This window comes from Panicum virgatum, chromosome 3K (genome assembly GCF_016808335.1).
Source record: "Panicum virgatum strain AP13 chromosome 3K, P.virgatum_v5, whole genome shotgun sequence".
NCBI classification, from domain to species: domain Eukaryota; kingdom Viridiplantae; phylum Streptophyta; class Magnoliopsida; order Poales; family Poaceae; genus Panicum; species Panicum virgatum.
Genome location: NC_053138.1, coordinates 40,764,035 through 40,835,648, shown reverse-complemented (window position 1 = coordinate 40,835,648; position 71,614 = coordinate 40,764,035). Strand labels below are relative to the sequence as shown.

At 48.3% G+C, this 71,614-nt stretch overlaps 2 protein-coding genes, 1 long non-coding RNA gene and 2 other non-coding genes across 12 annotated transcripts; 2 read left to right on the top strand and 3 right to left on the bottom strand.

Annotated features, from left to right (window-relative positions):
* Positions 1–7,728: 7,728 nt before the first annotated feature.
* Positions 7,729–8,355, top strand: LOC120700915. Its single transcript, XM_039985112.1, has one exon. The coding sequence runs from the start codon at positions 7,729–7,731 to the stop codon at positions 8,353–8,355; it is 627 nt and encodes a 208-aa protein (XP_039841046.1).
* A 6,095-nt stretch (positions 8,356–14,450) lies between these two features.
* LOC120700914 lies at positions 14,451–14,801 on the bottom strand. The gene has a single exon (XM_039985111.1). It carries the CDS (start codon positions 14,799–14,801, stop codon positions 14,451–14,453), a length of 351 nt encoding a protein of 116 aa, XP_039841045.1.
* Positions 14,802–51,337: 36,536 nt separating this feature from the next.
* On the top strand, positions 51,338–51,444 carry LOC120701721. Its single transcript, XR_005686276.1, has one exon. It is a non-coding gene; the product is annotated as a small nucleolar RNA R71 (small nucleolar RNA).
* Positions 51,445–59,042: 7,598 nt separating this feature from the next.
* On the bottom strand, positions 59,043–62,992 carry LOC120699184. Of its 8 annotated transcripts, XR_005685274.1 has the most exons (5): positions 62,671–62,960; positions 62,441–62,505; positions 62,032–62,133; positions 59,862–61,654; positions 59,043–59,527 (listed from the first exon to the last, which is right to left on the bottom strand). It is a non-coding gene; the product is annotated as an uncharacterized LOC120699184 (long non-coding RNA). The 8 variants fall into 8 exon arrangements; XR_005685273.1 differs by having other exon boundaries at positions 62,032–62,505; positions 62,671–62,992; XR_005685271.1 differs by adding an exon at positions 59,701–59,772 and having other exon boundaries at positions 59,862–62,505.
* A 6,471-nt stretch (positions 62,993–69,463) lies between these two features.
* On the bottom strand, positions 69,464–69,572 carry LOC120701701. Its single transcript, XR_005686258.1, has one exon. It is a non-coding gene; the product is annotated as a small nucleolar RNA R71 (small nucleolar RNA).
* Between the last annotated feature and the right edge of the window lie 2,042 nt (positions 69,573–71,614).

Genomic DNA, 71,614 nt, shown 5'->3' with positions numbered 1-71,614 from the left:
TGCTTAGTGCTTGGTTGGCCACTCTCCATAAGGACCGGTTCATAGAGCGACAACCTGGGACAACAGCGCTACCACAAGGCTAGAATGGGATAGACTTGGCGTAATAATTAGATCTTTTTGTTTGGAGTAACTTACCTGCGGGGCAGGGGCGGTAAGCTTCTCTGGCCCTCGTGCTGAGTGGCCTCGTCTGTGCTTCGTGTCTTGACGCCCACTAGACCTGCTCCATAGTCGCTGATCCACCCTCGCGGTTACTCCCTACCAACGAGTTTCTTTGTAAAGGCCTCGTAGTGAGTCGCTAGTCATCTCACCTAAGAAAGTGTGATGAACAACTGGCGTAGCTCACTGACTTGTGGGTAAAGATGTGCAACCTCTGCAGAGTGTAAAACTGGTATACTAGCCGTGCTCACGGTTATGAGCGGCCCAGATCCTCCTTTTGATTAGTGGAGTTATCTCCTTCCGACGAGGGAGATGCTTCTCGGGGTTACCTTGGTATGGTTTAGTATGGTTCTTAGTAGTAACAGGGTTAATCTTGATTAATTACTATGTAACTGGGTTAATGGTAATTCATCAACTCGTAGTAAATAGCTTTAATAAAATTTTGCCAAGATTAAAAGCTAATGCAGTTGAGTCAGCCAACCTTAGAGCCTCATAGTTTGTGTTATACTTGTTGGGTACAAGTTGTGTACTCACTCTTGCCTCTTCTCTACCTTTTCCTCTTGGCTACGCTACTGCTGCTCAGTTCCTGCCGACACGAGGGAGTTCGTCCAGCGCTTCCAGGACTATGAGGACTTCTAGGTGTTCGTCTCCCAGTCGACGTCCCTGTGGCGCCCTGCTTCAGCTTCGGAGAGCTTTATTCGTATTTTGTACTTCGCTTCCGCTGTATCAGACATTTTTGTCATTAATGTAATAAATAACATTCGTATTCGCTTTATTATGTCTTTATACGTGATATGTGCTATGATATACTGTTCATTCTGTTTTGTATACGTGTGACTTGATCCTGGCACGTATATGATTGCTCGGTTTATGTTGTTTTATAAACCGGGTGTTACAACTTTGGTTGATGTTCTTGTTGCTTCACCAATTGCTTGGTTGGGCATATTGAGGTGAGGTGACCCCAAGTGCGGCACTTGAAGCATTTGACATGTTTAAGCTTCTCTTCTTCCTTCTTCAACTTGAGCTTTTCTTTGTTGGGGCAACCATTTGCAAAGTGTCCCATCTCATGGCATTGAAAGCACATGAAATAAGATAGCTTTATTTCTTCTTGCTTCTTCATCTTCCTATTATATTTATTCTCGCCCCATTTCTTGCCTTTGACTTTGCTCTTGTTGGAACCAATGCCACTCATGTCACCGAAACTTCTTTGGTTTTTGATTATGCTTTCAAGTGTGACTTTTGATTTTGTTCATCTCTCTATCTTGTTGCTCAAATACTTCACTTGACTTTGGAGCTCTTTGTTTTCTTCTACAAGGTTAGTCTCATATTGCATAGTAGAAGAACAATCATCTATATTTGAAGTACATGGCATAGACAATAAATCATCACATGAGGTGGATACATGTTTCTTGCCTACATCACAAGGGTTAGCAATATTTTGCAATTGATCCTTTGACCCATGTGATGAGCTCTCACTAGTTTTAATTACTTTACTAGAAAGCTTGTTAGTGAGTAAAGCATGGTCTAGTATCAAATTCTCATGAGCAACACTAAGCTCCTCATGAGTCAATTTTAGCTCCTCATGTGAACAACTTATGACATAAAGTAGATGCTTTTGTTGTTCACATGTGTCTTTGAGAAAAGAGTTTTCTTTTTCAAATTTGATTGTTTTGGCTAACACTTCCTCAAATAATTTGGTCAAGCTAGCATATCTACTCAAGAGCTCATCATATGAATTAAGATCAATCATATTGCAATTTGATACCTTTGTGTCACCTTGTGACATGAAGAAATGTGGAGATGGAGATGAGCTTGACGTAGCAATATCATCCATACATGAGCCAACTTGATCATCAAGTATGCTTGGAGTAGAATCATAATTTGCAACACTTGAATCATCATCATCAATCATGTCAAGTGAACTTGTTGTAGATTGATTATCATCGTCATCACTTGACCATGAGGTGGAGCAATCTTCCACAACCACCATGTCATGGATGTGCTCATCATCCTCATGCACTTCCTCCTTGGTCTTATAATCATCATGATCATCGGAGGCCGCCCCATATTTCTCATTTAGATAACTCCAAATCTCATGGGCGGTTTCCTTGTCCATGATCTCACCAAGAATGCAATTATGCAAAGATCTAAACAAGATGTTAGTAGCTTGGATGTCTAGATCTAGGCATTTCTCTTGTGTTGAAGTTAGATTTCTTTCATCTAACACATGAGAAAAACCTACATCCACCATCCACCACATTCGAGGGCAAATAAATTTAAAATTGCATATCATCCAATTTTTCCACCGTGCAAAGTGTGTGCCATCAAAAATATGTGGACACTCAACATCTAGTCCATAAGTCGCCATCCTCTCGGGTCGGTAAAGACTACAAATGAGAGACCTCGGCTTTGACACCACTTGTAGGGTCGAGATGGCGGACTAGAGGGGGGGTGATAGTCCTTTCTAAAACTAATTGCGCCGGCTAACCGAAACTTATGCAGAATTGAAACTATTCGCTTAGCCAAGACTTCACCCCTCTAACTATGACTCTAAGGCACCTCCAAAAAGATCCTACACAAAACAAATGGAGTACCAAGCAAGCAAGAACTCTCCTGACAATTCTAATGCCAAGCCACACAAGCCTAAGCACTAGTACTTCACAAACCGGGGGAGCTCCTACACAATTTTAATGAGCAAAAGCACAAAGCCAAACCTAAGCTCACTAGATGCTCAAGGACAAGGATACACAATCCAAATCCAAGAGCTCAACTTGCTTAGCTACACAATCTAAGCAAGAGCAACTAATTAAGCTACACAAGCTAACTAGTTACACTAGAGAGCAACTACACAAGCATAAGATATAGATGAATGTAAATACAAGGCTTGTGATTTGGAGAATGCAAACCACCGAGAAGAGTAGACAAAATTGACACGGTGATTTTTATCCCGAGGTTCACTTGGTTGCCACCAAGCTAATCCCCGTTGAGACAAGCTCCAAGGTTGCCACCGATCCTCTTGCTAGTGGTGACTCTCGAGTCACACTCTCCCACGTGGAGTGCTCACACCGAGCTCTAGCACATGATCCGGCCGAACCACTTGTTGCTCTTCACGTCTCGCTCAACTAGCGTTGCTCTTCGCGGCTCCCGCGGGGTGAGCACAATACCCCTCACAATCTCTTCTCCGGAGCACCGCACAATCTTCTTGCGGGCTTCAACGGAGCCTCTTGCCACCAAGCCGTCTAGGAGGTGGCAACCTCCAAGAGTAACAAGCACACCGGCTTGCAACACGATCACCTAGTGCCACTCGATGCAATCTCTCAAAGCAATCACACTAGAATCGCTCTCTCACTCGATCGGATGATTACTATCAAGTTAGAGTGAGTAGAGGGCTCTCAAGCACTCTCACACATGGACACCAAGTCCCAAGGTGCTCAGCAACCTCAAATGGCCGGCCACATCCTCTATTTATAGAGGGAGGCCCCAAACTAGCCGTTACACTCAAATCCCGTGAAAAAAGAGTTTTCGCGGAATGTCCGCCTCACAGAGACCGGACCGTCCGCCATTCAAAACCAACGGCTAGAACTGCAATGATTATGAGTCAGAGTTGACCGTTAGAGCCCCGGGCGGACTGTCCGCACCCCTGGGGCGGACCGTCCGCGGTTCAAAACTACGAACCAACCGATTTGCAAACGTCTCTGACTAAATCTGGAAGTGATCTGCTGACTATCCGCTCCCCAGGGCGGACCGTCCGCCGTTCAAAAAGTGAGCACACACAGAAACCACAGTGTTTCTGTCCTAGAATTTTCAGTAGGAGGCGGACCATCCGCCCCCAAGGTCTGGACCGTCCGCAGTACAATTTGGACACCCAAGACAGAACTACGAAGTTTCTGCGCCCGTTTCAGCTTTTAAAGGCGGACTGTACGCCCCCATGGACCGGACGGTCCGCAGTTCATTTTGGACCACCAACAGAGCCAAAAACGGTTCTGTTTGAGCTCATCCGAGATAACGGCGGACCGTCCGCCCCCCAGGAGCGGACCGTCCGCATGTCTATTTCCAGCAGAAATGTATCTCGGTAAAACGGCCATAACTCTTAGCTCCTATGTCCAAATTTGGTGATCTTGGACTCTATGGAAAGCTTATTCAGAGGGCTACACAACCCAACTGAATATTTGATCCAAAACACAATGGATCAAAGCAGTATTTCACTCCAAGAGCCAACCTAATCTCCGAAGAACACCGAAAAGCCTTTCTTGCTTTCCCAAGTTGATAAACATCAACTCCAACTCTTTCTCCTTTGCAAATGTGCCAACACCACCATGTGAACAACACCATGTGCATGTGTGTTAGCATTTCACAATCATTTTCAAAGAACTTTCACTTGATCTCACCACACCACTCGATCCTAGCAACATCGCAATGTTAGATCGCTCAAGTGGCACTAGATGACCGATATGCAAACAAGTTTGCCCCTCTTGATAGTATGGCCATCTATCCTAAATCCGGTCATGCACTTCTCTACACAACCTTTGACCTGTGAAATGAAATGCCCTACAAGTCATACCTTTGCCTTGCGCATTCCATTTCATCTTCCCAAATGTTGATGCCATACAAGCACCAAAACTCCATCAAGCCTTTTGATCATCATCATGAGTCAACACTTGGCTTCATCTTCCTTGAATGATATGATCCACTCCATATCATCACATGACCTATTTGGTCCATCGATCTTGACCTTGCTCGCTCTTCACCGTTGCCTCGGTCCATCGGCGCCAAATCTTGCCCAAGCTTCATCGCCTCGCGGTCCCTCGCTTCAAAGCCTTGACTTGTCCTTCTCCATTGCAACCGGTCCATCAAGCCAAGCCTTGTCTTGATCTTCTCCACTTTGGTCACATAACTCCATGTCATGTCTCATATGCAATGAGTTCCTCCATCACACTATATGAGCATAGCATCAACCCTTAGCCATTTCTCCTCCATGGCACATGTCGCTCATACTAGTGTCTTTGTGTGGACTAATCTCCTGTGTATCTCGATATAAACACTTATTAGTCCACCTAAGTTGTCACTCAATTACCAAAACCAAACAAGGGCCTTTCACTCTTGGCTCCGGAATCCCCCCTTCACCTACAAATCTACCGCCGGGCATACCCCTGGTGGACTTGCCGGATAAGCAATTCGACAGTTGGCGCATCAGGTAGGGGAGATTTCTCAGGAGTCCTTGCAGCGAGCTTGATGGCATCAAGATCTGGCGTCTTCTTCTCTGCCAACGTCAGCATCCAGATGGAGGCCACCGCCGGATTCGCCTTCTGCTTCGGTAGTTTCCCGGAAACTACGGTTCCCCGGAACCCACCCACCAGCCCCTCGATCACCGAGAGCGGCAATTCGACAAGCGTTAGATCCAATCTGACGGCGCAGAGCTCCATCGTTCGTCGAGTTTTCGAACTCGACATCAATGATCCTCTGATCGTTCACCCCAGGGCAACACGTCGTTCTGTTATCTCCAATACCGATCTAATCTCTGGAATAGATCGTGTTACCAGATCCATTGCCGAGTGCATACAACTAGGCGAGAGCGTGCTGGGTCGTCTAGGTGACTCGGCCATCGTGCCACATAGGCTCCGCAACAACTATGTGGTCTACTCGGATCAGGTCTGAGTACGCATGGGCAACCTGCGCATCACCGAGCTGGATCAGTCCGACTCGGAGCAGATCCGATCTGATCCGCCCTCATATCCTGACGCTAAATATCAGGTCGATGTCTTCACCCTCCCGCCCAACCGCAGCAACCCCAACAGCGGCGCCAGATCTCGGTCATCTCGCTGGACTCTGAGTCCTTCACCAGCGAAGATGACCAACAACGGGAACAACGCCTTCACCACAACGCTCTTCGCGCCGATCACCGGGCCAACGGGGAAGTCATCCAGCGGGGTGAAGAAGATCTCAATAATGCCGAGCACCGCAACCCCCGGGTTGGACGGAGGCGTCCATCTCCACCAAGGCCCAGGAACCTCGAAAATGAGTTCGTCCTGGACTACGACGGCCATCAAGTCTTCGCCACGCCATCTGCCAACATGGCCGCCGTACTCCAGGTATTCGAGGGCCTTCTCCAAACTCCCGAGATTGCAAAAGCTCGCGCTCGTCTCCACGTTGCAGCAACCCAGTCTCGGGGCCTAAGAAGGGAGGTACTCCAACTATCGAGCGCAATCGAGCTCCAACCGCTCGGTATGCCCCCATCGCCACGATGAGGAGGTCGACCAGCCGAATCTTCGCGACCGCCTCAGTCGGATCAACCGTCATCACGAACGGGACGACGCCGAGTGGGAACAACGTCGCCGCTATGATGAGGAGCATGGTGTACCTGGCGCCAACTGCAACAACCGCGATCATCGACCTTGCGGCAACAACTACAACCCGGCAGACGACCTCGACGGCTTCTCCGCCTTCTCCGACAGGTTGCAAGCTGGTCGGCATCAAGAAATTCGATGGCGAATCCGACCCCAGACGTGGCTGCGCACCTACGCCATCGCCGTTCGGGCCGCGAACGGCAACAACGACAACATGGTGGCGTACTTTCCGGTGATGATGAGCCGCCAGGCTCAGAACTGGCTCGAATCCCTTCCTACTGGCTCGATCAACTGCTGGCAGGACCTCTGCACCGCCTTCGTCCAATACTACCAGGCAGCCTGCCTGGGCCCCAAAACCAGATGGGATCTGGGCAGCGTCATGCAGCGTCCCTCCGAATCCTTGCGTGACTACATCAAAAGGTACTTTGCTAACTATAACACCATTACGGAGGTTGATGACAGGGATGTGATCTACCACTTCCACCAAGGCCTCTATAGCCTCGAACTATGGAGGAAGATGTTTGAAAGCAATCCCAAGACTGTCTCTGACATGATGGCCGTCGTCAACAAGCACTCTGACATGGAGGACGCCGAGCGTGCACACGACCGTCACAAGGACCGCCGCGACCCCCTCGATCGTCCTCGCCAAAGGGATGACGACTCGACTCATCTAGGAGGTGATCGTTCTCCATGGCACGACAAGAATCGTGACTGCGCTGAGTCGTCCAAGGCTCGCGAGCACAAATGCGGCCCCGACAACACCGTCGCTGTCGCCGATCGGCCCCAGCAGCGTACTTCCCTCGACCAGGAGGAACTTGACCGGCTCCTCAACACCAAGTGTCCCTGGCACAAAGATGCCAACCACACAGCGCGCGAGTGCCGCGCCCTCTCCAACAGCATCGCCCCAGAGGAGCCCAAGCATCCAAGGCTGGACAACTGTGATAGGCCGGGTGGCTCTAGAAGCTCCCGTGGCCGCGGCCGTAGAAACCGCTCGCCCAAGTGAGATGATGACAATGAACACGTCAACAGATCACCCGGCACCTTTCAGGAGGAAGAACGGGTGGTCAACATTATCTTTGGAGACTCCAGTGCGCCGTCCTGTCGGCGCAGCATCAAGCTACACAACCACGACGTCAACTCGGTGTTCAGGCACCCGGTTGAACCCCTTCTTTAGTCGGAGATCCCGATCACCTTTGACCGACGCGACCACTGGGTACACCTACCTAGGATGGGTGCTTACCCCCTTGTGGTGAACCCGGTGATCCACCAGATTTGTTTGGCCAGGGTGCTCATAGATGGAGGCAGCGCCCTCAACATCATCTTCGCCAAGACCTTGGAGGACATGGGCTTCGACATGACCAAACTAGTCCCCTTAGACCATGCCTTCTACGGCATCATCCCGGGTGCCGGATCGACTCCGGTCGGCAAGGTCACCCTCCCAGTCACCTTCGGCACTCGGGACAACTACCGTACAGAGTCCATCATCTTTGAGGTGGCGCCGTTCGAGACCTCCTACCACGCCATACTTCGAAGACCAGCTCTCGCCAAGTTGATGGCGATCCCGAACCACACGTATCTTCTCCTGAAGATGCCAGCTCCGAACGGAGTCCTCTCCATCCGTGGCGACATCCAGACGTCTCACTCCTGCGAGACAGAGAACATCAACACTGCAGAAGCCATGGAGAGAAGCAACAATCAGGCCTTGGTTGCCCAGGCGGCAAAAGCCCAGAAACCCTCCAACGACTCAGTGGTAGGGTCCCAGCTGCACCCTGACAGCCAGACGAAGGCGATCGTCCTCAGCGACAACCACCCCGACAAGACCGCCTTGATCGGGGCCGAGCTCGACTCCGCATAGGAACTCACGCTCACCTCCTTCCTCCGCGCCAACTGGGACATCTTCGCATGGAAGCCCTCCGACATGCCAGGCGTACCGAGGGAGGAGGCTGAGCACTCCTTGGATCTCAACGAGAAGGCATGACCCGTCAAACAACGGCTGTGTCACTTCGCTCAAGATCGGAAGGAGGCTATTAGGGTGGAGGTAACCCGGCTCCTAGCCGCTGGTTTCATCCAAGAAGTCACACATCCAAAATGGCTGGCAAACCCAGTCCTTGTAAAAAAGAGAAATGGCGAATGGAGAATGCGTGTTGACTATACAGATCTCAACAAACACTGCTCTAAAGACCCCTTCCCTCTCCCGCGCATTGACCAGGTTGTTGACTAGACAGCCGGGTGCGCACTCCTCTCTTTTCTTGACTGCTACTTAGGATACCACCAGATCGCCCTAAAGAAGTCGGATAAAGAGAAGACATCATTCATCACACCCTTTGGGGCATACTGGTACAATACCATGACGTTTGGCCTCAAGAATGCGGGTGCTACCTACTAGAAGGCCATCCAGAAATGCCTCCAGGGGCAGATCGGCGCAACGCCGAAGCCTACGTAGATGATGTCGTCATCAAAACAAGGTCCATTGATCAGTTCATTGCCGATCTCTAGGAAACATTTTAAAATCTCAGGAGATTCAAATGGAAGCTGAACCCGACCAAGTACGTGTTTGGCATCCCGGTCGGGAAGCTACTCGGCTTCATCGTAAGCAGTCGGGGCATCGAAGCCAACCCAACGAAGATCAACGCTATTAGGTTCATGAAGCCACCTAGGTGCAAGAAGGATATGATGAAGCTTACAGGGTGCATAGCGGCCTTGAGCCGGTTCATCAGCCGACTCGGCGACAAAGGCCTGCCCTTCTTCAAACTTCTCAGGAAGCCAGGATTTTTGACCCGATTGAAAAATACGGCTCCAAATGGATCCAAGAACTACCCAGAGTAGTATGGGGGCTGCGCACGCAGAGAAGTTGGGCCACCAGCTACTCCCCCTTCTTCATGGTCTATGGTTCTGAGGCTATCCTCCCGACGGATATCGCCTTTGGTGCTCCGCACACCCTGAACTACGTTGAAGGCGAGTGTCAGATTGCTTATCCGGCAAGTCCACCAGGGGTATGCCCAGCTATAGATTTATAGGTGAAGGGGGGATTCTGGAGCCAAGAACTAGATGGTTGCAAGTTGACACTAGGGTTTAGACAGGTTCGGGCCGCTCGGGAGCATAATACCCTACGTCCTGTGTTGTGTGTATTGAGCTTGACGATGAATGATGCAGATGGGATGAGATATATGTTCTATGGGTCCCCTCACGGCATCTTTATAGGCCAGGTGCCGTGGGTTACAAGTAAGGGAAGATATCTACTCGGGTTGCTACATGGAATCAGGTCGGTTGAGATACCTAGATATCCGGAATACAAATCCGCGCCTTGATCCTGATCCTCGAAGGAACCTTCCGACGTCCAGCGAAGTGCCTGTCCGCTGGGTAGTCGTGTAGAGTGGTCCTTGCCGAGTATGTACCCAATCGGGAGATAACTACTCGGCTGGGAGGTACCCGGATGTACCTCCGTCAAGCCCCCGAGTGCCGAAGAGCTTGAGCCTGAATCTTGATGTTTGAGTTGTGAGAAGTACTTCGGGACTCCCTTCAGTCTTCAACGGGATGCGCCCCTGGGCACACCCGTTGGGTGCAGCCCCCGAGCCTCGGAAGGTTTTGAAGAAGCTTTTCGAGGGTCAATACATAAGCCTTATTTGCCTGAATTCCCGGGTTGCATGAGCACCCAGCATATCATACTGCCTTGTTGTTTTCCAATCATTTGTCCGACCGGACCCACCCAACTTTGAATTCATGGTACCCAGCCCCCGAAAAGGGTTGCTGGCGGAGTCACGGAGACACGCCGAGTGGTAGCAGCGCCCAGCCCCCGAGCAGGGTTGCTGGCGGAGTCGCAGAGATGCGCCGAGTGATAGCGGCGCCCAGCCCCCGAGCAGGGTCACTGGCAGAGTCACAGAGACACGCCAAGCGGTAGCGGTGCCCAGCCCCTGAGCAAGGTCGCTGGCAGAGTCATGGAGACGCGCCGAGTGGTAGCGGCGCCCAGCCCCCGAGCAGGGTCGCTGGCAGAGTCACAGAGACACGCTGAGTGGTAGTGGCGCCCAGCCCCCGAGTAGGGTCGCTGGTGGAGTCACAGAGACGCGCCGAGTGGTAGCGGCGCCCAGCCCCCGAGCAGGGTCATTGGCGGAGTCGCAGAGACACGCCGAGTGGTAGCGGTGCCCAGGTGGTTCGTATTTTTAGCATTTGGTCTTTTATTGCAACAGGCAGAAAGTTACCATTGGGGGCCCGCTCCTTGCTGAGTACGACTCATGCTATTTCTGGAAAGTCGATTCAAGTCCCGCGCGATCTTCGGGGTTGCCGTTGCAGGCGCGACGTATCCTCTTTAAAAGGGGAAGGGCCTGGCCATCTCGCTTTTGCCTTCTTGGCTGTTCCCTCTTCTCCTTCTCACCGCCAGTCGTCCTCCCCGCACCCTCCATAGATCTGATCCACCCGCCGCCACTCGAAATGGCTGGCGAGTCACCGAAGTCTTCCTCCTCCGTGTCCAGAGGCGCCGCCGACGTGCTGCCGCCCTCAGAAGTGTGGGCACCAAGCAACCTCCGGGAGGAGGACATCCAAGATCTGGTGGAGCGCGGACTCCTCCCCGAGAAGGAAATCTTGGGGTGGAATGCAGCTTCGGGGACGAGTTCCCGACGGAGGACCGAACGGAGACGGTCGTCTTCCGGTCCTTCTATGAGAAGGGCTTCGCGTTGCCCGCGGGGGCCTTCTTCCACGGGCTCCTTTTCTTCTACGGGCTTGAGGTAACTCATCTCAAGCTGAACTCTATCGCGCAAATTGCGATCTTTATTCACTTGTGCGAGGTGTTCCTAGGAATTGCCCCGCACTTCAATCTGTGGCGAGTTCTGTACCATCTGAGGGGGTACCCGTCCGCCGCTCACTGCGATGTGGTGGGCTGCGCCGCCTTCTCGCTGCGCTAGGGCCGAACATACCCGGCCCTGGAGTTGCGCGACAACAACAAGGGGTGGCACAATGAGTGGTTCGTGGTGTCGAACCCGGCCTCTTGTCTGCCCGCCCGCACTGGACGCATACTGGAGCCCCGCGCGTGCTGGGAAGAACAGCCGACCGAGGAGGAAATGGTCCAGGTGGACCTCCTTCTCAAAGAGATCGCTGGACTGTCAACCTAGGGGCAGACGGGCGCCGTGGTGGCCCTGTCCTTCAGTAAGCGGCTGGTGCAGCCGATTCGGGACAGGGTGCACCCTAGTTTTGAGTACTGGGGTCGTCAGGACCCGACCCGGGGGCAGAACCGAAAGGTTCCCCGGGAAGAAGCCGTGAACCGGGTTGCCCGCATGATGCAGGGGCCGATCCACGACCGCGGATGCGCGAAGATGCACTGCTTGAAGCGGCCGACCAGAGCCGTAAGTCTTCTTATCTCTTCCGTGATGTTCTGCTTTTTGTTCCAAGTTGTTTTGTTTTTGCCCTTGAGTCGTTTGTACCCTGCTTCTTCGTATGCAGGGCACCCGTTGGGTTGTAACCAACTCGGAATGCCTTTGTGAATGCAGGAAAAAGTTCTAGAGTTCTGGTCTCCCGCTCCCTTGCTAGAGGGGGATGCAGGGAAGGACGCCGCCGCCCCGGCCGATCTGAAGAAGCCGGAGGCAGAAGATCTGGAGGTGTCGTCCGACGTGTCCATTGGGGACGGGTCGGATGTTGAAGTTGTAGGCGTCAATACCCCTTCGCCCGCGCCGAGGCGGAGGAGGCGTGCCGTCAGGAAGATCCCAGCCTCCAAGGCTATCTTGAGGAGTGCCCTGCCCAAGGGAGGCTCCGCCACCGCCTCAAGGTCGGGGAGTTAAGAGCTGGGGGCGGAGGACGCCCCCGAATTGTCAGGAGAAAGCACCGGTGCTGATGTCGTGCGCGCTGAAGGGGAAGCGGCGACCGGGCTAGCGCGCATTGGAGAGATCAGATCGCAGCCACCCGCTGCACCGCTGAGGCTGTCTTTCACCGCTCGCCGGAGCGCAGGGTAAGTGAAGTTTGCTTGTGCGATGTCTTAGTTTGTTTTGGATCGCCACTTGTATCTTGACGCAGTGGAATTTTGGCTTCACAGGAAGAGGAAGGCGGAGGGGTCCGCTGATGAGACCCGCCGGGTCGAGGCGGCTAGCTCCAATCCATCAATGGAGAGTCCGCCGCGGTCCTGCGCTCGCCGGGAGGCGACGCCGGGTGAGGCAGAGGTGGAGGACACCAGGCGATCCGCGGCCCGGAAGGACGCACCGATGGGGGTGGCAGAGGTGCCACCTGCGCAGCTGTCGGCTCTGCCGCAGGAGACCCCGAGCCGGGAGTTGTTCCCCACTCGTCAGGGCCCTGTTCTGCCCGGGGTCCTTGTGGTGGAGGAGCAGGAGGCCGAAGGTGACGAGCTGGCCAGGTTGGCGGAGGAGCTCCAGGCCACCGCACGCCGCGCGGCGGAATCGGCCGAGGTAGGCTTACATTCCTTGCTTGTGTAGTTGTTCGTGTCATACTGGATTTTGAGCTAATTGCCTTGTTCTTGTTAGGCACTGGCCGGCCTGAGCCAGCGGGCCGCCAAGAGGATGCCAGGGGGGAGGGAGGGGGGGCACCGGCCGCGGACAGCCGACTCGAGCAGCTCGAGTCCCGGCTAGCCGAGTTGGAGGCGCAAAACCGCCTGCTGGAGAAGCAGCGGGCGGAGATAGAGAAGGCCCTCGCGGATGAGAAGTGGGGTAAGAGGCGTACCACGCTTTGTGCCGACTCATTTGTGTTCAAGCTAATCGACACCCTCTCAGGGTTGGAGAAGGAGGTGCGCACCCTGAAGAGCGACCTGACGGCCTTTGAAAAGGCCAACACTGAGCTGCAGAAGACTCGGGAGGCCGCGGAGGCCATGGAGGAAGCCACGGAGGGCAAGCTCCGCCTAGAGCACCAGGCGGGCGAAGGTATGGTTCTGGAACCACTCTGTTTCTTTTCAGAACGAACTCGCAGGGAGTTGAGATGAGACCGTGCTGACAGGTGCGGAGGCTTGGCTTGCTGCGGCGGTCGCGGCCCTAGGGCAGGTTACCGGCAAGGTGAGCGCCGTCCTTGCCGCCTTTGAGCCGGAGGGCACGGCCGCGGCGGAGGAGCTAGACGCACGGCTGGAGGCGGCAGCGGGCGGCTCGGTGTCTTTGCCAGGGGTGTCACCGAGGATGCGTCCTAGTACACCCTGGGACTTGTGAAGTCCGACTTCCCAGAGGCCGACTTGGATCCGGTGGGTGACGGGATGGCGCCGGAGACCTCGGACCTTGCTTGGGCGGACTACCTCCCCGATGCCCGGCCGATCGCGGAGCGCGTGGCGGCCGACCTGAACCTATAATTGTAGAGGTTGAGGGGAAAATGGTCAGCAGGTGGCCAAAAAACAATATTTATTTTGTATGTAAATAAATTTGCATGTGCTTGTGTTGGGCTCCGTAATCTGAGTTGCTGCTGAGTTGGATGAGTAGTTAGGAAGAGATGACAATGCGATGTGCCTTTGCTTGCCGCATTGAGAGCTGATCATCAAGCGCGCAGGCGGTAGAAGGTGACGCAGGGTGGTTCCATGACTAGCAAGGTTGTGCTCGCAGCGACTGGTTACGTTGGGGGTTCCTGCGCTGGGCAGACTTGGACGAGTCGGACTGGCCGAGCCCAGCCCCCGAGTGTAAGAGATGAATCGGGCTAACCGACACACAGCCCCCAAGCGTACTGGATGGGTCGGGGAGAAACAAATAGGAATAAGTGAAGACTTTGAACTTTATTAATAGCTGATGAGCAGAGTACATATCTCTCTTTTTTTTTCTTCTACGGATAGAAGCGACGAAGGTGTTCGATGTTCCATAGATTGCCCACGTCCGTTCTGTCTTCGCACTGCAACCTGTAGGTTCCTCGGACAACTACACTGCTCACGATGAAGGGTCCCTCCCATGGGGGAGTTAACTTGCCTCCGGGGGTCTGGACCCGTCAGAGTACTAGGTCGCCGATGTTGAAGTCGCGCTGCTGGTCATTTTTGTCATGATAACAGCGTAGCTACTGCTCGTACCGGGCGTGATGGAGGGCTGCCATCAGACGGTGCTCCTCGGCCGAGTCGAGGTCTATTCGCCAAGTTGTTTCGGCCTCGCCTTCATCGTAGTTCTGGGTGTGTGGAGCACCAAAGGCAATATTCGTCGGGAGGATAGCCTCAGAACCGTAGACCATGAAGAAGGGGGAGTAGCCAGTGGCCCGGCTTCTCTGCATGCGCAGCCCCCATACTACTATGGGTAGTTCCTGGATCCACTTGGAGCCATATTTTTCGATTCGGTCGAAAATCCTGGCTTTGAGCCACTGAAGGATCAAGCCATTAGCACGTTCCACCTGGCCGTTGCACCTGGGCTGCGCCATGGAGGCGTAGTACACATCGATGCAGCTTTCCTGGCAGAAGTCCGAGAATTCCAATCAGGTGAAGGAGGTGCCCAGGTCTGTGATGATCCGATTGGGCACTCCGAACCTGTGTGTTATCTCTTGGATGAACTCGGCTGCCTTGGCTGCTGACGTGGTAGAGACCGGCTTCACCTCGATCCACTTGGTGAACTTGTCGATGGCGACAAATATGTGGGTGTAGCCACCTTGCGCTATTTTCAGGGGTCCCACCGAATCAAGTCCCCAGCATGCGAATGGCCAGGATGGAAGAATCGTCCGCAGAGCCTGAGCCGGGACGTGCTGTTGCTTTGAGAAGAACTAGCATCCTGGGCATCGTCTGACGATGGCTTGAGCGTCGGCTAGGGCCGTCGGCCAATAGAAGTCTGACCTGAAAGCTTTGCCCACCAAGGTGGAAGCTCCTGCGTGGTTTCCGCAAATTCCCGAATGGATCTCGCTGAGGAGTCGGGCTCCATCTGACTGGGAGATGCACTTGGAAAGGGTTCCTGAAGAGGTCGAGTGCCTGAACAACTCAGTTCCGACGACGACATAGCTTGCGGCTCGACGGGCGAGTCGCTCGTGCTCCTTATCCTTCGGGTAGGACTTATTATTGATGATGAAGTCAAGTATCAGGGCTCGCCAATCTGGATCGGCGACCAGTACTTCCTGGCCTAGGGCTGGCACTAGATTAGGTTTTGTAGGAGGTTCTTCCTCGATCTTGACAATGGGGGAGTTGAGAGCCTGCACGAAGATGCCGGCCAGGACGAGTGCCCGCTTCGAGCCCAGTTAGGAGAGTACGTCGGCTGCCACATTGTAGTCTCGGAGGACGTGATGAAATTCTAGGCCATAGAAGTGGGCCTCGAGCTTGTGGATCTCGTTGCAGTAGGCGTCCATCTTCTCCTGGGTGCAGTCCCAATCCTTGTTGACTTGTTGAATGATGACTTTGGAGTCGCCATACGCGAGTAGCCTCTAGATGCCGAGTGAGGCCGCGATCCTGAGGCCATGGATGAGGGCCTCGTACTCATCCGCGTTGTTGGTGGCCTTGAAGAGTAGCTGCAGGACATATTTTAGTTGCTCACCTCTCGGGGAGATGAAGAGGATGCCTGCCCCGGTGCCATTGAGGTTGAGGGCGCCGTCGAAGTACATGACCCAGTGCTCAGGTCGTTCGTCAGGTTGTGGATCCTGAATCTCGGTCCACTCGGAGATGAAGTCCGCCAGGGCTTGTGACTTGATGGTGGAGCGGGGGAGGAATTCGATGGAGAGGGCTCCCAGCTCCACCGACCACTTGACGACTCGGTCATTGGCTTCTCTATTGTGAAGTATGTCGTCGAGGGGGAAAGAGGAAACCACCTTGACATTGTGCACCTGGAAGTAGTGGCGCAGCTTCCTGGACGTGATGAGGATCGCGTAGAGGAGTTTCTGCACCTGAGGATAGCGCAGCTTGGACTCGCCGAGTACTTCACTGATGAAGTAGATGGGTCGTTGTACTTTGCAGACATGTCCCGGCTCGTCTCGTTCGACGACCAGGGCAGTGCTGACCACGTGCATAGTTGCTGCAATGTAGAGGAGTAGCATTTCTCCGTCTTCAGGAGCTGTTAAGATTGGTGGAGTTGTGAGGAAATCTTTTAGCTGCTGGAAGGCTGCGGCGGCTTCCTCATTCCACTTGAATTTGTCTGACTTCCTGAGAAGTTTGAAGAAGGGCAGGCCTCTGTCGCCGAGTCGACTGATGAACCGACTCAAGGCGGCCATGCACCCTGTAAGCTTCATCAGATCCTTCTTGCACTGGGGTGGCTTCATGAATATGATAGCATTGATCTTTGTTGGGTTGGCTTCGATTCCCCAGCTGCATACGATGAAGCCGAAGACGCATTTGGTGGGGTTGAGCTTCCATTTGAATCTCCTGAGATTTTCAAATGTTTCTTGTAGGTCGGCAATGAACTGATCATTGGACCTAGTCTTGATGATGACGTCATCCACGGAAGCCTCGGCGTTGCGCCCGATCTGCCCCTGGAGGCATTTCTGGATGGCCTTCTAATAGGTGGCGCCTGCGTTCTTGAGGCTGAACGTCATGGTGTTGTAGCAGTACGCCCTAAAGGGCGTGATGAATGATGTCTTCTCTTAATCCGACTTCTTCAAGACAATCTGATGGTAGCCGCAGTAGCAATCAAGAAAAGAGAAGAGCACGCACCCGGCTGTCGAGTCAACAACCTGGTCGATGCGCGGGAGAGGAAAACGGTCTTTAGGGCAGCGCTTGTTGAGATCCGTGTAATCGACACACATTCTCCATTCACCATTTTTCTTTTTTACAAGGACTGGGTTTGCCAGCCATTCCGGATGTGTGACTTCTCGGATAAAACCAGTGGCTAAGAGCCGGGTTACCTCTACGCTAATAGCCTCCTTCCGATCTTGAGCGAAGCGACGCAGCCGTTGCTTGACAGGTCGCGCCTTCTCGTTGAGATCCAAGGAGTGCTCAGCCTCCTCCCTCGGTATGCCTGGCATGTCAGAGTGCTTCCATGCGAAGATGTCCCAGTTGGTGCGGAGGAAAGAGGTGAGCGCGAGTTCCTATGCGGAGTCGAGGTTGGCCCCGATCAAGGCTGTCTTGTCGGGGTGGTTGTTGCTGAGGACGATCACCTTTGTCTAGCTGTCAAGGTGCAGCTGGGACTCTGGCGCCGAGTTGTTGGACGGCTTCTGGAGCTAGTCCATTGTGAGGGCCTTTGCCGCCTGAGCGACCACGGCCTGGTTGTTGCTTCTCTCCAAGGCCTCGGCGGTGTTGATGTTCTCCGTCTCATAGGAGTGAGACGTCTAGATGTCGCCGTGGATGGAAAGGACTCCGTTTGGAGCCGGCATCTTCAAGAGAAGATATGTATAGCATGGTAGGAAGTCTCGAACGGGGCCACCTCGAAGATGATGGACTCCGTGCGGTAGTTATCCCGGGTGCCGAAGGTGATGGGGAGGGTGAACTTGCGAACCGGAGTTGAGCCCGCACCCAAGATGATGCCGTAGAAGCCCTGGTCTGAAGGAACTAGCTTAGTCATGTCGAAGCCCATGTCCTCCAGAGTTTTGGCGAAGATGATATTGAGGGCGCTGCCCCAGTCGATGAGTACCCTGGCCAGACGGATCTGACATATCATCAGGTTGACCACGAGCGGGTAAGCACCTGGCCTGGGCAGGTGGACCCAGTGGTCGCGCCGGTTGAAGGTAATGGGGATATCCGACCAGCGAAGAGGTTCAACCGGGTGCCTGAACACCGAGTTGACGTCGCGACTGTGCAGCTTGATTATGCGCTTGCAAGACGGGGAACTGGAGCTCCTCCTGGAAGGTGCCGGGTGTCCGGTTGCCCTGCTAGTCCTCCTTGTCTCGCCTGGGCGAGCGGTTCCTGCGGCCACGGCCACGGGAGCTTCTGGAGCTACTCGGCCTTTCGCGGTCATCGAGCCTGGGCCGCTTGGGCTCCTTTGGAGCAACGCTATTGGAGAGGGCGCGACATTCTCACGCGGTGTGGTTGGCGTCTTTGTGCCAGGGGCACTTGGAGTCGAGGAGCCTATCGAGCTCCTCCTGGTCGGGGGAGGTACGCTGCTGAGGCCGATCAACGACAGCGACAGTGTTGTCGGGGCCGTGCTTGCGGTCGCGGGCCTTGGATGACTCAGCGTGGTCACAGTTCTTGCCGTGATGTGGTGGACGATCTCCTCTTGGGCGAGCCGGGTCGTCGTCCCTTTGGTGAGGATGATCGACAGGCTCGCAGCGATCCTTGTGGCGGCAATGTGTGCGCTCGGCGTCCTCCATGTCGGTGTACTTGTTGACGACGGGCATCATGTCGGAGACAGTCTTGGGGTTGGACTCAAACATCTTTCTCCATAGTTCGATGCTATGGAGGCCTTGGTGGAAGTGGTAGATCACGTCCCTGTCATCGACTTCCGTAATTGTATTACGGTTAGCAAAGTACCTTTTGATGTAGTCACGCAGGGACTCGGAGGGTCGTTGCGTAACGCTGCCCAAATCCCATCTGATTTTGGGGCTTGGGCAGGCAGCTTGGTAGTATTGGACGAAGGCAGTGCAGATGTCCTGCAAGCTATTGATCGAGCCGGTAGGAAGAGACTCGAGCCAGTTCTGTGCTTACCGGCTCATCATCATCGGGAAGTATGCCGCCATGATGTCATTGTTGCCGTTCGCTGCTCGGATGGCGATGGAGTAGGTGCGCAGCCATGTCTTGGGGTCGGACTCGCCATCAAACTTTTCGATGCCGACCGGCTTGAAGGTCGCAGGCCACTGGATGGCTCGCAACCTATCAGAGAAGGCGGAGAAGCCATCCAAGTCGTCCGCCAGGTCGTAGTCGTCGTCGTAGGGTCGGCGATCGCGGTTATTGCGGATGTGGTCGGGTGCACCGTGCTCGTCGTCGTAGCGGCAATGTCGTTCCTGCTCGGCGTTGTCCCGTTGGCAATTGCGGTTGTCGATGCGGGGTCGAAGATCTCGGCGGGCGAGACGGTCGCGAAGGTCGGGCTGGTCGACCTCTTCATCGCGGCGATGAGGACGCACCGAGCGATTGGAGCTTGATTGCCCCCGGTGGTTGGAATACTCCCTTCTCAGGCCTTGGGTCTGGGTTGCTGCAACATGCAGACGAGCGTGAGCTTTTGCAATCTCAGGGGCTTGGGGTAGTCCCTCGAATACCTAGAGGACGGCGGCCATGTTGGTGGATGGCGTGGCGAAGACTTGATGACCGTCGTAATCCAGGACGAACTCGTTCTCGAGGTTCCTAGGCCTTAGCTGTGGCAGAACCGCCAGAATTAATTCAGTTAAAGTGCCCTAACCATCATCTACACGCACTTCAACGGAGTAATCTGACAGTCTGTCGGGTAAAATCCCGATAACACAACTGGATTTTGGATCGAAACAACATACCTCACTCGAAGGTGAGCCCAGAGATTACAATAAACACAAATTTTACCACACAAACTTCAATAGTAAATGTTATTATAAACTGAGTTTGAGGATTCAAGTAGGGTACCTCAGAAATTTGAAAGTAGATAAGATCTTCAAAGTTTATAAATATTGGAAAGAAAATGATTCTAGCGTCGATATATGACATCATGATGAAGCCCGTACATGATGTCAATCTCACCAAGCATTCCAAAAGTTACCTGAAAATAATGCTAAAAACTAGACATGCAAGGCTTGTGAGGGCTCTGGAGTTTATTTGATGCAAAGCAATAAAGAGTAGGTCCTTAATTTCAAGTTTTAGCTTTCAGGTTCTAGTTTCATTAATTATTCTAGGTTTGCACCTAGCTATACAAGCATGGTAGAGAAATTAATTGCATCCAACAAGATTGAGTATCATCTTTGTTTCACTTTTTTCTCTATGTGGCAAAGAGATTAAGTAGTCTCAATATCCGTGAGAGGCGGAACAGTTCGAACCGAATTTCAATCCTTGCAAGGTAAAACCTAACACACACACACGCTTGGAGCACTGTTGAGTCACTCTCAAGCAACCTTTTGCTTCTCATTCCGGTTCATGGATTAGGGCCACTCTCCCCGACTATAGAGAACCGCTCTTCTCTGCACTTGTGGTCAATTGTTCGAACATAGGGCACCAACCTCGTCCCTCAAAACATAAACTTTAGTTATAATTTAACTTCCTATCTCTATGAGAGAGTGGGAGGTATGACCATTTGCCGGGCCGAGGAGTTACTAGGCTTGCCGCTTACCCATAATTCACGTTATGTGGCTAGTACTTTCAAATGCTTAACCAACACTACCACACACTGCGGCCTTATCAAGTTTATCAACACAAACAGGTTTCAATATGAAACTTGTAATCAAATCCGTCCATGATCCTTATAGTGATTGCAGAAAGTAAACAATCAACTCCTATAAGCTCGCGAGTGACAGGCAATCACTCGACTTTTACCGATCCTATTAGCATAGCAGCTATTCGAACTCAAAACTAGTGTTCAATCAATAGGTACCTAGAATTATGCATCTAAGGTCTTCATTCAACTCCAATAACTTAAATGCACAAGTAAATAAATTGCATAATTTAAAATACTGGGATTATGTACCGGGGCTTGCCTTTAGTGATGTTTATAGAGTTAGTAGACTTTAGCTTCTCCGAATATGGATTCGGGACTTCAGTTAATTTGTAACACCCTAATTTAAATTCCAGCATTTAATAATAAATTTAATTGGCTTTATTTAAATTTCTAAGGTTTATTGTGTTAGTCTTGCATTTAATCTAATTTTTGTTTCACAAGTAATTAAAATTTTCTTGGGTTTAACTTTGTTGCTGCTTTCATGCTGGTGCATTGTTTTAATTGCTTGATTTCATAGGGGTTTGAATTCAAATTTTCTTTTGAATTCAAATAGTTGAGCTTGAGTGAGAAATAGAATTAGAAAAGAGAAGTATAAAGGAAAGAAAACCCAAAACCCAGCAACCCAGCCCAAACCCAAAACAGGAAACCCAGCTCACCGCCCAGTCCAACCTGAAGCGGCCCACGCCCGCGGCCCGAACTCCACCCGTCCTGGCCTGAACTCCCTTCTCTCCCCAGGTTCGCTCCGGCCCATGCCGCGCGCGCAGCCCAGTCCACCCCGCGGCCCAGCTTTTCCCCGCACGGCCGCTCGCCCCGCTCCCACACTCCCCGGGCCCGCACGCCAGCACCTGCAGCCGCCCGCACCGCGTCGCCCGCATCCCTCCCCGTCTCTCTGTCCAACCGGGCCCACTGGCAGGACCTTCCCTTTCCTCCGCCCAAAATCGTCGCCGGACACCCGCACCGCTGCTCCGCGCCGCGACCCGCTGCCCACTGCCCCTTGGACCACCCTAGCTCCGCAGGGTCCACTAGCCAGTCCCTCCCGAGCGTCTTCCCCCTTCTAGAAGCTCCGCCACCAGAACCCGGGACTGCGCAAGGCCGTTGCGCGATCCGCCCCGCCCGGCCGAGATTCGCGGCCGCAATCCCCGCCGGGATCACGACGGGCGCGCCCCCCCCAAGATCCCCGGCGCTTTCTTTAAACCCCCGCGGACCCCCCTGCGTCCACCCTATCCCGCAGCACAGCCCCAATCCCTAGCAGCCACGCCGCGCAGCTCCGCCGAGCAGAGCAGGGCGCTGCGCCGCCGCGGCCACGCTCCTCCGCCGCACCGGAGTCCCGTCCACGCAGTGTTTCGACTCCGCCGAGACCGCCAGGAGCTTCCCCGAGCCGCTGCCCTCGGCTACGACCTCTGTAACACCTCTGCATCATCTCCGTCACCGAGCTCCGCCTGCGCCGCCGCCCATCCTCGACGCCGGCCGCCCTGCGCAGCAGCTCCGGCCACCACAGGCCCTCGGTGAGCATCACAACGACCCGCCCTTTCTTTTGTGCTGGTAAATAAGACACATAGGCTACCTTGGCGTGCGGAACGCCGCTCACCGGCGGCCACAAGCTGCAGAATCGCCACCGCCGCCGTATCCATGCCTCCGAGTCTCCCCGAGCCCCGCCGATGCCACAGGTGGATCACACGTTCCACTCTGGTCATGCCTGACTCAAACCCAATTAAATCAAGCCCCGCAGAACCCTTTTCGCCATCTCCAGCGAGCTGCAGCCCGCGCCACCGCAAAACAGAGCCGCCGGCGCGATACTCCGCCGCCCTTGCGCCCAGACACCCTCGGTCGTTCGATCTGGGATCGGCGCCCAGGATTAGAAGCCGCGTACCGCTTCGCCCGAGCCGCGCGATCAAGATCCAACGGCTCAGATCGGCGCATACCGCTTCGGCCTATCAGTTTTGCATAAGAGCCCCTCGGTTTATTAGGTTTCAACCCGCAATCCATCGCAAGTCAAAAAGGAATTGCAGTTTGGTCCAAATTTTAGCACGCAGCCCCCTGAGCTTCCTGGAAATAGAACCCGCCGTCCAGCACTTGACTTTTTGCGTGTTAGCCCCTGAGTCTATGGGTTAATTGCATATAAGTCCCCGGTTTTTGCCCAGAAACCCCTGGAACTCCAGTTTTCTTACAATTAGGTCCCTGGATCTTGTTTTTAGCCTAGATTTTGCGTTTTAGCTCCGTTTTGGGCGTTCTTTATGTCCACGCGATCGTTGTAATGCGTAGAATAGTTTAGGCTTAGTTTTTCTTGCGGTTTTTATGTATTGATGTACTGTTTCCTAGTTTTTGTTAGTGTTTGCTTGTATGCTTATTATTGTGCTTTGTTTTGGCCATGTGTTCGTGAGTAGACGTTGATCCATCTGAGGAGCCCCAGTACCAGTACCCGGAGCAGCCGTCTTCCGAGCACTTTGAGCAGCAGCAGGACCAGTACGAGGAAGGCAAGTATAACATGAACAACCTATCGCGTTTAAATACATTTTCATACTGCATATTAATACTGTATGCCTATAAGGATTTCCTAGCCACTTTATATCCTTTATATATATCCTTGGGTTGCATTTTGGTTAGTTGTGCTAGGTTGCTGCGCTATAACACACGCTGGTCCTTTTTAATTAATTTGATTAATGGTTTACTTGAACTTAATTCTGAGAGTGGCCCTCTGTGTGGATGAGTGGCTCACGTCTCGTTAAAAGATGGTTTTTGTAGAAACATGGTTTAGGGGGCCAGCACGGTGCTTAGTGCTTGGTTGGCCACTCTCCATAAGGACCGGTTCATAGAGCGACAACCTGGGACAACAGCGCTACCACAAGGCTAGAATGGGATAGACTTGGCTTACTAATTAGGTCTTTTTGGTTTGGAGTAACTTACCTACGGGGCAAGAGTAGTAAGCTTCAATGGTCCCTGCTCCTTTGGCTTGGTCTGTGCTTGGATTGCGCTCCTGTGCTTGTACCCCCGAAGGTGGGCCCCATCGTCGCTGACCTAACTCTCGCGGTTACGCCTTACCAACGAGATTCTTCGTAACGGCCTCGTAGTGAGTCGCTAGTCATCTCACCTAAGGAAGTGTGATGAACAACTGGCGTAGCTCACGACTTGTGGGTAAAGATATGCAACCTCTGCAGAGTGTAAAAACTGGTATACTAGCCGTGCTCACGGTTATGAGCGGCCCAGATCCTCCTTTTGATTAGTGGGGTTAGCTCCTTCCGACGAGGGGGTGCCTCTCGGGGTTACCTTGGTATGGTTTTGGTATGGTTCTCAGTAGTTACATAATTAATTCTGATTAATTACTATGTAACTGGGTTAATGGTAATTCATCAACTCGTAGTAAATAGCTTTAATAAAATTTTGCCAAGACTTAAAAGCTAATGCAGTCGAGTCAGCCAACCTTAGAGCCTCATAGTTTGTGTTATACTTGTTGAGTACAAGTTGTGTACTCACTCTTGCCTCTTCTCTACTTTTTCTTCCTGGCTACGCTACTGCTGCTCAGTTCCTGCCGACACGAGGGAGTTCGTCCAGCGCTACCAGGACTACGAGGACTTCTAGGCGTTCGTCTCCCAGTCGACGTCCCTGTGGTGCCCTGCTTCAGTTTCGGAGAGTCTTTCATCGTATTTGTACTTCGCTTCCGCTGTATCAGACATTTTGTCATTATTGTAATAAATAACATTCGTATTCGCTTTATTATATCTTTTTATGTGATATGTGCTGTGATATACTGTTCATTCTGTTGTATATACATGTGACTTGATCCTGGCACGTATATGATTGCTCGGTTTATGTCCTTTTATAAACCGGGTGTTATAGAGTGGTATCAGAGCCATATCGACTGTAGGACGAAGCCTAGATAGAACTGGTCGAGTTATAGGACTTCTTCTCTCCAATCCTTGCCTGCTGAAATTATTTTACTATTATACCCCTTGACTTCTTTGACTTTTTACCCGTCTTGCCTTGATTTCTCTCTCTGAAGAATAGTTTTCGTAGATTTGGCCTGAATCAGTCATCTGACCACCATGAGTATTAGATAGGTGAACCTTTATAATAATACGATAGCACGCTCTGCGATGCGTCGTGTTAGTCGAGTGGTATGTTAAACTCGGCTAAGTCGTGAAAATTGTCTGCTTGTTATTATACAAATGCTTGATTTGGATCTTTGGTTGATTGCATAGCTTAGTAGTTTAAATTTGTTTAAAGAAAATCACTCTTATGTTAAGTTAACTAATTAATAAAATGGATTAGATCGTTGGGGGTAAAACAGTCCACTCTATCCTGTCTACTTTATCAGATCCGAGTCTTTTTCCGCAAAGAGTTATCTTATCCATCTGAATTTATTCCTGCAATATCCTTACTCGTGAAATCTTTTGTCCTAAATCAGATGGTGAACACCAGGTGTGGTTCTGACCAGCAGGGGCAGAATAACTAGGGTCAGAACACCATGGGGACCGGGATCCCGATGCCGCCGCCTTTGACTCCGGAGCAGTACTTCCAGCTCCAGATGCAGATGATGGCTACCCTGAACAACACGGTTCAGGCTCTTCAGCAGGCTCACACTCAGCCTCCGCCTCCTCCACCGCCGCAGCCTTGCGACAGGCGTGCTGAGTTCCTGAGGGGTCACCCGCCGACATTTTCTCACACGTCCGACCTTCTTCAGGCTGACGACTGACTCCGTGCAGTGGAGCGTCAGCTGGACATCGCCCAGTGCGATGATCGTGAGCGCATCTTGTACGTAGCAGGACAGCTGCGAGGGGCAGCTTTGGACTGGTGGGAGTCCCACCCAGTTCACGACCGCGAGGCTCTCACTTGGCTCCAGTTCCGAGAGCGGTTCCGCAGCCACAACGTCCCCGCGGGCGTTATGAAGATGAAGCAGGAGTTCCTTGCACTGAAGCAGGTAATCTTAAATATAATCATTCAGTGGTTTCTTTGAGCTAATGCCCCTTGTTCTATCCTTATGAATCTTGAGTTAATCTTTCGATATCTATATGTCTTTGTCACTTCAGGGGACTATGTCGGTCACGGAGTATCGTGATCGCTTTCTGCAGCTTGCTCGCTACGCCCCTGCCGATGTTGCGGATGACCGCAAGAAGCAGGAGCACTTCATGGAGGGCCTTGAGGACTACCTCCAGTACGCGCTGCTCAACCTCCGCTTCGACGACTTCAACCATCTGGTTGACAGCGCACTCAACACTGAGCGCAAGCACCTGGAGATGGAGGACAAGAAGAGGAAGATTGTCCCCGTTGCTTCCGGCAGCAACACTCGTCCTCGCCTCCAGCAGCCTCAGCAGTACCAGCAGCCTCAGTACCGGCCTCCTCAGCAGTACCAGCAGAGGCCATCGCAGCAGTACCCGCTTCGACAGCAGCAGCAGGCAGGTCAGAGCCAGAGGTTACCGGCACCTCCGGCTCGTGCTGCTCCACCGGCACCGCAGGCTCCACGTCCGGCAGCTCCTACCGGACAGCAGGCTCAGGGACCCCCTCGCACCTGCTTTCACTTGCGGCCAGCCGGGGCACTACGCTAACGCTTGCCCCCAGGAAGGTGCAGGCGGGACAGCAAGGGGCGCCCAGCTCAGCCCAGGGCGCCACATCAGGGCAGAGTGAACCACGTGACGGCCGAGTCAGCGGCCGAGGCTCCCAACATGGTTATTGGTACGTTCATGGTTAATTCATATCCAGCTACAGTGCTTTTCGATACTGGTGCTACGCATTCCTTCATTACTCAGTCTTTTATCGAGCATCATGGTATTCATACTAGCACATTAAAGAGGTGCCTGTTAGTATCTTCACCGGGAGGACAGTTGAGGTCTCACACTTACTGCCTGAGAGTCAGTGTTTCCTTGAGGGGAGTGGAGTTCTGTACTGATCTGATGGTGCTAGACACCAAGGGCATTGATGTCATTCTGGGAATGGAGACTCTGGCCAAGTGGGGAGTCCGGATAGATTGTGCTCAGAGGACAGTCTTGCTATCAGCTTCCAGTGGCCAAGAGGTTGTTATCAGTGCAGTAGAGCCTTCTGGATTTCTTCATCAGATGGAGGCTAGACCCACGGACGGTATTCGCGTGGTGTCTGAATTCCCGGATGTCTTTACGGATGATCTGCCAGGTATGCCGCCTGAACGCGCCATTGAGTTTTGTATTGATCTCTTGCCTGGCATAGCTCCTATTGCAAAGCGGCCCTACCGTATGGCACCTATAGAGCATGAAGAAGTTAAGAAGACTATTGATGAGTTGCTAGCCAAGGGCTATATCCGTCGCAGCTTCTCTCCTTGGGCTTTTCCATTATTGCTGGTAGATAAGAAGGATGGCTCGAAGAGGATGTGTGTCGATTATCGGGAGCTGAATGCAGTTACTATCAAGAACAAGCATCCACTGCCCCGTATTGAGGATCTCTTTGATTTGCTTCGAGGTGCTCGTATATTCTCGAAGATTGATCTTCGTTCGGGATATTTTCAGCTGAGGATCCGTCCTAGGGATATTCCGAAGACGACATTCACTTGCAAGTACGGGCTATATGAGTATACGGTCATCTCCTTCGGCTTGACTAATGCCCCGGCTTTCTTCATGCATCTGATGAACATGGTCTTCATGGATTATCTGGATGTCTTTGTGGTGATTTTCATTGATGATATTCTGATCTTCTCCAAGACAGAAGAAGAGCATGAGGAGCATCTGAGACTCGTATTGTAGAGATTGAGGGAGCATCAGCTGTATGCCAAGTTCAGCAAGTGCGAGTTCTGGATTGACGAGGTTCCATTCCTCGGTCATGTTATCTCTCAGGGAGGCATTGCTGTTGATCCGAGCAAGGTGAAAGATGTACTCGAGTGGGAGACACCGCAGACAGTAAAGGAAGTTAGGTCTTTCTTGGGATTAGCTGGATATTATCGGAGGTTCATTGAGAATTTCTCCAAGATCGCGAAGCCTTTGACTTCTTTGCTGGAGAAAAATGTGGCTTTCGTGTGGACAGATGAGCGTCAGAGGGCCTTTGATGAGCTGAAGAAAAGGTTGACTACGGCGCCAGTCCTGACTCTGCCAGACCAGACGAAGAGATTCACGGTGTATTGTGATGCTTCGAAGGATGGTCTTGGGTGTGTTCTGATGCAGGAGGGCAGAGTGATTGCTTATGCTTCACGGCAGTTACGTCGGCATGAGCTTGAATTATCCCACCCATGATCTTCAGTTAGCCGCAGTTGTGCATGCTCTGAATATTTGGAGGCATTACTTGTATGGGCAGCGGTGTGATATCTACACTGATCACAAGAGCCTCAAGTACATTTTCACGCAGAATGAGCTGAATATGCGGCAGAGAAGATGGCTAGAGTTGGTCAAGGATTATGACCTGGAGATTCACTATCATCCGGGCAAGGCCAATGTTGTAGCAGATGCTCTGATTAGAAGAAGTTATGTCAACATGACCGTGGCTTTCCAGATGCCTCCAGAGTTATGCGAGGAGTTCGAGCAGTTGAGTCTGGGCTTCTTGCATCATACCTCCAGTGCAACATTTGAGGCAGTACCGACTCTAGAGGCAGAGATCCGGCAGCATCAGAAAGATGATGAGAAGCTACAGGAGATCCGTGAGTTGCTCAAGAAGGGCAAGGCTCCTCATTTCAGAGAGGATGATCAGGGTACTTTGTGGTACAAGAACCGGATCTGTGTGCCAGATGTGAAGGATCTCCGGAAGTTGATTCTGAGTGAGGCCCATGATACAGCATACTCTATTCATCCGGGCAGCACGAAGATGTATTATGATCTGAAGGAACGTTTCTGGTGGTATGGGATGAAGCAGTTCAGTGGCAGAGTACGTGGCTATTTGTGACACTTGTCAGCGTGTCAAGGCTGAGCATTAGAGGCCAGCAGGTCTGTTACAGCCTTTGAAGATTCCAGAGTGGAAATGGGAGAAAATCACCATGGACTTCATTGTTGGATTGCCTCGTACTCAGAAGGGGTACAACTCCATATGGGTAGTAGTGGATCGTCTGACTTAGGTTGCTCACTTCATTCCAGTGAATACTACTTACTCCGGTGCTAGACTTGCAGAGTTGTACATCTCTCGGATTGTCTGCTTGCATGGTGTGCCCAAGAAGATCATATCTGACATAGGGTCTCAGTTCACTTCTCGATTCTGGGAGCAGCTCCATGACTCATTGGATACGAAGCTGCGTTTCAGTATGGCTTATCACCCTCAGACAGATGGGCAGACAGAGAGAACCAACCAAGTGTTGGAAGATATGCTGAGAGCTTGTGCCATTCAGTACGGTACTAGTTGGGATAAGTGCCTGTCTTATGCTGAGCTCTCATATAACAACAGCTATCAGGCCAGTCTGAAGAAGTCCCCCTTCGAGGCGTTGTATGGCAGAAAGTGCAGGACTCCTCTCTATTGGGATCAGATTGGTGAGAAGCAGCTCTTTGGCCCTGAGATCATAGATGATGCAGAGCAGATGGTTCAGGCTGTGCGAGAGAATCTGAGGATTGCACAGAGCAGACAGAAGAGCTATGCAGATGGCAAACGGAGAGACCTGACTTTCAGTGTTGGTGACTATGTGTACCTGAAGGTGTCTCCGATGAGAGGAATCCGCAGATTCAATGTCAAAGGGAAGTTAGCACCTCGGTATGTGGGGCCATTCAAGGTGCTAGAGAGGAAAGGCGAAGTTGCTTATCGCCTGGAGTTGCCCACCAGCCTCTCAGGAGTTCATGATGTCTTCCATATATCTCAGCTGAAGAGATGTCTGCGAGTACCCGAGGAGCAGGCACCACTGGATGGAGTAGATGTGCAGGAAGATCTGACTTATACTGAGCATCCGGTGAAGATTCTGGAGACATCAAAGAGGGTTACTCGGAACAAGCGCATCAAGATGTGCCGAGTTCAGTGGAGTCACCACAGTGAAGCTGAGGCTACATGGGAGCGAGAAGATGAGCTGAAGAAAACAAATCCAGACCTCTTTGCTAGCCAGCCCAGCTAAATCTCGGGGACGAGATTTCTTTAAGGGGGTGGGGTATGTAACACCCTAATTTAAATTCCAGCATTTAATAATAAATTTAATTGGCTTTATTTAAATTTCTAAGGTTTATTGTGTTAGTCTTGCATTTAATCTAATTTTTGTTTCACAAGTAATTAAAATTTTCTTAGGTTTAACTTTGTTGATGCATTCATGCTGGTGCATTGTTTTAATTGCTTGATTTCATAGGGGTTTGAATTCAAATTTTCTTTTGAATTCAAATAGTTGAGCTTGAGTGAGAAATAGAATTAGAAAAGAGAAGTATAAAGGAAAGAAAACCCAAAACCCAGCAACCCAGCCCAAACCCAAAACAGGAAACCCAGCTCACCGCCAAGTCCAACCTGAAGCGGCCCACGCCCGCGGCCCGAACTCCACCCATCCTGGCCCGAACTCCCTTCTCTCCCCAGGTTCGCTCCGGCCCATGCCGCGCGCGCAGCCCAGTCCACCCTGCGGCCCAGCTTTTCCCCGCACGGCCGCTCGCCCCGCTCCCACACTCCCCGGGCCCGCACGCCAGCGCCTGCAGCCGCCCGCATCCCTCCCCGTCTCTCTGTCCAACCGGGCCCGCTGGCAGGACCTTCCCTTTCCTCCGCCCAAAATCGTCGTCGGACACCCGCACCTCTGCTCCGCGCCGCGACCCGCTGCCCGCTGCCCCTTGGACCACCCTAGCTCCGCAGGGTCCACTAGCCAGTCCCTCCCGAGCGTCTTCCCCCTTCTAGAAGCTCCGCCACCAGAACCCGGGACCGCGCAAGGCCGTTGCGCGATCCGCCCCGTCCAGCCGAGATTCGCGGCCGCAATCCCCGCCGGGATCACGACGGGCGCGCCCCCCCAAGATCCCCGGCGCTTTCTTTAAACCCCCGCGGACCCCCCTGCGTCCACCCTATCCCGCAGAACAGCCCCAATCCCTAGCCGCCACGCCGCGCAGTTCCGCCGAGCAGAGCAGGCAGCTGCGCCGCCGCGGCCACGCTCCTCCGCCGCACTGGAGTCCCGTCCACGCAGTGCTTCGACTCCGCCGAGACCGCCAGGAGCTTCCCCGAGCCGCTGCCCTCGGCTACGACCTCTGCAACACCTCTGCGTCATCTCCGTCACCGAGTTCCGCCTGCGCCGCCGCCCATCCTCGACGCCGGCCGCCCTGCGCAGCAGCTCCGGCCACCACAGGCCCTCGGTGAGCATCACAATGACCCGCCCTTTCTTTTGCACTGGTAAATAGGACACATAGGCTACCTTGGCGTGCGGAACGCCGCTCACCGGCGGCCACAAGCTGCAGAATCGCCACCGCCGCCGTATCCATGCCTCCGAGTCTCCCCGAGCCCCGCCGATGCCACAGGTGGATCACACGTTCCGCTCTGGTCATGCCTGACTCAAACCCAATTAAATCAAGCCCCGCAGAACCCTTTTCACCATCTCCGGCGAGCTGCAGCCCGCGCCACCGCAAAACAGAACCGCCGGCGCGATACTCCGCCGCCCTTGCGCCCAGACACCCTCGGTCGTTCGATCTGGGATCAGCGCCCAGGATTAGAAGCCGCGTACCGCTTCGCCCGAGCCGCACGATCAAGATCCAATGGCTCAGATCGGCGCATTCTGCTTCGGCCTATCAGTTTTGCATAAGAGCCCCTCGGTTTATTAGGTTTCAACCCGCAGTCCATCACAAGTCAAAAAGGAATTGCAGTTTGGTCCAAATTTTAGCACGCAGCCCCCTGAGCTTCCTGGAAATAGAACCCGCCGTCCAGCACTTGACTTTTTGCGTGTTAGCCCTTGAGTCTATGGATTAATTGCATATAAGTCCCCGGTTTTTGCCCAGAAACCCCTGGAACTCCAGTTTTCTTACAATTAGGTCCATGGATCTTGTTTTTAGCCTAGATTTTGCGTTTTAGCTCCGTTTTGGGCGTTCTTTATGTCCACGCGATCGTTGTAACTGCGTAGAACAGTTTAGGCTTAGTTTTTCTTGCGGTTTTTTATGTATTGATGTACTGTTTCCTAGTTTTTGTTAGTGTTTGCTTGTATGCTTATTATTGTGCTTTGTTTTGGCCATGTGTTCGTGAGTAGACGTTGATCCATCTGAGGAGCATCAGTACCAGTACCCGGAGCAGCCGTCTTCCGAGCACTTTGAGCAGCAGCAGGACCAGTACGAGGAAGGCAAGTATAGCATGAACAACCTATCGCGTTTAAATACATTTTCATACTGCATATTAATACTGTATGCCTATAAGGATTTCCTAGCCACTTTATATCCTTTATATATATCCTTGGGTTGCATTTTGGTTAGTTGTGCTAGGTTGCTGCGCTATAACACACGCTGGTCCTTTTTAATTAATTTGATTAATGGTTTACTTGAACTTAATTCTGAGAGTAGGCCCTCTGTGTGGATGAGTGGCTCACGTCTCGTTAAAAGATGGTTTTTGTAGAAACATGGTTTAGGGGGGCCAGCACGGTGCTTAGTGCTTGGTTGGCCACTCTCCATAAGGACCGGTTCATAGAGCGACAACCTGGGACAACAGCGCTACCACAAGGCTAGAATGGGATAGACTTGGCTTACTAATTAGGTCTTTTTGGTTTGGAGTAACTTACCTGCGGGGCAAGAGTAGTAAGCTTCAATGGTCCCTGCTCCTTCGGCTTGGTCTGTGCTTGGATTGCGCTCCTGTGCTTGTACCCCCGGAGGTGGGCCCCATCGTCGCTGACCTAACTCTCGCGGTTACGCCTTACCAACGAGATTCTTTGTAACGGCCTCGTAGTGAGTCGCTAGTCATCTCACCTAAGGAAGTGTGATGAACAACTGGCGTAGCTCACGACTTGTGGGTAAAGATGTGCAACCTCTGCAGAGTGTAAAAACTGGTATACTAGCCGTGCTCACGGTTATGAGCGGCCCAGATCCTCCTTTTGATTAGTGGGGTTAGCTTCTTCCGACGAGGGGGTGCCTCTCGGGGTTACCTTGGTATGGTTTTGGTATGGTTCTCAGTAGTTACATAATTAATTCTGATTAATTACTATGTAACTGGGTTAATGGTAATTCATCAACTCGTAGTAAATAGCTTTAATAAAATTTTGCCAAGACTTAAAAGCTAATGCAGTCGAGTTAGCCAACCTTAGAGCCTCATAGTTTGTGTTATACTTGTTGAGTACAAGTTGTGTACTTACTCTTGCCTCTTCTCTACTTTTTCTTCCTGGCTACGCTACTGCTGCTCAGTTCCTGCCGACACGAGGGAGTTTGTCCAGCGCTACCAGGACTACGAGGACTTCTAGGCGTTCGTCTCCCAGTCGACGTCCCTGTGGTGCCCTGCTTCAGTTTCGGAGAGTCTTTCATCGTATTTGTACTTCGCTTCCGCTGTATCAGACATTTTGTCATTATTGTAATAAATAACATTCGTATTCGCTTTATTATATCTTTTTACGTGATATGTGCTGTGATATACTGTTCATTCTGTTGTATATACGTGTGACTTGATCCTGGCACGTATATGATTGCTCGGTTTATGTCCTTTTATAAACCGGGTGTTACATAATTCCACAATGTTGGTTGGACTTCATGTAGTTCACTCTTGGATTCCTGGTTTATGTTCAGGTCTTCGTTATCTTCTATAATGTTGTCTTGGGCTTCGGAGATATCCTCGTCTGGTTCCAGGATGAATTCGTACGTTTTGTCGACTAACGATATTATTTCTATATGCAATGTAGTAGTCGAAATTAGTGAAGTGCTTAAGTATAGCTTTTCTTCACTAAAAAGTTATTATCCAATAAAGTAAACATTTAAGTCCAGCTTAAAGGTGTTGCTTTACTGGGCAATCGTTTATATAGTAAAAGTAAACATATCAAACTTCATAAAATAACATGGGTGGCTACTCTAAGCAACATAAAGAGGTTTCATTCAAAACGAGAGTTTGAATTCAAAAGAAGTCGAACAAACAACGTAGACCTTAATGCAAACATGGCATGACCTTGCATACAATCATTTTAACCTAACTTAGCAATCATTAGTGGAGTAATACAAAAATTACCCCACTAGAACAACATGATTATATTAATATGGCAATCAGGATGGAATTTATGTCCATCTAAGACATGGTTTAAAATCAAAAGAAAGAAAGAGTAATTTTATTTAAGAGCATAGGGTGGATTGAATTCAAATTTAGAATTTGAATTCAAAAGAAATTCAAAAACTAGGGTTCAAACATCAAATATCAACTCAAAGTTAAAAGGAAAGGCCATATATAGGAATCAAGCCTAAACATGGAATTTATTCTAACAAAAACAAAGACAACACTAGCATATATGAATTAACCTTAAAACTCAAACATAAATCCAAAACTCAAGCTAAACATTGTAGAAATTCTCCAAACATTACCATAAGCTACTTGTGTTTAATAGAGCTCATGGTAAAAATATGACCCTAAGAAATTAATAAAAACATGTTTTAATAAATAAAACAGGTGTGTAAGCTAGGAATAAACAAAACACATGAAATAACAAGAAAAATTCAAGAATTTGAGCCACAAATTTTATGCAAGACTATATATGGCAAAAATATGCTAGGTTCCAAAAATCAAGCATAACAAAGCTATGGTTAAAAAGATATAAATAAATCATTCATTTGCTAACAATTAAACTAGAGAACACAATATAAAGTTTCATGCAAACTTTAGTAGCCAAAGTTATAGAGCTAGTTAAGAGGAGCACAACAAAATTAATTTGGCATTTTTCTGATTTTTCTACATTTTTTAGGATTTTTCAAAGTTCACTAAAAAGAAAAGAAGAAGCTCAGACAGTTTTACAAAAAGGACCTCGAAAAGATCTTAATCATTGCAATCGGGTCCCTATGGCCATGACCGGCGGTGGGGGAGCTCTGTCCGGTCGAATTCCGGCGAGGGGAGGCCAAGGGGAAAAGGGAAAAGAGGGGGAAATGAGGGAGGGTGGCGAGCCGCACCTGTGGGTGGCCCGGATGGGGTTTGGGGATGGACGGACGAGGTGGCGCGGTGGAACAGCAGTTCGCCGGCGAGGGAGGCAGTGCTAGACGGTGTTCCAGTGCGGGAATGGAGGGGCCACGGGGTTGGGAAGGTTCCTAGTGAGGTGATAAAGGGCGTGGAGTATTCAATTTGGAGAAAGGGAGGGTGAAGTGGCAGCTCCACATGTGGCCGACGAGCGGTGGCGCCATTGGAGGCCGGCGACTTGGTTTGGTGTCGTGTGGTTAGGGAAAATTTGGCCAGGGCTATTTATAGGCCGTGGAAGGGGAAGATGAGCACTGTAGGGAAGGGAAAAGGCTCGCCGAGGCCGTGGGCAGCTCCCAGGGGTGGAGGCGGCGATCCAGCGGCGGCCGGCGGCGTGGCACGGGCAGGGAAGCTCTAGTGCTGCGTGGCATGCATACCAGGAGCCAGAAAAGGCGGCGGAGCAGGGCTGGGTGTCTTAAGGGCGACGTGTGGAGGCGATGGAGGTGCCAAACAGGGGCGGGGGCGGCTTCCCGCGGTGAGGAAACGGCGGCGGCGCTGTGCAAAACCGGCGGCTCGAGGTAGAAGAGGAGACCAGGGGTGGTTTCGTAATTTCCCAAAATTCTAGTGATCTGACTGTAAAACAAAATTTCCCGTTGATCTAGGGCTCAAATGAAAAAGTGTCCAAAATGAAAATTGTTCAGTTTTTCAAGACCTATGTTGTGCAAATTTTCACTAGATCAAAGGATTTGAAATTATTTTGAAATCTGTCAATTCTTTTAATTTGCAAAAGAACACAACTTAAGTTTTGAAATTGCAAGGGTATCCTTAAGCATAAATACATCTTTTTATGAGGGCAAAAAGTGAAAAACAAAAAGTGCATTTTAACCTTTCATAAAATTTGAAATTTTGCCATTTGCAAAACTATTTTTTAAAAAGGACTTTGCATTTTTTTGTAAAATAACAAAAATACCCTTGCTCTGAAAATCATGGTTTAAATTTTTAAATCAACACAAAAATTATATTTTTAACCCCTAAAACCTGAATTGTCACAGCCTTCCCCCCTAAAAAGAATCTCGTCCCGAGATTCAAGAGTAGAAAAGGGCTGGAAGGTAGGGTGCCAATGTCAGACTTGCTTGATGCTTGTAATCTATCAAGGGTAATGCATCAGGCAGTAAGATAGGTATGTGGATGGCATGAATGTTGTAACAAGGATCATCTTGAAGGAGTAGAAATTTTGACAAGGTTTTGCCATCTACATCAAAGGATCAAATGGCGAGATAATGATAAAAGACTATCGAGATGGTTTTAAGAAGTCTGAGGAAAGGTGCGATTCTGATTCATTGAAACATGGGGTTTCATAAGAATCCAGGAATTATCAAACTATAAACAAGGCTAGTTGATCATTTGAAACTCCTTTAACAAAAGATCAAGGATATAAAGGTTCTACCTAAGAAGGCTAAACACAACTAGTTTTCCTTTCCTAAGATCAACAAACTTAAGTCTTTTTAAAAAACAAGATACTCATCAAATTATCACTAACCAATCAAACAAGATAAAGCACTCTAAAGATCCTTAGAAAGATGCTCAAAACATTTACTCACTTAAACAAGAATTAAAGCATTCAAGTTTTAACAATGCATGCACGTTCTATCATCCTCACAACCAAAAATAACTGCCAAATATCTTTGGCCTTAAGTGGTTAGTTTCGGTGGCAATATAGATACGTCTCTCCCTATAGTATCTAGTCGATAATTCCTAACCGTTCTTAACCTATCGAATCATGGTTAGTGTACCTGCAGAAAACACATAGCATATATATATTAATAGCCACCTTATACTACCCATAAGATCACTCTAGGGCTTTACGATCTAAGCAGAATCCTTAACAAGTCCAACGTAGTTTTGTAAACTCTTTGTTGAGCACATCTTTTATTCCAAAAATAGTTTTAAGATTCATCGTAACCTCTGGTATGTATGTTTCAGCTCTGATACCAGTTGTGGCAGAACTGCCAGAATTAATCCAGTTAAAGTGCCCTAACCATCATCTACACGCACTTCAACGGAGTAATCTGACAGTCTGTCGGGTAAAATCCCGATAACACCACTGGATTTCGGATCGAAACAACATACCTCACGAGAAGGTGAGCCCAGAGATTACAATAAACACAAATTTTACCACACCAACTTCAATAGTAAATGTTATTATAAACTGAGTTTGATGTTTCAAGTAGGGTACCTCAGAAATTTGAAAGTAGATAAGTTCTTCAGAGTTTATAAACAGCGGAAAGAAAACGATACTAGCGTCGATATATGACATCATGATGAAGCACGTACATGATGTCAATCTCACCAAGCATTCTAAAAGTTACCTGAAAACAATTTTAAAAGCAAGAATAAGTATACTAATACTCAGCAAGGCTGACCCGTCTAAGGGTATATAACATCCCTTTAACTAGACATGCAAGGCTTGTGAGGGCTCTGGGGTTTATTTGCTGAAAAGCAATAAAGAGTAGGTCCTTAATTTCAAGTTTTAGCTTTCAGGTTCTAGTTTCATTAATTATTCTAAATTTGCACCTAGATATACAAGCATGGTTGAGAAATTAATTGCATCCAACAAGATTGAGTATCATCTTTGTTTCACTTTTTACTCTATGTGGCAAAGAGATTAAGCAGTCTCAATATCCGTGAGAGGCGGAATAGTTCGAACCGAATTTCAATCCTTGCAAGGTAAAACCTAACACACACGCTTGGAGCACTGTTGAGTCACTCTCAAGCAACCTTTTGCTTCTCATTCCAGTTTATGGATCAGGGCCACTCTCCTCGACTACAGAGAACCGCTCTTCTCTGCACTCGTGGTCAATTGTTCGAACATAGGGCACCAACCTCGTCCCGCAAAACATAAACTTTAGTTATAATTTAACTTCTTATCTCTACGAGAGAATGGGAGGTATGTCCATTTGCCGGGCCGAGGAGTTACTAGGCTTGCCGCTTACCCATAATTGACGGCATGTGGCTAGTACTTTGAAACGCTTAACCAACACTACCACACACTGCGGCCTTATCAAGTTTATCAACACAGACAAGTTTCAATATGAAGCTTGTAACCAAATCCGCCCATGATCCTTATAGTGATTGCAAAAAGTAAACAATCAACTCCTATAAGCTCGCGAGTGATAGGCAATCACTCGACTTTTACCGGTCCTATTAGCATAGCAGCTATTCGAACTCAAAACTAGTGATCAATCAATAGGTACCTAGAATTATGCATCTAAGGTTTTCATTCAACTCCAATAACTTAAATGCACAAGTAAATAAATTGTATAATTTAAAATACTGGGATTATGTACCGGAGCTTGCCTTTAGTGATGTTTATAGACTTAGTAGACTTTAGGTTTTCCGAATCTGGATTCGGGACTTCAGTTAATTCCACAATGTTGGTTGGACTTCATGTAGTTCACTCTTGGATTCCGGGTTTACGTTCATGTCTTTGTTATCTTCTGTAATGTTGTCTTGGGCTTCGGAGATATCCTCGTCTAGTTCCTGGATGAATTCGTACGTTCTGTCGACTAACGATATTATTTCTATATGCAATGCAGTACTCGAAATTAGTGAAGTACTTAAGTATAGCTTTTCTTCACTAAGAAGTTATTATCCAATAAAGTAAACATTTAAGACCAGCTTAAAGGTGTTACTTTACTGGGCAATCATTTATAGAGTAAAGTAAACATATCAAACTTCATAAAATAACATGGGTGGCTACTCTAAGCAACATAAAGAGGTTTCATTCAAAACGAGAGTTTGAATTCAAAAGAAGTCAAACAAACAACGTAGACCTTAATGCAAACATGGCATGACCTTGCATACAATCATTTTAACTTAACTTAGCAATCATTGGTGGAGTAATACAAAAATTACCCCACTAGAACAACATGATTAGATTAACATGGCAATCAGGATGGAATTTATGTCCATCTAAGACATGGTTTAAAATCAAAAGAAAGAAAGGGTAATTTTATTTAAGAACATGGGGTGGATAGAATTCGAATTTAGAATTTGAATTCAAAAGAAATTCAAAAACTAGGGTACAAACATCAAACATCAACTCAAAATTCAAAGGAAATGCCATATATTGGAATCAAGCCTAAACATGGAATTTATTCTAACAAAAACAAAGACAGCACTAGCATATATGAATTAACCTTAAAACTCAAACATAAATCCAAAACTCAAGCTAAACAATGCAGAAATTCTCCCAAAAATTACCATAAGCTACTTGTGTTTAATAGAGCTCATGGTAAAAAGATGACACCAAGAAATTAATAAAAACATGCTTTAATAAATAAAATAGGTGTGTAAGCTAGGAATAAACAAAACACATCAAATAACAAGCAAAATTCAAGTATTTGAGCCACAAATTTTATGCAAGACTATACATGGCAAAATTATGCTAGGTTCCAAAAATAAAGCATAACAAAGCTATGGTTAAAAAGATATAAATAAATCATTCATTTGTTAACAATTAAACTATAGCACACAATATAAAGTTTCATGCAAACTTTAGTAGCCAAAGTTATAGAGCTATTTAAGAGGAGCACAACAAAATTAATTTGGCATTTTTCTGATTTTTCTACATTTTTTTAGGATTTTTCAAAGTTCACTAAAAAGAAAAGAAGAAGCTCAGACAGTTTTACAAAAAGGACCTCGAAAAGATCTTAATCATTGCAATCGAGTCCCTATGTCCATGACCGGCGGCGGGGGAGCTCTGTTCGGTCGGATTCCGATGAGGGGAGGCCATGGGGAAAAGGGAAAAGTGGGGGAAATGAGGGAGGGTGGCGAGCCGCAACTGTGGGTGGCTCGGATGGGGTTTGGGGATGGACGGACGAGGTGGCGCGGCGGAACAGCAGTTCGCCGGCGAGGGAGGCGGTGCTAGACGGCGTTCCAGTGCAGGAATATAGGGGCCACGGGGTTGGGAAGGTTCTAGGTGAGGTGATGAAGGGCGTGGAGTATTCAATTAGGAGAAAGGGAGGGTGAAGTGGCAGCTCCACATGTGGCCGACGAGCGGCGGTGCCATTGGAGGCCGGCGACTTGGTTTGGTGTCGTGTGGTTAGGGAAAATTTGGCCAGGGCTATTTATTGGCCGTGGAAGGGGAAGATGGGCACTGTAGGGAAGGGAAAAGGCTCGCCGAGGCCGTAGGCAGCTCCCAGGGGCGGAGGCGGCGATCCAGCAGCGGCCTGCGGCGTGGCACGGGCTGGGAAGCTCTGGTGCTGCGTGACGCGCATGCCAGGAGCCACCAGCAGAGGTGGCGGAGCAGGGCTGGGTGTCTTAAGGGCGACGTGTGGAGGCGGTGGAGGTGCCAAACAGGCGAGGAAATGGCGGTGGCGGCGGTGCTGTGCAAAACCGGTGGCTGGAGGTAGAAGAGGAGAGCAGGGGTGGTTTCGTAATTTCCCAAAATTCTAGGGGACTGACTGTAAAACAAAATTTCCCGTTGATCTAGGGCTCAAATGAAAAGGTGTCCAAAATGAAAATTGTTCAGTTTTTCAAGACCTACAACTTTCATGTTGTGCAAATTTTCACTAAATCAAAGGATTTGAAATTATTTTGAAATCCGTCAAATCTTTTAATTTGCAAAAGAAGACAACTTAAGTTTTGAAATTGCAAGGGTATCCTTAAGCATAAATACATCTTTTTATGAGGGTAAAAAGTGAAAAACAAAAAGTGCATTTTAACCTCTTGTAAATTTTGAAATTTTGCCTTTTGCAAAACTATTTTGTAAAAAGGACTTTGCATTTTTTTAAAAAAAATAACAAAAATACCCTTGCTCTAAAAATCGTGGTTTAAATTTTTAAATCAACACAAAAAATTATATTTTTACCCCTTAAAACCTGGATTGTCACATTGGCAGTGACGGACGCCTCCATGCAACCCTGGGGTTGCGACGCTGGGGGTTTCGAGATCTTCCTCGACCTGAAGGATGACTTGCTCGTTGGCCCGACGGTCGGCGCGGAGGCCGTTGCGGTGAAGACACTCCACCCGCTGTTGGTCGTCCTCGCCGGTGAAGGATTCGGAGTCCACCGAGACGACCGAGATCTGGCGCCGGCCGTCAGGGTTGCTGCGGTTGGGTGGGAGGGTGAAGACGGCCGCCTGATACCCAACCTCAGTAGATGAGGGTGGATCAGATTGGATCTGATCCAAGTCGGACTGATCCAACTCGGTGATGCGCAGGTTGCTCATACGTACTTGATCCGAGTAGGCCGTGGAGTTGTTGCGGAGTCCATACGGAATGGCAGCCGAGCCGCCTGGACAACCCAGCACAGTCTCGCCGAGTTGAATGCGCTCGGTGAGGGACTTGGTGACATGATCTATTCTGAAGATTAGATCGTTGTTGCAGATGACCACCCGACACGTTGCCCTGGGGCAAACGATCGGAGGTTCATTGATGTCAAGTTCGGAAACTCGATGAGTGATGGAGATTTGAGCCATCAGATCGGATCTGACGCTGATGGAGTTGTCGCTCTCGATGATCGAGGGGCTGGTGGGTGGGTTCTGAGGAACTATAGTTTCCAGGAAACTACCGAAGGTGAAGGCGAATCCGGCGGCGGCCCCCATCTGGATGCTGACGTTGGCGAAGAAGACATCGGATCTTGCTGCCATCGAGCTCGCTATAAGGACTCCTGAGAAATCTCCCCTACCTGGCGCGCCAACTGTCAGATTGCTTATCCGGCAAGTCCACCAGGGGTATGCCCGGCGGTAGATTTGTAGCTCAAGGGGGGATTCCGGAGTCAAGAACTAGATGGTTGCGAGTTGACGCTAGGGTTTAGACAAGTTCGGGCCACTCGGGAGCGTAATACCCTATGTCCTGTGTTGTGTGTATTGAGCTTGACGATGAACGATGCAGATGGGATGAGATATATGTTCTATGGATCCCCTTACGGCGCCTTTATAGGCCAGGTGCCGTGGGTTACAAGTAAGGGAAGATATCTACTCGGGTTGTTACATGGAATCAGGTCAGTTGAGATCCCTAGATATCCAGAATACAAATCCGCACCTTGATCCTGATCCTCGGAGGAACCTTCCGACGTCCAGCCGAGTGCCTGTCCGCTGGGTAGTCGTGCAGAGTGGTCCTGGCCGAGTAGGTACTCAGTTGGGAGATAACTACTCGGCTGGGAGGTACCCGGATGACCTCCGTCAGCAAGGCTGAAACAACTCGGCGAACCGATCTCGACTCGGCTGAGGAGCACCCGTCTCACGGCAGCCCTCCAGCATGCCCGGTATGAGCAGCAGCTTCGTCATTATCACGACAAAAACATCCAGCAGCGTGACTTCAACGTCGGCGACCTCGTACTCTGATAGGTCCAGTCCCCCGGAGGCAAGCTAACTTCCCCATGTGAAGGCCCCTTCATCGTGAGCAGCTTAGACGTCCCAGGAACCTACAGGCTGCAGTGCGAAGATGGAATAGACGTGGGCAACCCATGGAACATCGAGCACCTTCGTCGCTTCTATCCGTAGAAAAATGATAAATAAAGCTATGTACTCAACTCATCAGTTATTAATAAAGTTCAAAGTTTTCAATTACTTGTACTTGTTTCTTCTTCTCCCCGACTTGTCCAGCACACTCGGGGGATGCGCGTCGGTCAGCCCGACTCGCTTGCCACACTCGGGGGCTGGGCTTGGCCATCCCGATCCGCCCAAGTCTGCTCAGTGCGGACACCCCCAATGCAACCAGCTGTTGCGAGCACAACCCTGCTAGTCCTGGAACCACCCTGCATCACCTCTTACTACTTGCGCGCTTGATGACCAGCTCTCAACCCGGGAAGTAAAGGCACATAGTAGGGTCATCTTTCCTAACTACTCGGCCAACTCATGCAAATTTATTTACATACAAAATAAATATTGTTCATTGGCCATCTGCTAACCATCTTCCTAGCTTCTACAGTTACAGGTTGAGGTCAGCCGCCACGCACTCCACGATCAGCTGAGCGTCGGTGTGGTAGTCGGGGCAGGCAAGGTCCGAGGTGTCCGATGCCATCCCGTCACCCACCGGCTCCAAGTCGACCTCCAGGTAGTGGGACTTCACAAGTCCTAGGGTGTACTGGGCTGCGTCCTTGGCGACCTTCCTGGCGAAGACCTCCGACCGCCCGCACGCCGCCTCCAGCCGCGCCTCCAGCTCCTCCGGCTCAAAGGCGGCGAGGACAGTGTCCACCTTGCCGGTGAGCCGCCCTAGGGCTACGACTGCCTCAGCCAGCTGAGCCTTCGCACCTGCCAGCAAGGTCTCACGTCAACTCCATGCGAGTTCATTCCAAATGAAAACTAGGTGGTTTCAGAACCGTACCTTCGTGTGCTTGGTGCTCCAGGCGGAGTTTGCCCTTTGTGGCATCCTCCCTCGCCTCTGCGGCCTCCTGACTCTTCTGCAGGTCGTTATTGGCCTTCTCACAGGCTGCCAGGTTGTGCTTTAGGGTGCGGACCTCCTTCTCCAGCCCCGAAAGGGTACCGATTAGCCTGAATACAAAGGAGTCGGCGAAAAGTGCGACACGTTCCTTACCCCGCTTCTCGCCCGCGAGGGCTTTCTCGGTCTCCGCTCGCTGCTTCTCCAGCAGGTGGTTCTGCGCCTCCAGCTCGGCCATCCGGGACTCGAGCAACTCGAGCCGGCCATCCGTGCTCGGAACTCCTTGTATCCTCTCGGCGGCTTGCTGGCTTAGGCCGGCCAGCGCCGAACAAGAACAATGCAATCAGTAACGAAGCCTAAATCACATGGGAAACAACATGGCCAGAGAGTGACGACTCACCTCGAGGAGCTCCTCCGCGCGGCCTCCTGCTGCTCCGTGCGGCCGGCCCCAGGCGGGACAGGATCCTGGCCAGCGGGAAACAGCTCCCGGCCTGGGTTCTCCAGTGGCGGACTCGGCGACGACTTAGGCTGTGTCTCCACCCCTCCAACGGCGCGGCTTTCTCAGCCGCGTCTTGCTCGGCCTCCTCATCTTCACCCCATGCCGCCTCCCGGCGAATGCGGGTCCACGGTGGGCTCTCCTCCGACGGAGGGGACGTAGCCGCCTCGACCCGGCGGGTCTCATCAGCGGACTCCTCCACCTTCCTCTTCCCGCGAAGTCGCAATTTCCACATCAGCAAGAAGAAATTCAAGATTCAAAGCAAAACAAAAGGGATTACAACTACAACTTCACTTACCCTCTGCTGCAACGTGCGACGAAGGACATCTTCAACGGCGCGGCAGGAGGCTGCGACCGGGGCACGAGTAGAGGAGACCTGATGCCTCCCATGCGCGTCATCCCCAGCACCGCCTCTCCTTCCGCACGGCCGGCGCCGGCACCGGCGCCTTCTACAGACAATTCGGGGGCGTCCTCCGCCCCCGGCTCTTCACTGCCCGACCGCGAGGCAGCGGTGGGCCCCCCTTGGGCAGGGATCCCCTCATGCCGGCCTTGGAGGCCGAGATCTTACGTATTCCTGCCTCCTCCTTCGCTGTCCCAGCTCAGACAGGTTAGGAGGGACGATGGCCCCTACAACTTCAATATCCGACTCACCCCAAACAGACGAGTCAGACGATGCTTCCAGATCGGCTGCCTCTAGCTCCTTCAGATTGGCCGGGGTGGTGGCGTCCTTCCCTGCATCCCCCTCTGGCAGGGGAGCGGGAGACCAGAACTCATGGACTTTGGCCTGCATGCAAGAAGACATTCCGAGTTGATTACAACCCAATGGGTGCGCTGCATACGGAAAGCAGGGCGAAAACAACTCCAAGGCAAAAATAGAACAACTCAGAACTAAAAGCAGAACAACACAGAAAGGCGAAGAAGACTTACGGCTCTGGTCGAAGCTTCTTCCCAAGGGACCTTTCGGTTTTTCCCCCGAGTTGGGTCCTGGCGACCCCAGTACTCGAATCCGGGGTGCACCCTATCCTGAATCGGCTACACCAGCCGCTTACTAAAGGACAGGGCCACCACGGCGCCTGTCAGCCCCTGGGCCGACAGGCCGGCGATCTCGTCGAGGAGGCAATTCACTTGGATCATCTCCTCCTCAGTCGGCAGCTCCTCCCAGCACGCCGGGACTCTGGTGCACGGCTGGTGCGAGCGGGCAGACAGGGAACCGGGTTCGACACTACGTTGCGGCGAGCGGCAGACGGGTACCCCCTCAAATGGTACAGGGCCCACCATAGGTTGAAGTGCGGGGCAATTCCTAGGAATGCCTTGCATAGGTGAATAAAGATCGCGATCTGCACGATTGAGTTTGCCTTGAGATGAGTTACCTCAAGCCTGTAGAAGAAAAGGAGCCCACGGAAGAAGGACCCCGCGGGCAAGGCAAAGCCCTTCTCGTAGAAGGACCGGAAGACCACCGTCTCCATCCGGTCCTCCGTCGGAAGTCCTCCCCGTAGCAGCACTTCCACCCCGAGATCGCCTTCTTGGGGAGGAGGCCGCGCTCCACCATGTCCTGGATATCCTCCTCTCGGAGGGTGCTTAGCGCCCATGCTTCCGAGAGCGGCGGCACCCTGCCGACGCTCCCCGACGCGGAGGAGGAAGACTTCGGCGAAGGACAGGCCATTTCGAATGGCGGTGAGTGGATCGGATCTGCAGAGGAGCGGAGAAGGTGACTGATGGCGAGGAGGCAAGAAGGCGAGAATAGGAAGGTAAGGGAATGGGTAGCCCTTCGCGGGCCAGGCCCTTCCCCTTTTAAAGAGGATCAGATGCTGTTGACGCACGCTAACGTCTCATTTCAAGGTTCACCTGGAGCCTGAAATCATGAGAATAAAGTCTCATACCTACATATGTTATTCAGAAAGTACCAATTCCATGTTTCCTCTTAGAAATATTACTGTATAGGAATTCGGGCAGAAATGCAGGTAAAACAGGCTTCAAGCGTCAAGATACAAACCCGACCATCAGAGCAAGCCATCAGCTCCTGCATGAGTGTATGAAAGACGAGCGTCAACACTAGTGGTAGGAGTTATTACTAACAAGTTCCACAAAGTGTTGGTGTATATTTATGTGCAGGTTGCTTATGCTTGGAAATGAGAAGAGAATGCAGCCCATAAGCAAGGTGGCACATCATCGATCCAAGGCAACACCTTCTCGACGAATTAAACGTGTTCACGAGGATCTACAGGCTCACCAGAGCTACCAAACTGACTCAATACAGGCCCTTACCGATATACATGTCATGGGGCCCCACCTAGCAGTCTTCTGACTAAAGACCGGGGCAAACTGGGCCAGCCCAAGGCTGGCCGACCTACAAAGTCGCTCGACCTGGTGGTGGCAGCCCACAGGTCCGACGCCTCTCAGTGACACATGGCGTCGCGTGGTTGTCTACCTATGGCAGTTTGGCTTCATTCCCGGGGTGGCTCCCTCCTATAAATACAAGGGGGGGTGAGAATTACACCACACACCACACACTCCGCACAACACATTCCACTCTTCTCTTGAGTCCTCACTTGAGGTGTAGAGTTACCTTAGGGAGTTAGGAGTAGAGGTACCCAGGAGGGGCTCTGGTAACGGCGTTCTTCTCCAATTAGTACCTCTACAAGAGAGTGAGGAGGAGTCGGGGGAAGTGCCAGGCTTGTCGGCGCTTTTCTCTACTTGTACCTCGACGGATGCTTATTCGGTTGTAAGTGTTCGAGACTTTCTTTGTTTGTTTATTTAGAATTAGAGTCTAGATCACAAGTTATATTCTCTGCCTTATATTAGTTGATGTGTATGCTAGGGAGTAGCATTTGACTCTAGAGTGGGCTCCGGATAGAAAAGGATAACCCTGTACGCCTCTAGAGTTAGTAGGGAAGGCGTAGACGTGGTGTCTAGGCTGGACTATACCACTCAGTTGTCTGATAGTCCCACGGTTTGTAGAGGTAGCCGGCAGGTGGTGACAGTCCTGTTCGAGCCTTTCATTAATCCTCCACATTTGGATATTGGATAGAGCACATATTGGAGCTACCAGCTTGTATAAGCCGGTCGATACCTTTAGCTCGAAGTATAACGGCGACGTGATCTCTTCTTCTAGGCATAGATTCTAGATATAGAAAGTCATTTCTGTCCTATCCTTCCCACACCAGTGTGTGTCCTTGGACTGTCTGAACCCGTAGATAGTGTACTCACATTCCCTAGTGGATACGATACCCTGGAATACTCTTGGGTGAAAGCTATAGTGGTATCCGTGCGCTTGCAGATTTATTCGTGACGTTACAAAATACCAACAAGCTTTCTGGCGCCGTTGCCGGGGAACGACAGCTACATTATCTTCGGACTCAATCGTCCTCGTATCTTTTTCTTTTTCTTTCCTTCTACCTTTACCCCCGCTATCCATGGAGCAGCTATCCTTTCCACAGCTCTCTACCCCAATGGGCGAGTTCTCTGAGCCATCACCATCTTCCTCATCTAACCATGAACTCGACCCTGGCTTTATAGCCATGGTTCGGAAGCGACCCTTATCGGGAGAAATTCATGAAGATCCCTATGAGCATTTGCAAGAATTCGAGGAACTGTGTTCGGGTCTAGAAATCCTAGGCATGACACAGGAAGCCTTGCGGTGGAAATTGTTCCCCTTCTCTCTTATAGAGAGGGCGGAGCAATGGTACACCCGCACGATAGGAAATATGAGTGGTGATTGGGAGGAGCTTCGAGATGACTTTAGTTACTCGTTCTCCCTCACCGGACGCATAGACTCCCTACCGACCGACATCCTCGAGTTTGAGCAATTAGAGAAGGAGTCCATAGGTGCAGCATGGGATAGACTGTCGCGCCTTTTTGCATCTATCCCAGACATGTCTATACCCGATGAAGTATCGTTGGAAGTTTTCTACTTGGGTTTAGACATGGAAACTGCCCTAGAGCTTGACGACGCCAGCGGAGGATGGTTCCTGCGCACAACTCCGGAAGAAGGAAGATACATCCTAGATAGTTTCTTAGAAGACTCTTTCTTCTCTACCGACCATAGTGAACCCCGCCGGGAGGAATCCGCGTCGAGCCATGAGAGTCTCTCAACACCCGAATCTGAGCCTTCATCTTCTACATCCCAATATTCATTTGTTGAGCCCTCTCCCGAACCACGAACACCGAAGGAAGAAGAAATTCAACCTTCAGAGTTTTCTTCCCGATTCGAGGATGATCCTTCCGGAAACATCAGAAACACCGCGAATCTTAGGCGTGAGGAACCTATGAAATCGATGTGTCTTTATGAGACCCTCGATATAATTTCCCGCCATACACCCGCAATTGATTGGTCAAAGGAGGCAAAGCGTGCGTCCGAAGCGATTCGGATTAGCCCAACCTCTGCAACCATCACTTGTTCTATAAAGAGAAAAATCATAGAAGCTCTTCATGACCCTACTACTGAGGTTTGCATCTTACCCGAGTACCTTTTGGATACTCTTGTGGGTAACAAGCCTTTGGCCCTGCTGCTGAGGTTTGCATCTTACCCGAGTACCTTTTGGATACTCTTGTGGGCAACAAGCCTTTAACCCCGACCGACACATACTTTAAGAGTCCATCCGGACTATACTTTAAATGTTGGGGGATTGCAAGGGAAGTGCCTATCACAATAGATGAAATCGAGATGCATTTAGATTTTTACATCTATGATATCCTCGATTTTGACCTTATCCTAGGCCTCCCACTAGAAAAACTTTTGGCATCTCATGGGAGCCTAGATGAAAAGCTTAGGGAAACTGGCTCGGCCACTGCTACACCTCATCTAGAAAATCTTCTAGCCAAGCCTCTTCCCGAGCAAAACCCGCTCAAGGAGACGATGCATACATCTCCGTTCACATCATCCAAGCCTGTTCTCTTGGAAGTTCTAGAATCCTCTGAAGAATACGACTTGGAAGATATCCTTCACTCTCATGAAGATGAACGATCATCATCATCCTTGACCGAGTTTAAGCCTCTTCCCGTTGGCCTAGAATCTGTTGTTCTCAACCTTGATCGAGATACAACTATGATCTTTCACGATGAATCTCTTGAGATGGAGAATCAATGGGTCATGGAATTTTGTGAGGCGCCAACTCTGGAGTCCGAAGAAAAGGATTCCACAAATGAGCATGGGAATTTCACTTTTGACATACCATGTAAACCATGCTCATTCAATGAAACTCCAGAGTCAGGCATGCTTAGTGCACCGTGTACACACGAGGACTACAACCACCCTATAGTCCTCTTCTGCAAAAATTTTCAGAAGGTTGGTTGTAGATGTATATATTTATCGTAAACATTGCAGATTTCGTGGGTGCACCGTGGCACTAACCTTGTAGCTAGCTTCAACAATTGGTGGTGAACCAATAACCCATCACCAACCATGGCTGCAAGAGTTATCGTGGTCGAGCTTATGACCAGAAACAAAGCACTGCCGGGAGATAGCCCGGACTATCATTTATTTATTTCTTTCTTTATTTCCCTTTTCAATAAAAAGCAAGAGTATGTTCTAGGATATAGTTTCCCTTCGGGTATTTTTGGTCCTAACCTTTCTAGGGGAAGATCAAGAAGAATGATGGACAAACAACACCTACAAACATGAGAGCCACACCGACTACAACACCTCCATATACCTTGACGAAGAACAACTACAGAAGGAGACCTGAACTCCATACACTTGAAGTTTTGCGAACTCCGAGTGTGGGAGAGGTATGTGAGTATCCCAAAGTAAGTTCTTTTCTCAATTCATATCCTGTCTTGGAATTGGTGTATGTTCTTTCTTCTTGCTCCATAAAAAAAAGAAAAAAAATGAGAAGAATTGCCATGGTGACAACATTGAATCTCCATCAACAAGATGCCATGGTAAGTACTCTCAATGTCCTGCTTTTGACATTAAACAAAGCCCTACCGGGAGGTCGCCCGAGAATCACCTGGTTCGTGCTCATGCTTATCTCTATTTGAATAAAGCTCATACATGCTTCATGCTTCCTTTAGTTGTCCTTGTATGCTCTAGTTTGAATGTATGATGCAGCGCATACATTCATCGACCTTTTAAATCAAACATGGTGCTTGGGTTAAAATGTCTTCTTCAGTCAAACTGACATGGTGCTAAGTTTGATTGATGAACCTCAGAGTTGATACTTGTATAGATATTGGTTGCATATGTGGACTGACCCCTGCAGAAAAATCAAATCCAATTGGGTGAGTCATTGAGCTGAATTCAAATGGAAAGGTAAGACATGGTTTTAGATTAATGTTGCATGACATACTCATGTTGATGCAATCTTAATTCAGCCTTGCTGAGTAAGTATATTGGTGAGATTAAATTTTAGTTTCAATAAAATTTAGGAGCTCCCTGATTCTTAAAACCGGTAGAGCTATTTGTTTGTTTCCATATTTTTGTCTTTGAATAAGCACCAGGTACAAGAACAAGTGTGGGGGAGATCTCTCGAAACTTTCAAGCATATACACTCGAGATCTCCCACAACACATGCACAACACCGAACGAACCAGAATGCAAAAACCCAAGACGAATCAGAGCTAGCATTAGTCGGCAGTGAAACCTCAGGTTTGGCTGACTAGCACTAAGCTCCGATCATTCTTCATCGCAATGGTTTGTGCACTCTACCCCTCATACTCTCCCTAACCTATGAGTTTGAAAGAAATCTTTGATCAATCATTAAAATTAAACTCAAAGTATCCTCTGGTTCTGTGCTTCTCTATGATTGGCTTGCATACCTTTTATTCTTTGCTAAGCCTGAGCTTGTGGATCATATCTTAGGGAACCCATAATTGTTAAGTTGTTGACCAGTGAGATACGGTTTGATGGAAGAATCCTTGCTTTATCTGCTTATGTGTCTGAGAAATTTTTATCAAAAAGAAAACCTCCATAACTTTACAACTCCATGTGTTTGTCCTACCATAGCCATATGCTGACCTTCATGATACAAATCTTTACACATATATGCTTTGTTGTTGCTTTGAACTTCTTCAAGCTTTGTGACCCTAGTGAGATGTCTTTCATACTAGCTTGATCAAGATCATGTGCACTCCACCAGCTGAACTTCTACACTGGAAGTCAAGGCAGATACGGTTTTCCGCCGGGTTCCTGCATCCTTTGGGAAGGGTGGCTCCCGTGTGGACTTACCGCCACGCACTCACTGCATTAATGTTTTCTTTCGAGGGAACTTTCCGTTGCCCGGGCAGTTTCCTTGTGTTAGCGTTAGGATAGGATGAGGCTAGCTGAGCTACCTGAGTTTCTATCATTTTATTAAAGCTCAACTGGTTTTTAATAACAGAGCTAAAGCCCTCTAGTTGTGAGGACAAGGATTCCAAGACTTTGTCATTAGCAAGAAACTTCTTGCTGATGTTGTCATTTATTTTCTTCTGGCCATAAACTAGGTCTTTTAAAGAAGGCTGAAAATTGTTATTAAAGTTCATACCTTGTTGATTTCTGAAGGGGAGGTTGGGCTTTGAGTTCCAACCTTGCTGAGGACGGAATCCCGAATTGGGATTATTGTTGTTGGTGCCAATGAAGTTTGCGTCCTCTTGAGTAAGGGGGCACGAAGTGCCCGAGTGCCCAGTCTCGCCACATGTTTCACATGTCATCCGAGACTCCGAAACTTGGTTTGCCTCCATGTGCGGAGACTCCAGTTTCTTCATGAGAAGATCCATCTTGGCAGCCAGCATATCGACGCTGTCAATCTAATGCACGCCCCTTGGACGGGCTGGCTGCTTGTCACCTCTCCAACTCTGATTGGAGGCTATCTTGTCAATAAATGTCTTCGCTCCCGCAACATCAAGAGAGAGGAAAGAACCACCCACTGCTGCATCTACGTGGTCCTTGGCTTGCTGATTCAGGCCATGGAAGAAGTTCTGAATAATCAGCCATTCCTCCATGCCGTGGTGTGGGCAAGCTTGGATGTATTCCTGCAGACGCTCCCAGGTCTCTGGGATGGTCTCATCCGGTAATTGCTGAATACCAGAGATTCTGTTCCGGAGGGCATTGGTCTTGCCCACCGGGAAGTACTTGGCCAGGAATGCATTTGAACAAGCTTCCCATGTGTTGAAAGCCTCTTTGTTGGAGTAAAACCACGTCTTGGCCTTCTCGAGCAATGAGAACGGCAATAACCGAAGGCGGACAATATCCATCGTAGTACCTTTGGGGTTGATGGTGTTACTCACCTCCAGAAAATTCTGGAGATGGGCATTGGCATCCTCAGATGCCTTTCCAAAGAACGGACTAGCTTGAACCATGTTCACCAGTCCAGTCTTCAGCTCAAAGCCATCATTGCCGGCTTGGTCTTGGTTCAGTCCAGAAGGACTGTGGCTGCTGGATGGAGCCGAGAACTAACGAAGAGACTTCTGGGCCATGGATGATGCGGCTGAAGTGGATGGCGAACTGATGGGCAAGGTAAGTCTTTTCTGAGGTGGGACGACGTGGCATCTCACGATTCTCCCAATTCTTTCTAGATTCGGATTGAAGTTACTTGGTAGGTCGAAACCGGTCATGCACTGCTCTACAACAATCAAAAAGATAGAGAGAGCAATGGTAAGCCTGCTAAGATTAGCGGTGACAAACTAGTAAAGTCTATCAGACAATTTATGATATCTTTAGCCAATTGCTTCCCCGGCAACGGCGCCAGAAATGCTTGTTGGCATTTCTTATGCCCCAATAGAATATCAATTCCGCAAGCGCATAGAATCACCGCTTTAGCACTTCACCGTGGAGTATTCCAGGGTATTGTATTTTTCCTCAGGGAAGCACTATGGTAAAGAGTATCGTAAATCGAATGATAATTGTACTAGTTTGATCAACCGACTAACTTAAACGGGGGTAAGCCAGATACAAGGATAAGATAAATGGCCAGTCTATGACCGAGTGACACACGGAGACTCAATTCCTTAGAGAGGTAGCAGCTGGGAGGACAACGAGCGAGATAAGACACCTGATACACTTATGAACTATCGAGCTAGCCTCTCTAGATCAGACTAACTATCTAACTAATTCTCGGGAAAGAAGAGCTTACTTCGGCGGCCTCCGGGAAGGACTTAGAATGGGATGAGAAGGGAGTCCAACGGCAGTCGGCACTACTGCTATGAAAACACCAGAACGTGGTGGACTACAAGGGACGGACTGGGCTGTCACCACCTACCGCCTACCACAATGGTACCGTGGGGTGGAACACACTTTCTAGCTAACACTAAGCTCAGACACCACGTTTGCACTCGGTGTTGGGATTTCTCTCGAGGCCTTCGAGAGAAATCCCCCTCAACCTAGAGCACTAACTTGAGATACTCTAGTCTAGGTGAGAAAACCCGTAAGATAAATTCCCGACTATCAGAGAGATAACTTAGCCTAAGCTAAAGGATACAACTTCTGCACTCAAGCTGAACACTCAGACTCGAGAAGATAAAAGAAAGCGGAAAGGAAAGCTGACTCAGAAAAGTAGAGAAGATAACTTATATTAATAACTTCGAAAGAAAGATACAAGAGCTTTACCAGACTTCCGAGGACTCCGGAATCCCGAGCAAGCTCGACTCGACTATAACTCCCAAACTACTAATCCTACTCAAGAAACTAAAGAGAGAAATGAGCTCTCCTAGGCCGGCCGGCCTAGGATTTTGGCCATCTGGCCACCGCCTTTGCGTGGATGTTCCTGATTGCCTCCTGAAGTCGGTGTAGCTTACGTTGTCCGAAAGCAGCCAAGGCCAGGCCGGCCGGCCTAGGGCAGGCCGGCCGGCCTCCCTCTGGCTCCTCTCGGCCCCCTGTTGCACCGACGTTGCTAGTGGACGCTTGTGATCTTCCAGGGAGGTGGATTGCTGACTTGGACAGGTCTTTGCGCTGAATAGTGGGGCCTTTGATCCTTGTGCAAGCCTTTCGGTTCATTCGATCAAACCGACGTCCAATCCTTGGCTCAGATACATTTGGGTTCATGACAATGCCCCTGGATCGAAGACGTGGCAGGGTTTGTAGAGGTGCCAGGCCGGCCGGCCTAGTATAGGCCGGTTGGCCTGGGTTTTGGCCCAAATTCGTTCCTTTTTGTCATGTATTCTCCTGAAATCAGAACTCATCCAAAATCGAGGAACTTATTAGAATTAAACAAAATATGAATGGAATATAGTGTAAAGCTCGTTTATTCCCGAGAAGTTGACGGCCAGAACGTGAAATAATGGCCGTCAACACCAGTCGAGTAGTTATCTCCTGACTGGGTACCTACTCGGCCAGGACTACTCTGCACGGCTACCCGGCGGACAGGCACTCGGCTGGATGTTGGAAGATTTCTTTGAGGATCAGGATCAAGACACGGATATGGATTTCGGATATCAAGGGATCTCAACTGACCTGATTCCATGTAACAACCCGAGTAGATATCCTCCCTTACTTGTAACCCACGGCACCTAGCCTATAAAGACACCGTGAGGGGACCCATAGAACGCATCGTGTTTCATTCATTCATCATCATCAAGCTCATACAATACACATAACACAGGACGTAGGGTATTATGCTCCCGAGCGGCCCGAACCTGTCTAAACCCTAGCGTCATCTCGCAACCATCTAGCTCTTGGATACGAAATCCCCCCTTCACCAACAAATCTACCGCTGGGCATACCCTTGGTGGACTTGCCAGATAAGCAATCCGACAAGCGCCGGCGGCGAGGATGATGAGGAAGATTCCCCCTCACCAAGCCGGGGCATGGGCGCTACGAGGGGCGAAGTCCCAGTCGGGCCCTGTTGGTATTTCTTAACTCTTACAGAGAAGTTCGCAAGCGCACGGAAATACCATTGTAGCACTTCACCCGGGAGTATTTAGGGTATCGTATTTTCCACGAGGAACGGGTGTGTAACTGTCTTCTAACTAGATTACCCCAAAGAAGATAAGAGATAGAGAGACCTTAGGATAGTGTGGTTCTGATCTAAGGATGGGTTCAAGAGAAGATAAACTTATGCTTTCACTCATTCACATCGGGCACCGGTCTAACCTTGGTCTGCCAAGGGCCTCCGGCTATTAGCTCTATGTCGAACCTAAGCGGGGGGGGGGGGGGGGGACTACACTAACCATGTAGACTGTCTCTGTAGCGGACGGACAGGGCTGTCACCACCTGCCTTCTACCCCACAATGCCAGCTGAGCTCGAGACAAACAAAGGTAATCTAAGGCCCAGACACCACGCCTATGCCTTCGACTACTACTCTAGAGTCGTGCAGGGTTATCCCGTCTTTATCAAGGGCCCTCTTCTAGAGTATCTGCTACGAGAACGGACGATGAACCTGCAAACGAATGAGAACAAAAGAATAACTTAACTGGAACTCACCGAATAGAACCCGGATATGTACAACAAATGTACCATATTCGTAGAGGTACAAAGCCGAAGCGACGCCGACAAGTCCGGTTCTTCTCCGCACTCCTTCCTCACACACTCCCTAGTCTAAGGATACAAAGGTGGAGCCTCTCTGCTCTTTCCCTTCACAAGTGTGATGAATGAAATGGATGGATGGTGGAATGGTGAATTGGAAGTGTGGGGGGGCGGGGGAGGAGGCCCCCTTATATAGTGGTGGAGATGGAGTAGGGGCTACTCCACGTCACCCCTTTACATGGAAACCTTATCCACAGGAAGGAGGTTGCTTTGGGGCTACTCCTCTCCAAGGTGCACCTTGACATGGGCCTGTCCAGGTTCGGCCGAACCTGGGGGTCGGCCACCCCCAGGTGGCCCTCCCCCGGGTGTATCTTCCTCGTGGATGCTGACATGTGGGCCCTCACTTGGATTCTGAGGTGCATCTTGCGTGGCGCGCCCGTTTCCTCTGATTTGTGGGCCCTCCTTGTAAGTGGCATATCTGGGGTAGCAATATTTTATGCATTTCATCATGTGTTTTCCTATGTTTTCCCTACTTTGCAGATGTGGGTTCCTGTAGATGACAATTCACCAAAACCCGTGGAATTGCTTAGTTATAAGACCTATATCTAAGTTTGGTGATTATTTATCATGAAAAGCTCTAGGAGTTGACGGTTGATTTTAGCACTTAAGGACAGTCAACAACACCCCCACTCTTAGTCCTTTGCTCGTCCTCGAGTAAAGTTTGAAGGACTAAGGTGGTTGCCACTCCTTGAACATAACCTACATACAAGTTATTCCAAGTTTCTTCCAACCCTTGTGAAACTTTTTGTGTGGCTACCATGCTTTCTAGGGTAATTGAAGAATGGAATGAAGCAGACTTCAGGTTCCTAGCTTTTCCTGCTTAGAAACTTTGTTTTTTATTTTTGAAAATAATAGCATAGTCTTGCTCCTCAAATTATTCTCTCGAATCACTCTTTTTGTTTCTGGTCCTCACCAAGGCAAAGTTGCTGCCTTCTTTCCTCCTATCATCTAATCAGGCTTATGTGGAGCTCAGGGTAGGGGTAAAGAGGCATGTTTGCTTTGCTTGTATTGTTAAGTCAAAGGCAAGATCCAAGCTGAAATGAGTCATACAACTTGATCAAGAGGTGCAAGTGTGTGGAATATTTTTGGTGGATAGTGGATGAACTCCTTTGCATGATCTATCTCTCTCCTTGTATTTTCTTGGACATGGGCTATATATATATTTTGTTTTCTTCTTTTTTTTTGACATGCCTTGTGGGCATGTGGCATACCTTCTTTAGGTATGCATATTTTCTCTTTCCTTCGCACTATTTTTTTTGACATGCCTTTTAGGCATGTGGCATACCTTCTTTGGGTATGCATCTTTTATTTCTTTTTGTATAGCCCATCCTTGATGGTAACCTTGGAGAGAGAGTCGTGATAGAACTTGGAGTTTTATTTTGAGAGTGGATGGAAATGCTTTGCAATCTTCCAGTGTAGAAGTATAGCATGTGAGTGGACGTGTACGTGATCTTGATCATGAGAGTATGACAAGTCTCTAACAAGGGTCAAAGAATTTGACAAAACTCAAAGCAAAGTCAAACTGCATATGAGGGTTTGATCATAAAAACCTAACTTTGGCCTTGGTAGAAATTTTCAATTTGAGGAGACAAGCCATTGCATTTTTTATATATTTGTAAAGAAATCCCAAGTACTTTGCAAGGAAGAGCATGGTTCCATTCATCCATTCATATCACATTAGTCAATTACTTAGAGAGCATGGGTTTCCTATGATGATAAATGTTCACAAGAACCAGAGAAAATGCAAGGAATTAAAAGTATGCAAATTTATTCATGAAAGCGCATGGAGTGCAAGGCCCTTCTTTGCATTTTGATTTGGAGTTGAAATTTCATATCAGAATTTATTTGAATAGGGAGGTGTGAGTTTAGGGAGCAAACCGGCATAATTGATGATGAAGGGTTGTATGGGCCTCAATGGTTCGGCAGACCCTGGGGCCGGCTGTTCCCTTTGTAGCCCGCCAAGTCCTGTCTTGGGCATGTTGTACGATGCTGGTCCGTTGATGTTGTGCATCATGTTGGGGGAGAGATCTCAAGTGAGTTTGATCCTTGTGCTTTTGAGAGATCTCCCCCACACTTATTTTTGTACCTGCTTTTATTCAATGAAAGAACAAAAGGGTGGAAACAAACAAGGACTCTACCGGTTGTAAACTCCGGGGAGTCTAAATTTTTATTGAACAAGCAATTGAAAAGCCTAATTTTATTTTAATTTTTTTACTTTTTATTTTATTATTATATTTTTTTTGTTTTTTCATGGCAAACTAGGCCTGATGGGTAACTGAGCATGGAGGAAGCATGACAGGGGGATGCACGAGTTATGAGATTACTTTCCCGAGAACTTGCCAAGCATGAACGATAATGCAATAGCTAAGCTTGGTGAATCAATGTTTTGCATTTTGTTCTACTTAGTTCCTCGTGCATTTGTCCTCCATGGAACCAAGGAGCGTTGCATGAGTGTTGGGTTGTTGCACGTTGCTCCTTGGTTGTTTTCTTTTTATTCTCTGCAAAAGGTTAGTGGACAACAAATACTCGGGGCATATTTAAAGTAGTTTTGAACGGATTTCATCTTTGCCTTGAGATTAGTTGTTCACATCCATGCTTTAAGGAAGAAAAAAAAAATCAGATTTGAAGGTTCGAAAGCCATGGATCCTAGATTGTTTGCCATTATTTTATTTCATCATTTTTTTCAAGAGAGAGATATACTTTTTTTCAAAGGGTATTTATTTCTGTTCACCAAATTTTTATATTTTTTTAGAAAAACTTAAACAAGCCTGGAATAAAACATCATGAACGTAAGGGGCATTTTGTCAAAATACTCACATTGTGCTTTTTTTTTGTTTTGAAGTACATCTCGAGCCGTGATTTACCTCCAGTATGAATTTAGCTTCAGGACTTCCCTATCTGTCTGAAGTTTTCCCTGCAGGGGTTAGTCCACAAAATATATACATCCAATACCTATGAAAGTATGAACTCTGGCGGTTCATTAATCAAATTTGACACAAAGTCTCATTTGATCAAAGATCCTAAGCACTAGGCTTAAACCAGAGCATACCAAAAAATAGGCAAAGGTCGTAAGCATTTTGTAAAATCAAGCTAGGTTCAAAAGGAGATAAATATGAGTGAAGGATTGATGAACATTGACTTACCTTAGCACATACCTGAGTGTACTTACCAGCAACATATATGGATGTAAGTCTTGGAGTTGCTGCAGTGGTGGCATGGTCGCATATGGTTATTGACGATTCCTCCTTTTGATGTGAGCTTGAAGCGGAGGAGAGCACTTAGACCATCCCAACTCAGGCGAATAACAAGGCTAGGTTGTACACATAGCCAGTGTGTAGAAACCATAGACCTCGGTGGCATGATCCTGTTGGCACAATGCTTTGAGATTGAAGATGCAAAGTATGTCTCCTTTCTTTGCATATGAGCATGTGCCAAACAAGATGGAGTAGCAAAGCCCTGGATCGTAAGGGGAACATTCCTCTTCTTTGCCTGTGTTGGGGCTGCTAGTAAACACTATGCAAAGCTGGCAGCGGATGAGAGTCATGGCAAGGCTTTGCAAGCGCGCAAGAGCAAGGTTGGGTGGAGCCAGGTGGTGAAATGTTTTTTCTGCTGAAGTGTAATGCCACAGCTTGAAGGCGTGCACACAAGACAACCTTTGATGTGTGTAGAGCTAGCTGGCTCACTCTCACTCCCTTTCTTACTCCCTTTTTTTATATACCCTCTTTTTTTCTTTTCTTTTTTTTCTTTCTTCTTTTTTTCACTCACTCTTTTTTTTTGTTTTCATTCTTTTTCTTCATCTCTCCCTTTTTTATTTTTCTTTTAGAAGAATAGGCTAATACCAACCTTGGTACGGATGGATCTTTATTGTGAGATGATTACCAATCTCTCCCACACTTGAACTTTTGTCCCCTGTGCGGTGTTGGTGCCTCCTTCAGAGTGTACTCCATTGCAGATATACCAAAGTGTTGATGCAATCCCCATGTTTTCAGCCATCGTATGTCCCCTGTTCTCTTAATCTTAACCTGCAATGGTTAGGTCCAAGAATACCCGAAGGTGCATACTAAACTGAAAGCATGTTCATGCTTATTATTATAAAGAAGGAATTTTTTATATACTAGTTGAATGCTCGGGCGTTGCTACGGGTGCCACGGGTGCCGTGTTACTATTAAATGTTAACAATATTGCTGTCTCAAAATTGAACCTCTGTAGCAGTAGTTCCTGGGGAACTTGCGACAATTTCAAAATTTGGTTATGTCAGTATCGTCAGAAAAGGAAGCAGGATCCATGAGGCGTTGCCTTGGTTTAGATAAACATGGTTCTATTCATCTCACATACATCAATTCAATCCTAACCAAATAATTGGGCCTAGTTGTTTCATTGTTAACAGTTAGTCCTGCAACTGTCGATAGCTAGGCTCTCGCGCATGCAGAGCCGCTGAGGTTGAGCAGACGTTCACAACCTTTTGGGGCTTGACTGCTCGGCACCGCTGCAAATCCGGGTAGGCATATTGTTCATCAACCTGTGCGCTTGGACGTTATCATCGCGAGGTTCACTCAGCATTGACAGCCACACGGCATTGTGCTGGTTTGGCGCTGTTATCGTCCAACAGGATTGTTTTTTCTTTTAGAATGCTACCCTGGCCTTTCATTGACAAGAGCAGACCCGACCAGCTGCATAAAATCAATTTTTGAAATGTCAGATATATCTCTCAATCTTATATAGATTCTTCAGGAGGAACTATGTCAGACAGGATACACAATAATCGGCATATGAGTTTAAAGAATAAATGAAACACTGAAGCTGCATGTCTATCTTGCTGCAAGCACACATGTATAAGCCTTACATTTGTCGGAGTCATGTGCAACATGAGATGTGAATCAATTATTTCGCCTAAAATAGACGTGTCGCATATTCACTGTCAACAGAACAGGATAACAAACAAGTACGATCTTAACGTGCCACACCAAACTGAACAGAGTGGGGACATAAAATCCTTGACGGTACCTGCACGAGTAGGGCATCGTTCGGTTGTCTCAGTTATGGTTCATGATATAGTGACTTGGATTCCGAGTCTCCACCCTGGAAAGTGAACCGATCAGATCAAAAGCATGCAATTTATAAACAAGGAAGCTCTTCAATTCTTCATTGGGAATCTAAACTGAGTAGATGATGTGTCGTCGTTGTCGTCCATCTCTGGAAGAGTTCCTCGTAGTACCTTTAGTGAAAAACATTTGGTGCATTTAGTATTTTGTTTCAAAGGTTTAAGTACCTGAACTACTAAGAGTTCTATTATTGGTTTTATTGGAGGGTAGCATAGGAATGAACATGAAAAATGTTTTTCATGATGGAAGGTTAAATAGACAGTCCCTTATAACATTCTCATTTGAAAGTATAGACTTCACGATCTAAACAACTAATCGCTGCACTGATCATTTTTTATACAGAAAAGGAGGGCAGAAAGTGGAACAATCAAGAGCAGGGCGTACGCAAAGAGTGAAACTATGATATCAAACAAAGATTAATGCTTTTTTAAATAAGCACACTGAGAATTGCACTCAATGCAAACATATACTCGAAGAGTTCACCGGACAAATTTGGCACATGACTGTTAACACTGACTACACGCAAAGGACATCATATAAGCTTCAAATAATTTGGCACAGCATTAGCACCGAGTCTCTTAAATATTTCAGCTTAATGGGACAGTATATTTAGTTTTACATGCATCAGACCATTTGGCACAGTATAGAGATTAGCATTGAACCTCTATAGGTCCGTGCCCATGCATTGCTACGGGATTACATCATCATCAAGCAAAATAACAACAGCTTATATGGATAAACTATAAAGTGAACCTACCAAGACACCAAATAAATAGCACTTAGATTATATTAGCCCTCATTCTTTCTACTCCAACTTGCCACTCTTCCTGCTATCTAACCATAGTTAAGCCTTTAGTTATGGTTTCCAACTGGGCAGCATTTTTATGTTCTTATGGATGTATCAGTACAAAATCATCCAAAGGAGGCTGTAACATTTCTCAATGACACTGGTTTGACAGAATAAAATACTACTCTATAAGACATTTCTTTGGCAGTTTACTGCATGGGTCATTTTTTTTTTCAAAATGCATCCAAGGTTTTCTCGCCCACTAAACCAGAATCCATCCGGCTGCCTGGTAAATGTTGTGAGCGTATCCCATCATTCAAACGATAGCGCCATTTTGAAAAAAGCAAACATCAACGTCATCACATCACTGACCATCGACTTCTTTGAGTTCAGTTACCATTGTAAGTGAGCTTCTTTATCCGCATCGCAGCAGCAGCTCTCCTTAGGGTTCTCTTTGAAGCATCCAGCATTCAAGCTAAACTCAAAGAAGTCCATATGAATAAGAACTGAAACAGCAAGCAGCATGATTTCCAGAGCAAGATAGACCCAAAATTATCTGAACAATACATGAAATCCAAGATTAACTGAACAAACTAAAGATTTCAATTGCAACTACTTGCCATCTTGAATTTAGTATATGAGAGCTCAGTGATTCCAAGCAGCAGCAACAAGCTCATTAAATAACCAAAGTTCATACGAAATGAATCAAACAATTTCAGATTTTTTTGGAATTAACAAACATGCTGTAACAGTGAATTTATAATTATCTTCTTGCAAAATTGATAAAATACTCAACTATGAGCATGTGATCATTCAGATTTGTAAGAGATCTTGATGAAATACATCCATGGACTTGAAGATCAAATTGAATCTCCCAGCCTAGGCACACATTCGTTCAAAGCCACCACCTGCATACATATCAGTTTGACTCTTTAACTCATCAAAATGGAGTACAGAGTATAAAACATCAAGATATCTAACCAGTAGCTAAATACTCCATTCTGCCGATATTAAAGAACTTGAGATGTCCATTTAGATTGCTATTGGAATAATTTAGCTGGTAGCTAAATACAACTTGAGTCTACCACAAACAATAATTTAGCTGGTAGAAAGACATCTTAATCAAAATAAGCCAGCAGGGCAACATTCAGCTAATAAGATTTGCTCTCTTCATCAACTCAAGGCAATCATAAAAACCTGGTTACACACGGTTTATGTGCAGTGGCATGAAACATAATTTGCTCTACCATTGGGGCCATGATCAAAGCAGCATTCTTTACCATACCATTATGTCTGCGTACCAATTCTTCTAATAGCCTGTCAGGAAAATGTGAAGTTCATCACTACCTGGAATGCCATTGGGATCTCTGACTGGCCCATATAATACCTGGCAAATTAAAAACAAGAACCAACACCTTCACTCAGACTAATTAGTAGAAAACGCTAATTCACATGACAGAGACTCATGCATACATTTTATTTAGAGAAAGGACTTAAGCATGCTGCTAAAAAATGCTAGTTTATTGTTCAGAACACACACAATCGCTAGAGGTAGGTAGGCTAGCTATAGCATATCCAAGTTCGAAGCTGTCTTGCACCCATTGCTCGGTGACGACCTTCTTCTTGTCCTTCCACGCCGCTGGGCACAGGGATCATCTTGCATCTAGTTTTTTTTTTGAGAGAGAGAGGCGCACCTGGGACTCAGAGAGCGCGGACGCCGGTGAAGAGGAGCGCGTCGGCGTTGGTGCGCCGCTGCCGTCTTTGATGATGTGCAGGGGCATGACGTGATCGAAGAGGAGATTGGGGGTTAGGGTTTGGGGATTTGGGAATGGAGAATAGGATGGGGTGGGGATTTGATTTTGTCATTCAAATGTCTTGCCATAGATCTCAAAGAGGAGAAGTAGGAGGAGGAGCGATTAGGTACCTTGTTCTCTGGTTTGGCCTCGAGGAGGCGGTCGATGGTGTTCTTGTTGGTGAAGGCAACTAACGCCATGGCTGTCTCCTCCCTGCCAGTGCGCAGAGTGGATCTGAGTGAATTGGCGCTTGTCGCCGGCTCGATTGAATTGGGATCGGCGCATGGTGCGCCAGAGATCTTGGGGGCAGAGGAAAGAAGGCGACGGCGGCACTGCGGCGAGGGCGGGTAGGCACCGGGGTCGAGTCGTGGGGCAGGGGTAAGGATGCGGTGGCAGTGGCGGTGGTGTAGAGGCTGGGGTGGCCCGGGGGGGAGGATGAGGAGGAGGCAGGGGCGGGTCCGTGTGGCAGAACTGTCAAAATTAATCCGTTTAACGAGCCCTAACTATCATCTATACGCACTTCAACGGAGTAATATGACAGTTTATCGGGTAAAATCCCGATAACACCACTATTTTTCGGATCGAAACAACATACTTCACTCGAAGGTGAGTCCAGAGTTTACAATACAAACTTCAATAGTAAAAGTTATTGCAAACTGAGTTTGAGGATTCAAGTAGGGTACCTCAGAAATTTGAAAGTATATAAGTTCTTCAGAGTTTATAAATAGCGGAAAGAAAACGATAAATATCGACGATATATGATATCATGATGAGGCCCGTACATGATGTCAATCTCACCAAGCATTCCAAGAGTTACCTGAAAACAATGTTAAAAATAAGACTCAGTATACTAATACTCAGTAAGGCTGACTCGTTTAAGGGTATATAACATCCCTTTAACTAGACATGCAAGGCTTGTGAAGACTGGGTTTCTTTTGCTGAAAAACAATAAAGAGTAGGTCCTTAATTTCAAGTTTTAACTTTCAAATTCTAGTTTCATTAACCATTCTAGATTTGCACCTAGCTATACAAACATGTAGAGAAATTATTTCATCCAACAAGATTGAGTATCATCTTTGTTTCACTTCTTACTTTATGTGGGAAAGAGATTAAGCAGTCTCAATATCCGTGAGTGGCGGAACAGTTCGAACCGAATTTCAATCCTTGCAAGGTAAAACCTAACACACATGCTTAGAGTATTGTTGAGTCACTCCGAAGCAACCTTTTGCCTTTCATTCCGGTTCGTGGATCAGGGCCACTCTCCCCGACTATAGGCACTACTCCTCGTCCCTCATAGTCGTAGTTGTAGCGCTACTTAACATAATTTTTCCATCTTATTTATTTTATCCATCCTATTCCTAAGAGAGAGTGGAAGGTATGTCCACTTGCCGGGCCGATTGGTTACTAGGCTTGCCGCGTACCATATTTATGGCATGTGGCTAGTACTTGCAAATGCTTAACCAACACTACCACACACTGCGGTCTAATCAAGTTTTATCAACACAGACGGATTACCGCCATGAAACTTGTATCCCAATCCATCCATGGTCCTTATAGTGATTGCAGAAAGTAAACAATCAACTCCTATAAGCTCGTGAGTGACAGGAAATCACTCGACTTTTACCGGTCCTATTAGCATAGCAACTATTTCGGACTCAGATCTTGTGTTCAATCAATAGGAACTTAGAATTATGCATCTAAGATTTTCATTCAACTCCAATAACTTAAATGCACAAGTAAATAATAACCATAAGTTGCATAATTTAAAATAATAGGATTATGCACCGGGGCTTGCCTTTAGTAGTATCTATAGAGTCAGTAGGCTTTGGTTCTTCCGAATCTGGATTAGGGACTTCAGTTAATTCTGCGACGTTGGTTGGACTTCATGTAATTTGCTGTCAGACTTTGAGTTCACATTCAGGTCTTCGTTATCTTCCTAAATGTTGACTTGGACTTCATAAGTATCCTCATCTGGTTCTTGAATGAGTTCGTACATTCCGTCGACTAGCGATATTATTTCTATATGCAATGCAGTATTTCAAATTAGTGAAGTGCTTAAGTATAGCTTTCCTTCACTAAAAAGTTATTATCCAATAAAGTAAACATTTAAGACCAAGCTTAAACGTATTACTCTACTGGGTAATCGTTTAGAGAGTAAAAGAAATAAACACAAGGAACTCCATAAAATAACAAAACTAACTATACTTAAGAAACATGGCTTGAAAACAAAAGAAAGAAAGGGTACTTCCATTTAGAAACATGGGGTGGGTTGAATTCAAATTTAGAATTAGAATTCAAAAGAAATTCAACAACTAGGGTTCAAACATCAAACATTAATTTAAAGTCTAAAAGAAAAGATCATGTATACAAATTAATGATTAAACATGGAGCAAAAACCACACTAGCATGAATTAACCTTAAAACTCAAACATAAAATTAAAACTCAAAATAAACAGTGCAAAAATTATTCCAAAAATTACCATAAACTATTCATGATTATTAGAACCCATGGTAAAAAAATGACCCCAAGAAATTAATAAAAACATGTTTTACTAAATAAAACAGGTGTATATGCTAGAAATAAACAAAACACATGAAATAATGAGCAAAATTCAAGCTTTTGGGCCACAAATTTTATACAAGACTACTCATGGCAAAAGAAGGCTAGGTTCCAAAAAACAATCATAACAGAGCTATGGTTAAAAATATATAAATAAATTACTCATTTGCTAACAATTAAACTAGAGCACACAATATAAAGTTTCATGCAAACTTTAGTAACCAAAGTTATAGAGCTAGTCAAAAGAAACACAACAAAATTTATTTGGCATTTTTCTGATTTTTCTACTAATTTCTAGGAATTTTCAAAGTTCACAAAGTTTAAAAGAAAAAGGGGCTGAAAATTTTTCAGAAAAGACCTTGGAAAGTTTTGAACCCTTGCAATCGGGACCCTAGACCATGGTCGGCGTGGGGAGCTCGGCTTCGGCCAAATTCCAGCAAGGGGAGGTCACGGTGGCCAGGGAAAAGTTGGGGGAAACAGTAAGGGAGTCCTCGCGCATCTGTAGGTGGCTTCGGGATGAGGAGTGGTGGCCTCGAGCGACGGGGCCACGGCGAGCGGCGGCCGGTGATGAGTCGGTCCGCCGGCGGTGAGGCTCCGTTGGGGTTTGGGATGTGCAGTCGGGCTCAGGAGGGAGAGGGGAATGTCGCTGGGGTGTCGAATTGGGCTGGGATGGGGTGGAGGGACGAGTTCAGCAGTGAGCCCGAGCTCGTCGGAGCAGAGGGAAGGGTGGTGGTGCTATGACGGGGATGAGGCGCAGCTAGGGTTATTTATAGGCTCGGGCGGGGGATGAGCGAGCGTAGGAACTGATAGAATCGAGGGGGATAAACTCGCCGGGCTATGGACTTCATCCTACGGTGGGGCAGCTTCACAAGTGGGCGATCCAGCGGCGTGGCGCGAGGGCGGCGGCGTGGCACGCACGTAGATGGCCAGCAGGGTGGCGGAGTGGCGGCAGGAGCTTGCTGTGCGGCACGTAGAGGCGGTGCCCCGAGGCAGTGCGGCGAGTTTGCGGCGGAAAACCACGGCGACGGCGGCGCCCCTGTTCTGTAGTGAAGGAGAGAGGAAGAAGAAGCTGTGGGTGGATCTATTTGTAATTTTCCAAATTTTTAGGGGCTAAACTGTAAAGTAAACTTTCCCATTGATCTAGGGCTCAAATGAAAAAGTGTCCAAAATAAAAATTGTTCAGTTTTTCAAGACCTACAAGTTTCATGTTGTGCAAATTTTCACTAGATCAAAGGATTTTGAAATATTTTCAAATCCGTCGAATCTTTTAATTCGCAAAAGAACACAACTTAAGTTTTGAAATTGCAAGGGTATCATTAAGCTTAAAAACATCTTTTTCTGAGGGTAAAAATGAAAAACAAAAAAAATGCATTTTAACCCCACATAAATTTTGAAATTTTTGCCTTTTGCAAAACTATTTTGTAAAAAGAACTTTGTATTTTTCCAAAATAACAAAAATACCCTTGCTCTGAAAATCATGATTTAAATTTTTAAATCAACAAAAAATTTTATTTTTGACCCCTAAAACCTAGATTGTCACAGTCTTCCCCCCTAAAAAGAATCTCATCCCGAGATTCGAGAGTAGAAAAGAGCTAGAAGATAAGGTGCCAATGTCAGACTTGCTTGATGCTTGTGATCTATCAAGGGTAATGCATCAGGCAGTAAGATAAATATGTGGATGGCATGAATATTGTAATAAGGATCATCTTGAAGGAGTAGAAATTTTGACAAAGTTTTTCCATCAACATCGAAGGATCAAACGGCGAGATAATGATAAAAGACTATTGAAATGGCTTTAAGAAGATTGGGGAAAGATGTGATTCTGATTAATTAAAACGTGGGGTTTCATAAGAATCTAGGAATGATCAAACTACAAACAAGGCTAGTTGATCATTTGAAACTCTTTGAACAAAAGATCAAGAATACAAAGGTCCTATCTAATGTAGCTAACCACGACTAGTTTTTCTAAGGTCCACAACTTTGGTAGAGCCTGAGAAAGAGTCAAGGTCCACAACTACATAAAAGGCTAGTTGTCTTAGGTAGAGCCTGAGGTTTTAAAACTGTTGACGGTGGTTAAGTGCCATTTTCACCCGTCAACTATACTCAATAATAAAGGAAAACTACATGCCTTACTCACATATTTGTATCATTAACCTCGCTCCACAGTTATTTTCGAGTTTTGTACATTTCAGATGAGCAAGAGTGGAATAAGATGAAAACACGCAACAGATGCCATACAACTACGCAGAATATAGCATCCAGCGTCACCCACTTACAAAGAGGGCCCATCTAGCAGAGCAAACGGGCGCGCCACGCATAATGCATACAAGGAAAGATATCAGGGCCCACATGTTAGCCTGCCGCCGAAGGATAAGGACGAGAGGTGGCCAGGTGGGGCTGGCTGACCCCCTGGGTCGGCCGAACCTGGCCGGCCTCCCGTCCAGGTGCATTTCGAGGAGGAGTCACCCTCAAGTCTCCTGATCACCTTCCATACGTGCATTTGGCGGGAACCGACCTCCACTAGTATAAATAGGGCCCCCTCTCACCCCTCTCAAAACACACACACACACACACACTTCATTCCATTCTCTCCAAGAAGGCTCTCCTCTCTCTTGCTCTCTTAGCTAGGTAGTGGAACTAGGCTAGTTCTCTTTAGCGAGCAAGTCGTCCTTGGGGTCGTTGAGCAATCCTCGGCTCCTGGTATGGCTTTGTATCCGACTTGTCAGACTTCTATTCATAATATAGAGTTATGCCATGGTTGCTTTACTATCTTGATAGTTTATCAATCCATGCTTAGTTCGTTCATGAGTTATGCTACGGTCTTGGTTAGGCTAGATGATCCGGGTACGGATAGAGGTTCGTTGTGCTTTCGGGCTTGCTCTAGTGTTTTACTCATCCATCCGAAGGGTGGGAGACCTGGGGGCACTAGAGTAGTGACTTCATACACGAGCGTGGTGCTTGGGTATGCGGGATCCTTTGGATATGACCGTGCTCCATGGTGTGACTGGGGTAGACGGCAGGTGGTGACAGCCCTGTCCATCCGGCGTAACAGCAGTGTTGCGTTTAGTGTACTCCCCGACATTCGGGTTCGGTGTAGGAGTTCATGCAAAGAGGTAACGGGACTGGATGTACTCCGGTGTGGGACCTTCTCCCCGCTATCCTATTTTCCTGGCACATGTAGTCCTAACCATGTCCTAACATGACCCCAGCTTTGGATAAAAGCACTAGGACACCTAACCTAGCCTAAGCTCCAGCTGACTTGGCGTAGGATAGAGTAGTTCTTTATTTTATAGTTTCTCTCTTTTATTTCTTCCTCTTGGAGTGTGAATGTGTGCTGTGTCGCATTACCCTTGCTTATTCTTTATCTGGACTTATCCCTGTTAGAGTATTGCCTATGGCTTGAGGTACAGTGTCATGGTTAATGTTGAGTACAATACCTTTGTTGTTGCCATCCTTTGGGACACAAATAAATGACGATACCCTTACTCTCCAAGTGAAATGCTACAATGGTATATCCGTGCGCTTGCGGATCCTTCTGTAATCGTATTGATTATACCACGACAGTGGCACCCCTTGGGTGCAGTTGCTAGGATGGGTTCGGCGCCCTCATTTCTAGTGATTGCACTAAGGACCGCCAACAGACATTTCAGGCGTTGTCACTAAGGATTAACCATTCCTAGTGATTGTGCTAAGAAATGTCAACAAGCATTTCTGGCGCCGTTGCCGGGGACGGCATGTGAACAAAGATATTGTGCTGATATTAACTTAGACCTTGTACTCAGGATATGGTCTTTACTCTTTCAGGCTAATGTCACTTTATGTCTTCTTTTATTTTTGATTTGAAAGAAGACAGGGTTAGTGTATGACTGGTTTCTCCCTGCCTAAAAACTACATAGACAATCCAGAGAGGCTCGTGAGAAGGGCATGACCTCGCGTCGTTCCTCCTCTCGCTATCCTACCGGCACAGGAACCCATTTCGAAAGCACCACTCGTTCTTGAGGCTATGGCTGAAAAGACTCTCCGCGAGTTCTCCGTCCCCTCCATCGATAATGTGGCCACTGGCCCCAACATCAACGTCGGGGACGTGAACTTCGAGCTCAAATCAAGCCTCAATAACATGGTGCAGGCTAGCCCATTATGTGGCAAGCCAAATGAGGACGCGAATGCACATTTGCAGAATTTTCTGGAGCTCTGCGACATCATTGTCATACGGGGTGTCGCCGCTGACATTGTCAAGCTTTGTCTATTTCCCCTTTCCCTCATGGGTAAGGCGAAATAGTGATTTTATAAAGAAAAGGACATCGACACCTGGGCCAAATGCTCCAAGGCGTTCCTCGCAAAATTCTTCCCGTTGGGCAAAACAAATGCCCTGCGTGGAAGAATATCAAGTTTCCAGCAGACGGAGATAGAATCCATCCCAGAAGCTTGGGAGAGGCTGCAGGAATACATCCTGGCCTGTCCTCACCAAGGCATGGACGAGTGGCTCATCCTGCAAAGCTTCTACAATGGGCTCACAACGACATCTCGAGCCAATATTGATGCCGCTGCTGGAGGAGCCTTCCTCGACCTGACCATAGCCAAATCCAAAGCATTGGTCGAGAAGATGGTCTCCAACCAGGGGTGGAGCTTTGAACGACTCCAACCCCGTACAAAAGGGATGCATACCGTCAAGGAGACGGATATGATAGCCGCAAAGATGGACCTCCTAATCAAGAAAATGGAGGAGGGGAGCAAACAACCAATCCATGCTCCCGTTTACGCCATGGGTTCGCACTACACGTGCGAAGTCTGTGGCAATGAAGGACATTCGGGGAATGACTGCCCCGAAACCCGTGAAGATTGCGCCTACCTCAACAACAACAACAACGGGTACCGTCCACCACAAGGAGGCCAGGGGTGGAACCAGCCACGTCCACCTTTTCAGAGAGGTAACAACTATAATCCTTCTTATAATTCGAATTTCAATTCAAACCAACCTCCCTTGAGAGAACTTGTTCTTGGCCAAGTTAAAATCAACGAAAATATAAATAAAAAACTTTTGGCCAATGATAAATCCCTGGAAAGTTTTAATGTTAAGTTTGAAACTTTGTCTTCTACGCTTAAAAGTCAGTTAAGTTTCAATAAAATGATCGAAACCCAGCTTTCACAAATTGCTGCTGCTTTACCTGCTGTTGAAAGCGGGAAGATCCCGGGGCAACCCAAGTCTCCCATTGAAAATGTTAGCATGGTGTCTACTGGACGGGGTAACTCGTCCCAGAGGCCACCACGCAATAACCATGCAGGTAGGTACAATCTCCCAAGGAACGACGTCTAGAATGTCATGGTGGCAGCAGTGCGAGAGGATCCAGGGGTCCCCATGATCAGCTGCTCGATCTACATCAAACACTTCGAGAGATGCCTTTGAGATCTGGGGGCAAGCATAAACATAATGCCCAAGGTAATATATGAAGCGCTTGAATACCCTGCTCTTTCCCCAACAACTATGCTCGTACAGCTTGCAGATTCAACTATCCGGTATCTAGAAGGGATAGCCGAACACATTTTTGTATGAGTACGAGACTCCTTCGTCCTTGCCGACTTTGTGGTAATGGATATGGAGGGCGACCTCGGAGTCGACCTCGTACTTAGGCGACCTTTTCTAAGGTCCGCCAAGGCAAGGATCGATGTTGGAAAGGGAGAAATCCATTTCTGTGTCGGATGGGAGGACATGTTTTTCAAGTTTAAGAAAAGGGAAGAGTATCACTTCATGATCCAACAAGATAGTGAAGGGCAAGCACTCTGGGGTGCACCAGAACCCCAGCCAGAACACCGACCCTCCACACCTAGAAGAAAGAAGAAGGCAAAGAAGGTGTGGCGGAAGGTCGAGAGTTCGACCTTGTCCAGTTCTCCAGGACGAACCGACGAATGGTAAGTATGGTGGAGAAAAGTCGTGCACGTCGGACTTTAAACGACGCGCCCTTGCCAAAGGTAAATTGGTATTTATCTCATATTTGCTTTTCTGTCTTTTCAAATTTTCTTTGCACCGCATTTGTTTTTCCCCACTGCATATTTGAAAATTTTCAAAAGTGTTTTCTGCATGCTCGAATTTTTCTAGCACCTTTCCCTTTTCACAAAAATACCAAAAATATTTTATGAGTTTCAAAATCCTTTGGGAAAAATAATTTGGGCATTTTTCGAGCAAACTTTTGGCCTTGCACCATATTTTCAAAGTTTATGACCGTTGAGGAATCACCTGGCAAAAGGAGGGCACCAGGGGGCCCACCCAGGGGCTGGCCGACCCCACAGGTCGGCCGACCTGGGGCCAACGGCTCCTGGGCCCCACCTTCTCCAACAGCTTCCTGACCGTTGTGCCTGGCTCCTCCTCGGATGCACTCGCCCAGTTTCCTTCAAATAGAGGCCGAGAGAGGGGTGATGAGTTCTCATGCTCACTCTCTCCATTCTCACTCCCTATCACACATTCTTGCTCGGGTTTCCTTTGGATTTTGGCTCAAGTTTGATTACAAGAACACTCTCTC

What these genes read in the sequence shown, in the direction of transcription:
- LOC120700915 (XM_039985112.1), top strand. Translation starts at nt 7,729, where the DNA reads ATGGGTGCTTACCCCCTTGTGGTGAACCCGGTGATCCACCAGATTTGT.
- LOC120700914 (XM_039985111.1), bottom strand. Translation starts at nt 14,801, where the DNA reads ATGGCGCAGCCCAGGTGCAACGGCCAGGTGGAACGTGCTAATGGCTTG.